We start from the raw sequence: 71883 nt of genomic DNA, 5'->3' as shown, positions 1-71883 counted from the left end.
TACAGATCAGATGTGTGATTACGAACAAAGCTTCGGGGAAATATTGTTGTTGGTGTGAGCAGGAAGGAAAGGGGCCTGACGTTATCATGGAGGGGAAAACAGCCTGCGAGGGGGGGGGGGTCTCAGCTTACGGGTTTCACAATGGCTGCAGCTGAGTGTTTGGCTCTGAAGGTGAGCAGCTGTCCAGCGCGGCAGCAGCAGGTTTTAAATGTGTAGGAAAGAGTCGGCCTGTTCCCTCCCATTAATGCATGTTGAGAGCCTGCTGAGAGTACTTTTCCATATTAGAGAGCAGAACTTCGCGTGAAGGTAAACATAGCTTCTAGTGGGAAAAGACACATCAGCAGATGTTTCCTTCCTGCAAAAGAAAAAAAAAAAGAACACATTGAGAGCTGGGACTTATTACATGCAAGGCAGTGATGGAAAGGACCCAGAGGAAGCATATAGGTACAGATGTTTTGTCTTTACAGTGAACTGTAGTCACCTATAGCTTCTTCTGCGCGCTGGGTCAAGATTGGGTTCATCCGAGATGCATGAGAGTAACAGAGCAAACGGCAAAAGCCAAAGTTTGGGTACGATGTTTTTTACTGTCATAAAAAAATCCCCAAACGACAAAAACTCAACATGTTATTAATCAGTTTCGTACCAAACTGCCTGCCGACTTCAACCATCTGTCAGCGCTACTCGAAACCAATCTGCTGTATGCTTATTAAAGCTGAACGGCCCCCTCCTCACTGGTCTGGAGCAGGAGAGATCTGAAGGCTAGAAATAAATTCCACTTTTATCTGATCCGCCTAATGGAAAACTGGAAAAATAGAAACAACTTTGATTTGAGAACATTTAGTCAAATGGGAGACAATATAATTTTACGAAATCAGATTTTTCTGTGGGACTGAGATGGCATTGGAAGAAGGCTGATTCTGTATCTGGTTAACCATTTATATGTTGATTAGGATCATTATTCTGTTCAAAGACTAAATTACCTCTAAATTTGTGGTTTTCTGGCAGGCTTTATTTAAAATCTTGCGGTATTTCCCAGAGTTTAAGAGACCATGTACTCTGAAAGGGTTTTAAGGGATGGTAGACCCACAGCATTACAGGTCCTCCACTATACTTAACAGTGGGCATGGTGCTCTTCCATAAATTCATCCATTTTTTACGCCAGACCCAATCAGGAGTTTTTCCTGCTAAAAATATTAATGTTGTGAAGATCAATACATACCTGTCTGACTAGAGTGATATTTTTCTTCTCTTTCCCATTCTTTGAAGAGTGGCTAAGAGAAACTGGCCTCATTGTCTGTGTTTCTTCCCGACGGGAACAGGCACTCAGCTTTTGTTTCTTGCTCTTTTTTCCTGAAATAAGAGCAAGATATGGGCACATTTTGGTGAGAAGCTATTTTTTATTGCAGCCAATTCAGGCTAAGGAACATCAGTAACAATTCTTGAATGGCAGGGTCTCTTGTTTTACTCATTTTGAATACTGGCAAGGAGAAACAAGCATATGTCTCACGTCATGTTAAACACCAAGTAAAGAAAAGGTCATTTATCTTGTAGAAGTTTCGATAATTGTGGCACCAACGTTCGTTCATAAAGTGGCATTACCTTGGGTTAAGAGCTGCAGAAGCTCCACTTTTAACTCTTGTATACTTAAAAACATTTGAGTCTTTGTTAAAGGAAAGAGACAATCAAATAGCAACAGGATGTGCTGTATTGCATTTGTACTCAGAAGTCACAAGAATCACCTGGAAGTTTCAGCTGGAGGTTTCTCACCAAGCCTGACCTCAAAATCCAATATGGCTGCTGTTTATAAAATAAAATCACAGTGATAACTTAAGTACTAAACTGTTTAATTGCACTTGTCTTTCATTAAATCAGACACACACATAGTGCTGTATGCACACATGTCCAAGTGTTACCCTAACATGCTTTTATTTCCACTTCTAGTCAAACCGGTCATTGGTGTGCAACAGATTAAAAGATTACACCGCTTTTCCAAAACGTTGAATTTGACATCATTCCCAAATCAGACATCCAAAGTTTTGGAATATTACATTTGTATTATTTAAATGCAAAAAACACCAATGAGAACTCCACATCGAATTGAATAAGTGTGTATGTTAAAAAGCTGCATCAGTGCTGTGTTATTTGTTGTTCAAACCAGTATTTTGGTGTAAATCTTTAATATTCAGAATTAATTCCAACACTTCTTGCCTGCTCTTCATAACCTTTCATATAAACAGCAGCTAAGATACGGACCGATGTTCTGTCTTTTGGAGCTACAAGCGCTTCATAATCCGCAAACAGAGCTTGAGAGCGGCATCTGGCTTACGACGGCAAGCAGAGATGATTCAACAATGTCAAGCAGTCCCGAGGAGCGGCCGATGTGAGGAGGTGACACTCTGCAGACTCTGTTACCGTGACAACGGATGCTCTTCCCTTCGATTCTGGCCAAGTCGGTATAAATAAACCATAACACGTGCACGGGATTCCACCACTGATGCCAGATTTAATGTGTAGAAAGAAGTTTCTGCAGAGCCAATGTCGTGGAAACATGGTTGTGAAGGTCCTCCGCGTTGCAAAGCATGATGTATAAGTAGAGGTCCTGCTCCCCAGTCGCCAGGGTTAATTATAAATGTTCAGAGAGCTATTTTCAGCATGGTTATTTGTCACTCTGTGGCCCCTGAGACGGCCTGGTAGTAATGTTTCTGCCTTAAGCGAACCAGCGACAAACAATGGTATTCATTAACAAAAAGGTAGCCTCCAAGGTTGAACTACTGTACTAACATTTTCCTCCCCACCACATGTAGAGTTGTTCTTGAAGCGCTCCATCAGAAGCATCGTTTAAAAGCTTTGGAGAGACAGCGTGCAGACAACAGCAGCTCAGTTAAGAGTTTAACGCTGGCTTTACTCCTCAAAGAGTCAGGGTTGAATATGATAGATCTTCTGTTCCATCGTGTCTTCTCATCTGAGTGGTCATGAATAAATTAGACGTTGGCGTTAACACTTAGGCTGATTAATTACTGCGTGCACCTTCGTTTAAGATACTTAATCTCCCTTTGTTTGCTCTCTGTTCTGTTACATCATTTGTTCCGTAGATGTGAGTGGACGTTTCTGTGCAAGCAGGTCCTGAGAAAGATATTGTGGCTCTGAGAGCTTTTATGGTAATTTTGGTGAAAGGTTGCCACTTCTATGACATGAGACTGAAGCGTTTGTAACATTCTCATGTAACCACATCAGTTTGCACGTTGAATTGGACAACATCATGCGTGTGCCATGTTTGTCAAACAGACCCCAGCCCCGTTTTAGAGATAATTAAGATAAGTTTAGATCTTAATTATACGTTTATAACAGCTGGGATGAGCTCCTCTCAGATATAACATTGCTAGTCTCCACGTAGGAAAGGAAATGATCTAACAGAATGACATATGGCATGATTTAAATTGTAGGGACCAAAATAAAGAATCTTTAACAAAAGCAGCACCACTGCAAATGAGCAGAAATAATAATCCAGGAATAAAAAGAGACACATCTCTTGGCATGAAGATCTGACAAATATGACATAGATCAGCGATCAACTATGTTATTTAATATGCATGTTATTTACGTAATAGGTAAGTTGTTTTATTTTATCATTAAAAACACAGCCTTATTTTAAATCAGAAGTGAATTATTTTCCTTTCCCATTGAATGAGCAGTATTTATATATTCATAAAGACCAGCAGTTAATTAAATTTTTGGCACTGTAATTTTTCAGGCACAGATAAGGGCAAGCCTCTTATGACCAAAGATAAAAATCACTGAATGGAGCTTTGGGGTCCTCGGGACTTGATAAAGCGTTGTACAAGCCTTTTACCGTTTAATATAATCTGTATTTATAGAGATTCACTGTTGGGAAAAAATTAAACGGCAAGATGGACAAACAAAAGGAGAAATAATGTCAAAGGCAATGTACTTCTACACTGCCCAGACTTCAGGGAGCTTTTCTTAGAATTGTGAACAAACTTATGGCAATTTATCAGTCAAGCAATTCAAGCCCCAAGAGCTGATGGTTCCCACCCTCTGTGTAGAAAGCATTATCTAGCTAATTTTCATAGGATGGCAAAGAGGGAAAAAGGAGCAGAGAGAGGGGGTAATGTTCATCCAGCTGTGAGTTTCACTGCAGCATAGAAACACACCAGCCAGCAGCATTAACAGTTTCTGCTGTTTGGCAGAATACTCTGTTTGTCCTAATCCAGTGGTCACCTTCTGGCAGCGCCTTTCTGTCCCTCAGCCCCGTCTCTGGAGGCTGGAAAGTATTGGCTCAAAGTCATTTCAGTCAGCTTTTGGGATCAGTTGGCAGAGAACAAGCCACAGCTCTCTCTCTCTCAGGTGTTCATGGCTGCAGGCTGCAGTTGGTCTGATGCAGCCATCGGCCAAAGGGGAGGATGTATAGGAGAAGTCTTTCACACACCGGAGTTGTTTGTTCAAGACGGAACGACTGAAACAGACAGGACTGACAAACACAAACACTATTTTATACCCACTATACTGTGGTAGCAACTGATCAGGTGGCCCCACAGACCGCACAGTCTTGTTGAACTCGAGAGATGTGACACACTGATGTGCCTCCAATTGCTTTCTTTTTAGTCTGAGTCTTTACTGAAATCAAAGGTTTATTTTTCTCTTGGAGAGAAAAAAAAAAACATCATGCAGGTGACCTGAAACCAGAAAACCTTTGTTCCCTGAACTACTCTCACATCCCGGGTGTCCCTCGATGGCACACAAGAAATGGATAAAAGGAGCATATATCCTCAGGAGAGGCATTACTTTCAACAGAGCAGGTGAGTTGACTACAGATGGACTGCAGCTCACTCTGAGGCAACTAAAAGAAAACCAATGAAAGCAAAGGCCACTTTCAAAACATCCAAAAAAACGGAAGTGCACGTGAACAAGAACTAAATATGTGCACAAGAAACTTCTTAAAATACAAATCAGACTGCAAAAGAAACACATGAATGAATAAATGAATGAATGAATGAATGAATGAAGAACAAAACACATGCCATGTATTAAAAGATAATGTTAAACGTAGATGATCAGAATGCATTTCGGTGGCCGACAAGGGCAAACTCATAGCTAACGACTCAACGCGCCACAAAGAAACGCGTTGCAAATTAAAGGAAATAAAATAACGTCATCTCCAAAAAAACAGAAGCAAAAAAAAAAAGAAAAAAAAAGCAAATGCAACAGAAAAATGGTGCAAATGAAAAATGCTGCAAGTATCGAACATAACAGCAAGTTAGAAAAGCTCGTCCTAAAAAAGGAAAGCGCACCAGACAATTAGAGGGAGACAACTACCAACTTGTATGGGTTCAGACTCTGAGTAAATACATTAACGTGATCCTGAGAAGAACGTTTGAAGGATGTTTTCCTTCATGTCTTTTATAAACAGGTGGTCATAAGTTTTACAATATTATCAATCAGCTGCACATTTACGTTATTAATATAAACGTGCTTGTCTTTACTAGGTCCCCCTAGTGGTCTGGCGCACTTCCGTCTTTTTAGAACGAGTGTGCAACTTTTCTTTTTGTGTTTGCAGCAATTTTCGTTTTGCTTAAATTCTCTGTGATTGTGTGATTTTTCTTCTGCATTTGTAATTGTTGCGGTTGAGTGTTTTGGAGTTTGCATCGTTATTCTGTCTGTAGCGAGTTTGGCCATTTGTGGCACATTCAGCGCTTTGCTGCATGTTTGCCCTGTAGGCGATTGTCCCAAATGCATAACAGAGGTCAGTTATCATAGAGAAGTTAAATTATCCCTCTGGTTGCCAGTTTATTGTTTATAACCTTTTTTGGGTCTATCATTGGGTAGTAAGATGAAAAACAGTTCTTCAACGGCCTTCTGTTGAAAGACTTAGGATTTACCAGCATTTTGTGTGTTTTCTGATCTTTTTTCTTTGTCTTTTGGCCAAAATCAGGACAAAGTCAGAATTGTTTCCTTTACTGGGCAGTGAGCAGAAACTCAACACCAAAAACACCTTTCACTCCCTTCAAAGCGATGCCTCTTTGCGGGAATATTTGCAGGAAGGTAATAAAACAAAAATAGAACACAAACAGTAACATTTTGATGTGTTGCCACTGATGGGAGTTCGTTGTCCCATCAGAGTTCGCCGCTTTCCGTTGTTTCCGTGTGACCCGCACACCATTTTGTCCAGATTCTTTTTACAGCGGTAGGGACTGTAGAGGCGATTCCTGAGATTTCCTGTGAGATTTCCTCCAATGTCTTCCTCTGCTGGTCAAAGGCTCCTCACTTCGGTGTTTGAAATATTTGTCTGAAAGACATCGTGGCCGTTATTTGATTGTTTCCCAACTTTCACAGTGAATTTGAAGGTATAGATTCTGGAAGTTTTCTCCCCCCGTTATGATTAATATTTTCTCATCCAGATTTTTTTTTAATTGCAATCGGAAGTTTATCTTAGCTAATAAACGTCAGAACTTAACTACACCATCTTAGTGGTTTCTGCAGGTGGGTCAGGAACGTAGCCACAAACATAACGCTGAGAAGGTGATGGTGCTCTTTTACCGTGACACAATGGAAAGCATCATTAGGTACAACATCTCAGCCTGGTTCGGTAACCCTTCTGTCAAAATAAAGGCCCGGCTCACGCGGTTCACACAAGGAGCTATGGAGCTGATGTGAGTCAATCCCCATCTCTCACTTCAGATCATCTTTAAGGAGAGAATAATATCCAGACGGGCCCAGAAAATGATCTCAGAGGCCACTCACATCCTTCATTCAGAGCATCAGCTCCTTCCCTCGGGTCAAACTGCTACAAAAATTATTTGTTCCTCTCTCCATAGCAACAAAATGCTAAACTATAATTACTGAATGTAGAGGTAATGAAAAATTGGATTTTAAACCCTATTTACCATGTTTTCTTTTCTTTTTTTATTGTTTTATCTTGACCTTATATTGTTATTACTTGGACACTGTGAAATATGCTGTAGGAGAAAATGACTATAAGTGTGAATGTTATGAGATGTTTATAGATTTGGTATTTATGCAGAAGCCAGTGTTTGTATTCGATAAACATTTCCTTTAGACGTTGCAGTTAATCTTGTAATCTAAAACAGTCTAATTTCCAGGCACCATATGTTGGTCCTTTAAAAGCGCGCCCCATCTATTTGATTATTTGCACCATTCCACTTCAGTTATGCTTTATTTCCCATGACTGTAATGATGATACAATACTTGAAAATGTTCCCTTCTTAGCAAAACAAAGAATGCTTCCAAAGAAACTGTAGAAAATAATAAAATAAAAATAGAATAAAAAATGTTTCCTATGCATTCTTTGAAGGTTTTGTGCAATAAATGGGTAAATCTATTCCTCCAACCTGAAGTGACCAAAAAAATCAGGGCTGAGGAAGCAGCCTCACATCTGTGCTGTCAAATCACAAATTTATCTAATAGAGCAGAAATCCTTGAAAGAGAAGAGCTTGTAAAGTCAGCTTTAAAGCTTTGGTCAAGGAGAGCGCCGCCTCATGCGTTTGATGGTCTCACTGACATCAGCAGCTTTTAACCAGAGTTAGACAGAAGGATTCAGAGAGTGAAATAGGTCTTAATACGAAAAGAGAGATCAAAATGTTAAATCCTATTTTCACTCTTAGTCAATAATGGTTATAGATTGATCATAAAGATGATCTATGTTTACTACATGGACATCACATGTGTAGTGTTTGTTAAATGCCAGCTTATCGGGTTCAGGGACACCCGTTTTCTAAATATATCTTTTCACGCACAGCTGGGAGAACTGAGGCAGTAAAGGTCAGGAAGTCATTTATCCTCCCTGTGTGAGAGGATATCCTATCTGCTCCAGCGTGGACACAAAAGTAAAAAACACACTGAGAATCAGCGGCTGGGTGAGGTGTGAAGATCCGCTTTCAGAGCTGCTTGTTGTTGTTCGGTTCAGAATGTGAATGAAGAACGAGGTTTTTTTTTCTTTTTTTTCTCTAATACAGGAAAACTACATGTAATAAAGCTGCAAACAGTGCAAGAGAGAAAGCAGCAGCTGCAGTGCAAAGAAGTAATGATTTACAAAGCTCCTCAAAATTAAGTAATTAGTAACTAATCTAATGACAGAGGGTGGGGATTCACCGATTGCTCAGGTTACAAAAACCCTTAGGTTACAGACTTAAAAAGTAAACATTGCAAGATAATATCCGAGTGAATTGTTAAGGAGGGTGAACATAGATGCAGGCCTCCAGAGGTGATGGGTATCGGAGACGGGCTTCAATGACCAAATATGAACAATAATGCGGGAAACACAACAATCTGTTAGGAAGTCGAAAATAAAGTCTAATTTAAACTACAGAGAGCATTTCAAACAAAAAAAACAAAAAAAAAACAGATGTCGTATTTGTCAAACAGGGTCAGTGGGAAGGAACGGTTTTGTAAGGCACTGTATGCACACAGCCTTGCAAGTTGCAGATTTGTTAAACATCTTTTTGACAAAAAGCCTTGAAATAAGTCTGCAGTTGGTTTTTGCATAAAAAGAAACAGCATCAGATCAGAGTATAAGTTTTTAGTCTAATGTTTTATAATTTTATCATAAAAAAAGGGTTCCTACACACGAGAGTCACTCTGATCTGTGTTTCCATGAGTAACGCAATCATGCAAAAGAGGCTGCAAGCACAACATACACACACTTAGATGGCTAGTGTATGTTTTACGCATAAATAAACAAACAATTTTGATTTTTTTTTAATTATTGAATCACCTTTAGCTTGCTCTTAAACTGAAACAAAAGATTTGAGTGGATGGAGTCGATGCACTGGACAAAAAAAGTGCAGAAACTGTAAAGGTCTACACCTGGGGGGAAAAGAAAAAAGCAGGTATTTTCCACCCTCAGTGGTATATTTTGGATTAAACAGAAAATTGGAGCTTGAATGAGGCTCTCTTGAAAGCACGCCACCGGTCAATAGTCTGCAATTAATTCAGAGGGATGTTGTGATCACAACAGCTCTTCTCAGCGGCACTTCAGGGGCGCCAAGAACCTGAATCTAAAAACTCAACAGGAGACAGCATCGCCGGGTCAATGCAATGCCCAGGCAACCGGGACAATCCGCGGAGGACGTGTCGGGCTAAATGAATGCATCACAGACACACGCGGCTCCTCATCACTCTGGGAGTGTGAGGTAACCTTCCCGCCGCTCTCGGCGTGTACCTCTCCAGCCTGAGATGTCGTGGTTGGTGGCTGAGTCACAGTTCGTCTCTGATGTCACCGCAGAAAAGAATCGCTAATGAACCAACAGATCTCCAACCGGGCTGTCTCTTTGCTGGATCTATAACGCCTTATCAAGTCTAGCTAGTATTTTCAGGGAAAAAGATTGTGTGCATCTGAAGGGATTCGGAAAAAAAACTGTACGTCGCCTGTGTTTTAATGCAAAAAACAAAGCAGATGCACAATCAGAAACTGTGCTTGGACTTCTTCTAAAAGCCAAGAGCTCTTCAGAATCTGAGGATGTGCTTGTGGACCTGTCAGTCTGATGACGGGGCCGCAGGGTGACGTTCAGTGTCACTCTATAGAGCCATAAAGTGACTGTCAGCTTGCATTAGTTATCTAACGTATTCACACGTCCTCGTCCGTCTTTATGTCGCAGATTGCCTCCTGCATTTCTGCACTCGGAACGCCGGGAAGCCGACGACGGATGACAGAGAAACGCACGTCAGCAGGGTCAGCCGCAGATTTGATGATAGAACACATCCGATCAAAGTGCTTTTGTGTCCAGCCACGTGACGTAAAGAAAGGCAAATGAATTGAAGGTGTTGAGGCTGTGACTCAGTGGTAACCCGCTCTGCCTGTGCTGTACTTGTGAAGCAGGGAGGACAGTTTGTAGCTGGTGACTCAGCCCAAATGTATTGTGTGGCAGTCTTGGTCATTGTGTTCATGGAGTTTTAGGGCTGTTGTGTGTTTGCTGTGGAGCTGCACGGAAACACCGGGTTGCTTTAAATGCTCATTTCAGCCAAAGAAAATTGAAATATTCTGTCTCCTGGCTGATCTGGATTGCTGTATTTTATTTATCTATTCATTTTTTTTGGCTGTTATTCTGATTAGGTATTGTGTGTATATAGCTAAGACTAAAATTATTCCTACCCCTGGCAGATTTAGATTTGACAGGATTATCATTCAAGCGAGACGTTTCTGAAAGAATTTAAGACTGGCATCTCTCAAAAGATATGAAAAAAAATATTTACACCCAGTAAATATATAATAATCCTTGAGAAAAAAAGTCCACTAGTAATACAACAATCAAATCTTTTGATAACTGCTGAAAGGCATCCACCAGGAAACTGGAAAATCAAAATTAAATTCTTGCTGGGTCATCCATCCATCCATCCATCCATCCATCCATCCATCCATCCATCCAATCATGTATGTTCTGTCGAATGACATATATATATATATATATATATATATATATATATATATATATATATATATATATATATATATATATATATATATATATGTATTGGATCATCTTTCAGAATGAAGAAGAGAAACTAATGAAATCCTTATGGAGTATCCTCGGTCCTCTAAGTTCATTTTAGAAGATTTGTTTGCTGAAAATACCTCAACATAACGAAATAAAAAAGATTAGCTAGAATAAACTTTGCTGATTCCATGAGAATCATTTTCTGTGCGAACTCATTTGGCTCCAGTCATGAGTTTTTATAATGAAAGTGATCAGCAGAAAGAACATTTCCCCCATTTATTGCTGTGGGCTGCAGCGTTTCCTTTGAGAGCTTGTCTTTGGACCCTTTCACCCAGTCTCCTCATGGCAGGACTATTGGACCATTATTGTTCATTAGTGATTATGTGTAATGATGTGAACACTGCTACGGTGTTTTGCTCCCGCAGCGGACAGAGCAGAGTCAATAAATGAGCTAAAAAACACTATTTGGAGAAGGGAACACATCACAGTGGACACAGTGCTGCGTATTTACAATTCACGATTCAGAAAACAGCAGCAAGTCCTCAGCCAAGCCTTTTCAGTGTGTTAACGGTCCAGCTTTGTTGCATTGTAAAGAATTTAGAGAGAGTATAATCCACGCAGCACATTCAAATAATGAAAAAAAGCTGAGGCAGAGCCAAGAAAGAGAGATCTGTATGAAAAATATGAAAACGAATTGCAACAATCATTCATAACTCCCCAAAAATGTTTACATAAAGAGGAAAAAAAGGGTCAAAATGTGATGCAATGTGATGCTGCATTGCAGGATTAAGATCTAGAGTTGTCTCTATTTTCTAAATGCGATCATACTTTCTTTTTTTAACAGCTGAAAATTACATACCAGTTGTTTATAACAGCTGGTAAGTAATTTCTGGTTCTTGACTACAGGTGTCTTTCGGTTTGTGTGACTCAAAAATGTTTTTTCTTTCTCCAGAAAAGTGTTTTAAAATTACTTCTACTACTCAAAAAAGTAATTGGAAAGGCTGATTGCTTTTTTTTTTTTTTTTTTCGTTTCACACTCTAACAAATATTTGTTCTCTAGTGCTTGAAAAAAAAGATGATCAGCGTTTTTTTGCATATAAAGTATTTTATTCTAAACATTCTGAAAAGTGTCATGACTTTAAAGTGACATAGCAACATTAACATATTAACATACGGGGAACAGACATGGGACATACTGTTATAAGAGTCAATGCAAAGCCTGGCATAGTACAAAAAAAAATAAAAAAAAAAAACTTCCAGTGTTTATAGAGCCATTGAAAGCAGCATGCAACAATTGGTGAAATCATTTTGTCTTGAAAAAATGTGACAGTGTGTACATGAGGCCTCACACTTGGGGTAAAACGCTAATTTACAAGATCCCTACGCAAACAGGCCATGTTTAAGCTCGTAGTGGGAATTTTCATAAATTCATAGAAACCTCGGAAAAGATCGTTATTAATAGTTTAAAAATAATGTTCCATGGCATTGTGCATGTGAACCAGCGCATCAAAAAGGCTTGTTTTCACAGTTAAAAGACATATATGTTTACATTCAGAATGAGGCTTGTCTCATGAATAGGTAGATACATTCAACATGCTTGAGTTGGGATTGTTATGTGAGCCAGATTATTGTAACAAGAAAAAAAAAATGGCCACCTTGAGAGAAGAAGAAGATGCATCATTTTATAAAGAACCTTTGTGTGGGTGGACATGTCAGACAAATCATCAAGCTTTCTCAAGTTCACACATACCTTCACTAACGCACACATATGCTGTCATAATAATAAACAGCTTTCTTTGAATGTGGCCTCACATGGTCTGGCATGCACCGTCAACATGCTTTGACTTTCTGCCTCCCTGGCTGACGCGCAAAAAGCAACACGACGACCTTTTGTGGAGGAGGCTTGAAATTTTGGAACCAAAACCAAGACAATAATGTTTTTACCTAAGGCGACTCAGCGTATATTCCCTTAGTGTGTGAGAAACCTATACTATTAATGTGTAGAAGCTGCAAAATACTTTGGAAAAGCGAAATATCATGAGATTTTTTTTTTTTTTTTTAGAAAACTCTTTTTTTTCCTAACTTGAAGTCTTAAGGTCGATACATTTGGTGCAAGAACAGAGAACGGTGTTAGTTTACTCGAGGTAGCAAGGACGCGTACAAAGTTGTTTCCGGTCAGGAGATTTAATACTTCACAAGAACATCATTTGTATATGATGATTATAGAATAACACAAGAAAAAAAAAAGGTTCTGTCCAGATGATTTGTCAAAATCCAGCTGTAGGAACAAAATGACTCTGGGAGAGACAGCAACTTTCTCTGTTCTTGCAGATCATGTGTAGACCTTCAGTGATTCTGTGATATGATAACGCACGACAGTTCCCGCCTTAGAGAAGCCGTGTTACACGCTGCGAGAATCAGTGCTTATGCTGAGGACAACCTATGAGAAACAGAAGCAAACCTCTGTGTGGCACACAAGTCCACCAGATTAGTCTCTTTCTTTAGAAACGGGAAGTTTACACTAGTAAGTGACGTGAACATTTATGGATATTTACAAATGTATGTAGAATGGATTCAGGGTTACATTTCCTTTATAGTTTGACAAACTGTGCTGTCAAATTTTTTAGTTAGACATGATGTATCATCTCGACTTTAAGACCTCTTAAACATCTGGTTAAAACCGGGGGTCAAATACGACAACAAACTAATTCTTATGTGAAAATGTAATTTAAATGAAATAATTTTTTCTACTTAGTTCATTTCATTGGCCACACATTATCCACTGGTTATTATCTAGTAATAATACTTTAATGAGAAATACACTCATTGCCTCCAGACAGCTTACTTAATGTCCCACTACGGCGTTATTACGGTCGGTACTTTCACTGGGCCATTTTATAACTTAGTTTACCTTTTCAACCATTCTGTTGCAGATTTTCTGTGGTGCTGGTCCAGTTGCAGGGCCTAGGTTTGACCTAGGTTAGTTTAATCTGTAAATTAGTGATTATGTGTAAATGCTTGCACATTTGGCACATTTTCACATTTCTATAGCTGTGAGCTCTTCTGGCTGTAAAACAGGCCCAAATCTTCACCCCTACACCAATAATAATAATAATAATATTAAATTTCATTTGTAATGCACTTTACATTTAAGACAAATCTCAAAGTGCTACAGGTAAAATCATCATAGAAGGGTATGCGCTTGAGAGGGTAGGTATGAGAGGCTTGTACTATAACCAAACCTCTCTGCTTATGTCTTGACTGGTCAAAGGGTCTTACAGTTTAATTAGATGCACCGTTGCACTTTTTTAAAAATAATATGTTTTCTCATGGGGGAGGATTTGGGGGAGGATTTGTCTAGAAGTACTGTCACTAAACCCCACATTTAACACACAAACTAAGGTTTGCAGTCTGAGATGTAGCTCTGAGTTGATCTGCTTTTGCATTTTCTTTAAGGTTTGCCTGTTCTGACTCCAAGATGAATATGGTTGGAAGACTGGTAACTGTGTGAATGATCGCTCTCTCTTTTGAAAAATTGACTTTAACATATTTTGAAAACCTCACCATAACCCTCCTTGGATCATTGTGCAGCAACAGTTACTTCTCTATGGTAATTGTAGATGACTTCGGTTCGGCGCTGTGTTAACAGACACTGGTCTGCTTCAGATAAACAAACTGAGCCAAGAACCTCTGTTTGATTAGCAGAACAATGTTTCTACTTACACTCCTGAAATCTATGCAAACAGCAGGAACTTAAGTTTTTCCCCCATAAATTCGTAGACAGTCATGACTGTAGACAAGAATTACTGTAAATTATGGTCTGCAAAGCAACAAATTATAGCTTTGGTTGCCCTGTTTGTGGGAAACATCACAGAATATTCTGGAATTTAATTGGAAATGTGGAGACACTGAAATATTTTGGAACAGTGATACCAAATAAAATTAACTTTAACAAAGTAATGATTATACTTCATATACGTTTTTTTTTTTTTTTTTTTTTTTTACAATACCCTTGCTTGATTTTAACCTCTGCAGTGTTGCAGGTGACCACACCCAAATGATATCTCATTAATACTGTATTCATTAGTGGTCTTTAGTACAATCTTTCTGAAACTACCCAGTTGGAGGATTTAATTTAAAACATCACTAAGAACACAGTTTTGCCACTGATACGATTATATTCTTTCTGACTCTGGTTTTGCATTGGTATTTGTCACTGTTTGCTTTATTCAGTCCATTCCTCGTGCTTCTTCTGTACTTGTATTTTTATGTTATGAGTTGCAGTCTCCAGTTATGGTTATTTTCTCTATATTTTACTTCCTTTTTTATTTTGAAATCTTTCCATGAGCTATGTGGGTTAAATCTTACTTCCTGTGGCTCCTGTTTCTAAATTTCTGTCACCTTTCGGTTTGAATCTTTATCATTTATGTTATGTTTGTGCCCTGTTTGTGATTTGTACGCTTCCCTTGTCCTCTGTGTACTATCAGTTACCTCTGCACGTTACATTTATTCTGCTAATTAGACCAAATTGTGCTTGCTCCAGTGATCGCACTTCCAATTTAAGTATTTAAGTTGCTCAATTTCTTTCATTTTCTGCTGGATTCTACTGACGCTCCCACCTTCGTTCCTGTGTTTGTTTATGTGTTTTAAGTTTTCTCAATTTTTTTCCCCCATTACAGCCTCCACGTCGCCATGTGTATCTCTTTGTGCTGCTTTCATTGGGGCCCTTGAGAAACAACAAACATGAAAGATACATACATTAAACATTAAAAAATAGGGTGGATATAGAACATAGCAGCCCTTAAGCTGTCTTTAACACACCATGGGACCTTTAGAGACATTATCATTAAAACCCTTTTTTATGTATTTGCTGCCAGAGTCTAAGATTGCAGAACAAAAACACTGAGGGACATTACAGAAATCTTAAAAACGATATTGGACTCTCAGAGAGAAAGAACAGCTTGCCGCAGTGATCATAAGTGGGTGGGGGGTGGGGGGGTGGGGGGGGGAGTAAAATACATATTCAGAAATTTCCTCAATAAGTCACAGTGAGGCATCATTCAGCCAGTTCATCCATTCCTGGGGGCTGCACCTCACTGCCCCTGAATTCTTGGTTATTGAGCCTCCGCTGTGACATGCAGCAGGCTAAATGAAAGGTTTCATGTGATATACATTCAGCATTTGCAAAACATTAAATATCCAATCTACTTTAACTGCAGAAATGTTCCCCGATAAATTCACTCAAACGTAGCAAAGTGTCTGCCTGCAAATGTTCCTGGACTTCACTGCCACGGTATATTTACAGTGCCTTGCAAAAGTATTCACAGCCTTTAAGCTTTTGCACATTTTGTCAAATTCCAACCATGGACATCAATATATTTTATTAGGGTTTTATGTAATTACAAACATGCAAATCGAACGCAACTGGGCTGTGTGAATGCATGTCGACATATGTCCAGGAGGCTTGTGTCAATTCTGGTGGCTCACAGTTTAGCCATCCTCTTAGAAGCATTTCAATTCCCTCCCCTGGGTCATTAGAGTCTATTGTTTGGTGTGAGCTGTTTACTTGTTCACCTGAATCCTGTCGAAATGTTTTCACAAAAACGGAGCAAAAGTCCGGCTGCCTTCGATTTGCAGCTGATTTGCCATTACTGGGATGATTGAGAATAGCATGATTTTATTGGATGGACCAAAACTGAGTGGTGCATAATTAGGAAGCTGAAGGAGAATGATGGATGGCATCGATTGTATTCACCCCCTTTACTTCAATACCCCCAAATAAACTTCACTGCAACCAAGGAGAGCATTTATCAGAGAAGCAGCCAAGAGGCTCATGGAAACTCTAGAAGAGCTGCAGGGATCTATTGCTCAGGTAGGAGAGTCTGTTGACTCTCCACAAATCTTGTCTTTATGTAACAAAGAAAGGTACTGCTGAAAGAAAGCCTAAGCAAGTTCCATTTAAAGTTTACCCCAATGTAACAGCATACATTTGGGAATGAGATCAAAATTCTGCTGTTGTGCAGAGTTGCTTTTGAAGCTGGATGTGTCTGCAAGGCAATTCTGGGAAATAAATAATGTTAAAGGCTGCAAAAGACTTAAGACTGTTGCAAAGATTCCCCCGTCCAGTAACCCTAAACATGCAGTCAGAGCTACAATTAAATGGTTTAGAATAAAAACATGTTTGTGTGAGAAGGGCCTAGTCAAAGCCCAGAACTGAATCCACTGGAAGAATTGGGGCAAAATTTAAAAATTGTTGATCACAGATGTTTTCCATCCAATCTGAAAGAGATTTAGCTATTTTGCAAAAAAATAAAACAAAATAAAATTAAATAGAAAATAAAAAAATAAAATAAACAGGGGTTAAAAGTGTTTTTTAAGCGCGAATAGCTGGTAGACTCATGGCTGAAATGACGTGCAGCTGCAACTGCATCAAGGGGGGTGGGGGTGTTCAGGAAAATATGTTGACTCCTGTGGGCTGAATGCAAAAGCACGCCACAATTTTAGGTTATCTACTTCTAAAGAGAAATCGAAAACCGTGTTATAATGTGACAAAGGTCAAGGTATAATTATGCTTTTGCAAGGCACTATATATGCATTAGGTTCTTTGTAAAACAAAACAAGTGATCAACATACAAAGCTGTGTGTTTTATTCTTATGGCGAAAACACTACAATTCGTCAAGGAAATCTTGCAAAAAAATTAAGTATAGAAAAAAAAAATCAGACCCAAGACTGAAGCAGGTGATACTTTGGTTTTGGGGAAGGTTGGATTTTGATGAGGGAAACACTGTAGGGTACCAAGAAGACTCATTAAGTTCTAAAAGATTAAGCTCTCCACTTTCATTTATAAACATTCATTAGAATAATTAATAAGAGTTTAGAAAATTCTTCAGATGTCCAGGATGCACTCCAAAAATGTCCCTACTACTACTACTTTAAATTGAACACATTTGCGTAGACGAACGAGTCTTTCATTGCCGTCACATGTCCAGTGTTGTTTTCAATAAGGCACCAGTGGATTATTCCTTAGGATGAATAGTTTCATGAAGAAACTATAATGTCAACATTCGTCTCTTTAGTAAAGGGTTGATTAAGTGGCAAATGCATGGCAGAAAAAGTCAGAATAATTCGATGAAGGATGAGAAAAAAGGAAGATTTCTTCCAGCATTTCTGCCTGTAGAGAAACACGGGGTAGATCCAGCGCTGATAATTTGGCGTTTTTTAACAATTAGGATCCTCGATCCGGTCCAGTTTTAGGGTTGCAGTCACGAGGCGAGCACAGATCCTTCTATTGCTTCTTACGTTTAGCGTTTTCCAGGGTAACGTGAAAAAAAAAACTAGTGTGCTGCGGCCTCAGGATCGACTTTTATTTCCCAGCTTAAGCAGCGTTTGAGTGTCCCGCCTCAAATTCAGTCCCGTTGGTTTTGGCTCAGTAACAAAGACAGCTTCGGTAAAGTCTGACTTCCTCTATAGATTTAATCCAATCTGTTTTTCATCCGCGCAAGAGATAAACATGGATAAACGTGGACAGCTTGACGAATGATCTGTGCTTAGGTGCTTAAATCACTGGAACGCCAATCTGCTCCATTCAGGTACCTCATCAGCGTCTGGCATCGGTGAATGATCGCTGAAGCCTGTGGTTTGTTTTCAGTCTCCAAGCTGTTGTACTCACTACAGTGAATCTCATTAAGCGGCGCCTCATTTGAGGTTTTCGATGATGGCGATCTCCTGCCGATCGGCGTAATCTGGACTGAGGCCGTTCAGATATAAGCTGCCGTTCCTGGTGAGAGCCCCCGGGACGGGACTCAGAGAGAGCGTCAAGGAGGGGTACGCGTCCTTGTCCTCACACAGGTTGGCGGACAGCGTCCTCTTGCCGGGGGTCATCTCCTGGTTCATGGAGGCGTTAATTCCCAGCTCGGACGACAGCTTGCGCTTGATGGACGCGGCCCGCTGGAACCTGTCGTAGATGTCGACGCTGAGCCGCCTGCGGGTCTCTTTGAACTCCGCCGACACGTTCGCTGTCCACTCAGCCGCGTGGGCACGAAACTCCCCGACCTGCGGAGACAAAATGAAGATTTATGTCAGATTGTCTCTTATGCTGTTGCTCACATTACAAATTAACATTAAGGACAGCTCCACTGAGATCCATTGAGCCGAGCATCTATTTTAGTTAAATCACACTCGCAGGCTGCTTTGTCGGGTACAGCAGTTTGATTGTTTATCTCAAATACTGAGACAGCCATATCCATGGCAGCAGCTCAGTGCATTTAGGTAGTTAGACCACTTGGTGAAGGTCAAACTGGGCATCAGAATTAGCAAGGAAGGGGATTTTACTGACTTTTAACAAGGCATGGGAGGCAAAGGTTCATCTAAATATTTTAGAAACGGCTTATCAACTGAGACTTTTATTCAAAACCACCTTATAGACTAAGGGACGATTCAATTCAGTTCACTTCAAACATATTTTTTTAATCTCTGAGAGAGATTGGAGATCATTATAATTCCGACTTTCTACGATATTTTGTTACTACTAGTGTACATTTTATTTTATACAAAACCAAGGCATAAAGGTTGCTTTTCATCTTTTTATGTTGTACAAAAATAAATCTTAATTTCGTAAGTTGGGGGTATAAAATATTGATATTTTTTCTGCCCGTTTCAGGTTTATTTCACTCACTGGCAACAGAAACACATTTGAATTAAAGCAGCTTTATAATAAACCTAGCCCATTGAAATGTAGTTCATTTGAGCACTGAGAATAACAAAGTAGAGATATAGACAAGGCCAAACATTTAGGTCGAGGCACAATATATATATATATATATATATATATATATATATATATATATATATATATATATATATATATATATATATATATATATATATATATATATATGTTTTTGCAAGCTGTTCTGTTACAATTTGCATTTATTGGCTATTGTGCAGTGATCAGATGAATGTGCATCCTGCTTGACATAAACTTTTCATCTACTCTTAGTATAGTCACCGCATAAACACAGGGGGGGGGGAGGTAACGAGTCCATCTGAAATAAACTGCTATAGAAGAGGCAAATGGGCTTGATGTTATTGTCCTCCTGTGATTGCAACAGTGTGCTTCAAATAAATGAAAGCACTTATCATCAAACTGCATCCAAATGGGCTCATATAGTATATGAGCAAAGTGCTGAGAACATTGCACCGAAATGATGCAATTTTTAAAGGATGATAAAAGGATGTGAAAGGGAGAGCTTTTAATAAAGGTTAATCAAGAGGTTCCAAGAATCACCAGGATGGTTTCTTTCCAAAGAAATTGCGCCACCAGTGCAGAGCTTGCTCAACATTGGAAGCGGGTGGGTGTGTTGAATGTGCACCAAAGCCCATGCAGATTGTTGGGCTACTCTCTTGTGAATAGAAAGGCTGAAAAGGCACTTTTTTTTGGACAACATTAAGCAGGAAGTACATGAAAGCTCAACAGCAGTGATGCAGAATGTCAGCTTCTCCAAAAGGAAACAGGTTGCTTTTTCAAGAGACAAGCTCTCAAGTCAGACCATGATTACTGGCATTAATAAAGGCTGGCAGCAAAACGTCCTCCAAGAGGAACTTCTTCAAGCAAAATGGCCGCAACTTGTTGTGTTTTCCAGCATGATGGAGCACAGCGGGTCAGAAGTTACATTTTGTCAGCGGGTCAGTGTTCTTAGCACAAGCAGTTTAAAAACGGCCAACTTTGTATATGCTGGCTTCTTTTGTGTGCAATTTTCACATCTACAATCAAACGTCTTTGAACCTTAACAATCAAACTCTTTGAAAAAGTAACACTCTGTTACTTTTAGTATAAAACAGAAACAAGTCACAACATCTGACAAATACAGTCATGGATTGATGTGTGACGCACAGTCATATTCAATAAATCAGGTTCAGTTATTTCTATAACTCATTAATATAGATCAATTACACACATCAGACCAATAAAAAACATTTTTAATTCAGAAATGTGGACTTAATGAAATGTATGTTTGATATCTGCTTTAATGTTGTTATTTTTCAACTGACAAGCGAGCGTCACCAGAAGGCATCCTCTAATTTATTGCATATGACTGTCTATAAAAAATTCATGCGATGTGGAAATATTTTATGAAATGGCACCCGTTAAAGTGAACCAGTTCATGCTGAGGCTGTGGATATTCCTTAGATGTTTTCTAAAGGTGAACAACAACCATGAACATGTGATCCAAACCTTGACCCAGTTCTACAAGACAAGCTTAAGACAGCGTATGGATCGCATGTTTTAAATTTTGAAGCATTTAAAATTAAACCGGAGGTAAATTACATGATCAAAAGTCATGCATTGATTGTCAGTCTGACCACGTTTAATACTACCAGCCTCCTTAATGTGCCCAGCTGACAAAGTTCCCTCTGAGATCAAAAGTGGCACGTCCATTAATTTCCACAGACAGCTGTTGAAAAGCTCTCTCCTCAAGCGCTCGCCCACATGTCTTGCCCGCGCTCCAATTAGAAAAACTGCATGGAGGAATTTTAAAACCTTACGCGCTGCTGTTCTCTGTTAATGTTCATTTTTCACCGCGGTCGGCTCCAGATGTGGAGATTTATGAAAAAAACGGGGAGAAAGAAATCAATATCCGAGTATGGTGTTTTTGAGACGGGCACAGTAAAGAGGTTTTTTTCCATCATCGCTGCATTGTGCCATCTGATACAGATCATGAACAAATATATAAGGGATTTTATACAATAGTACTCTTATATTCATATAAGGGTAGCAAATTGCTTTTGCAGTAAGAAGAGCCTGAAATACAAGCAGGGTTTATTTAATTTCTGCTGGGTTTATTCAGGTCCAGAATGCCTTGATGGTAAAGTTTTTGCACAAATCTCGTACCCAGTCGTCACTTTTTAGTTTTATTATTTGATTTTTTTTATAGAGCAGTATGCCCAGTTGAATAACACGAATATATTTTTTTTGGTTCAGCTCTGCAAAAGTTTAAATTATACAAGGTGTATAATATAGACATAGAGAGTGCATCCATGGTCATTGTAAGATTTCACCTTCATTTTGCATCAGGTCTCCTTCTCCAGGCTCCTTATTTATTTAGCAGCCTTTGAGGTGAAGAGGGTCATGAAAAGACACTTGAATTGAAATTTATGGCACCTGTGTGTGTGCACATTGAAAAAAGAAAACAACACCTTCTGTCTACTCGTTTTTTTTCTGCCTGCTCATCATCGACCCTCGTCCCTTCCAGCAACCTCCCACTGAAAACCTTCCCTCCCGATGATTTGATTCTCTGCACAGCTCCCAGCCTCCACAGATGTACACTTATTATGCCAACGGAAGGATGGGAAAGGCTGCATACTTCCAAATAGCCACCACTCCATCTTATTTATGTCACAGAGAATAAGATGAGGATGATTTAGGATTCAGAAGGAGAGCAGATGTGTGGCTTTTTCTTTTTGCATCTGAGTTATGACATGACCTAAGAGCAAGGCATCCCATCATTCAGCACCAGCAGACGTCCAGTGTGAGACTGTATTTACCTTGCAGAGTGAGGGCAGGATGAATAACTATCACTTTCAGATTTATTGCTATAGGGGAGGGAAAAAAAATGAGGCTGCTGTGGTCTTTCTGCAAAAGTCTCTATACACAAACTAGAGATGTTTAGAGTTCAGTGCAAAACAGCAGCTGCATCAAAACATGGAAGTTTCTTAAAATGACAAATATCCTAGTTTAGAACCAGAGCTATAGCTCTTGATGAAACATTATATAAATCACTATCAGCCTTTCCATGCTTCATATATATATATATATATATATATATATATATATATATATATATATATATATATATATATATATATATATATATATAGTATAGTATAGTATATAGTATATAGTATATATATATATATATATATATATATATATATATATCTATATATATATATCTATATATATATCTATATATATCTATATATATCTATATATCTATATATATATATATATACCCAGTATATATACATATACCCAGTATATATGCAGATATATATAGATATAGATATATGAGGAATGACAACAAATAATCAACATGATTCAAGTTTGTTCCAACCAATTAACTGATAATGTCCGCTTAGACGGACCTTTTTTCAGTGTTGCAGTATGACCGCTATGCACCATAGGCGCTGGCGGTCATTCAAAAGCAGAGCCAGACCATTGCAAAAAGGATGCAAAATACTTTTATGTGGTTATGGTTTTAAATTTAAACACTCATCAAGCTCCTTCAGTTGTCAGCTAAATAGCTCCCAGTCAGCCGGGCTGCCTGGCGGACAACAATCAGTTTCTCAACCAAAACTCACTGATGTGCTCAGAAGGCAAGGATGTGAGGAAAGAAATGAGGAGTGCATTATGCTAATAGATATGTCCAAAGTTTATAATGTGTGAGAAAACCAACATTTTTGTTTATTCGGTCAGTATTTAAAACAGATGACACAATAAACTGTTAAAATATAATGACGTGTCTCTTTTAAAATTTTGCATATTGTAAAAGAAATCACAAGGTAGACCATGTTTTCTTATTATGTGCCCTTTGTCAGGTCAGTATAAAGCATCTGACGATGTGTGAAGATAGTGCTGAAGTGAAAAACGACTCCAAACATTTGTCCTCCATGTTCACCCACAATAATAAGCTGTAGCAGAATAGCTTATTTTTTTTATTTTTTTGCTTATAAGTACATAAACTTCCCTTCAATCTGCCACATTTGTAGCATGAGCTTGAAGTGATGTTTCAGGGCGAAGCAACACGTTGTCTGGGGGAAACTTGCTGAGGATGGATGTATAGATTGTGATTGATGTGTCAGGTGTTGTCTTTTTGCAATCAGCCAGCTAAATTACTGTAGGAAAGTTTTGTCTTGATTAGCAAAACACTGACTGATTATGTGGAGAAAGTGGAAAATTGGAAACCGCTGCATGGCTTGCTAATAAAAAGTTGGCTACTTTGGGTGCACAGGTGCCAGGATGCTGGTGCATACCTGCATATGCACATCAGAGGGCATAAATATACTTTAATTAGTAACAAAGTCTTTATTTTTTACATTCTATACAGCATATCCAAAGTGTGGCCCATGGGCCATTTGTGCGACCCCTGAGTGCAATTTAAGGATGGTAGAAATTTTACAGACTATCGCAGGATGTTGATGCATTGCAGCAAGCATTTTTGAATAAAGACCTACCCACATTCTTTTGTTTTTGTTGAGAATTAAAAAAAGCCTTTCTTTTAAAATGGCAAAAGTTTGTATATTTGAGATTGGACATGAATTACACCATCAATTTTCTACAAAAATCAGATTAATTTGTTTCTTTCATTTAGATATTCCAAGTGTAGCCTGCTGTTGATCATGTAAAAAAACAAAAAAACAAACAATATTCGTTTTAGCAGTTTTATTTAGCAATTAATTTTTTTGTGGACCATGATCACTTTCCACTTCAAAATTTTGGCCTACGTGGCATAAAGTTTAGACACTCTTGGTGTGCAGGGAAGATTTGAACTTCAGATTTATTTTTAACATACTTCAGCTATAGCAGCACTTACTTCCTCTTTCGTTTTCTTTGAGATGACCCTGAACCAGTCTCCGATCATGCTCAGCACAGCTGCAAAGTACGCCAAGCCCACCAGGATCCAGAACCACACCACTGGCTTGTAGTAGTCCAGGTACTCCAGACTCTCTGAACCACCTATGAAACAATCAACACAAGCAGTGGGTTAAAATGGAAAACCCTCTTTGGTCTCCTTCCAAATTACCATTCATTCGATAGATAGATAGATAGATAGATAGATAGATAGATAGATAGATAGATAGATAGATAGATAGATAGATAGATAGATAGATAGATAGATAGATAGATAGATAGATAGATAGATAGATAGATAGATAGATAGATAGATAGATAGATAGATAGATAGATAGATAGATAGATAGAGGACATGTCTCCTTTAAGAATATACACAAAGTGCAAAAATCAATGTGAAGAATGTGATATTCTCATTTTCTGGGCTATACTTGCATCTGTATTTAACTCCCCAAAATACAATCTTTCCAAGAGTTATAGCTACAGAGCACAACACCTGCAAAGTATGATGTGGGTACCCATTACTGGACATGTTTAACTAAGTGGACGCGAGGCTAATTAGCTTACAGTAACTACTGGAGGCTGATGCAGGTGCTGTAATCTAATCGATAATCATTAAGCCTGCTCAGGGAAGTTTAACCTAGCTGCTAAGTGTTTGTGATTTTTCCCATCTGCCTCTGCCCTGTTATCACCCAAGCAAGTCATCTTGAACTAACTTCCTGCTACTCACGCACACATGAGGGCACACACACGTATGCACACGCACACACACAGTCTCGCAGTGAGGACCTTGCATTGACTTCCAATCATTTCCTCACTTTTGTTCCCTCTAGTTTTGGCTCTCATTCCAGTCCTGCCAGATTCACTTACTGCATTAAGGTCATCATATATAGTTAAATCTCCATTTTCCTCTCTCTCTCTAATTTTCAATTTATCTCAAATATGCTAATCTTCTTAAACCCTCACCGTACTGTTCAACGCTTTAACGTCAACCTTAAATATCGTCAGACATATTTTAGTATGAGCTAACAATAATCGGCGTTAATATAGAACACCGTTTTATAAATGACTAATTCATTTATTAAGGGGAAATATCTATGCCAACAAACCTGGCTCTATGTGAAAACACGTTTGCAATCCTAGTTGAATCATGAATTGATGGCTATAAAACAATTAAAAAAAAAAAAAACTTTGCAGGCCTGATCACTGCCAGAATCATGTAAACAGAATAGTTGTGAACCTTACAAGGAGTGGCCACTCACCCAAAATCACAGCAACAGCGCATCGAAAAATCTCATTGAGGTCACAAAACAACCCAGAACAACATCTAAAACATCACAAGACAGTTCAGTGGCCAAAATAAATCAATTAGAAAGATAATAGGTAACGATGGCATCCACGGGAGAGGTCGTTGGCAAAAAATAAATAAAATAAAAATAAAAAAAACCTGCTGACTCTCTCAAAATTACAAAACAATCAACCTGAGGATTTGGTAAACAAGACACAAGAATTTGAGACAAATAGCATCACACAAACATGGTGGTCCAGGGCTACAACACCCACCCCTCAATGGCTCAAAACTTGAAATGAAGGTTTACGAGTCGTGCAGTAAATTTCTGTAAAGAAAGTTTTACAGGCCATTCATGATTGAAAACCCTCCAGTGTAGCTGAATTAAAACAGTTCTGCAAATATTTTTCATATACTTAGCTTATCTTTATTTGACATAGCAATTTCTTGGAGGAAACATTTAAGCGTGATGAGAAAATGAAAACAGAAACAAATCCTGTAAGGGGGCAAACATTTTTTTTTTCCATAGCATTGGATCTGCATGTTACAAGCTAAAATATGTGATGATAATCAGGATTTTCTACTTGATGTATTGATCTGCCCAGAAACAAATGGATCTTCGAAACTAACCAAATCAGGCTTACTATCTGAATTGCTTCATCAGAAACTGTTTAACAATGTTGAAGAGCAACAGAAGCTTAAACTTAACAGAAGAAATAAGAATAATATTTGACAAACTAAAGAAACGTGATTATTCTGTAGCTGCGTTACAACAGTAAAATCCAACAAGCATAAGATTATATAGATGTAGTAGGGCAATTGTGAATATCTCTTAATCGTATGTGTGCATTTGAAAGTAAAATCTCAGTCTAGACTTTAAATTATAGGGCTCACGACGTACAGAAGGCTAACTTAGACTTTGTCATTCAGAATGCGCTGAATCACTTTATTCAGATTATTTAAAAAATGTTTAAGCTCTGACTTCTAAAAACTCATGAAAATATTAATGTTACTATCTTTAGGTTTTAATATCAGGAAACCCATTCTATGTAGTGTGAGAATGAATTAATTTACATTTTTTTTCACTAATCAGTGCCTCGGATCTTTCTTTTATTTTTTTACTGTGGTGGGTTTTAACTGATTGAATATAAAAAGGATCTGGTTACTAGACATGAAAATCAAAATGAACTCTAAAAATGTCATCAGAACCTTCCACCTGTCTCTGTCTCAGATGTCTGGTTTAGACAGCAATGCTAAACATTAAGTGGAAATAACATTTAAGGTATCAGAATCAGATGCTTTATTATTTTAATATATAGAAGTCTCTTTTAAAGATATTTACAGCATTCAAATACAGTTTCGAAGGACATATTTATGTTTCTGCTCTGATACACAACTGTATCTACATGTTCTCTATTTGTATTGATTAAGGTAGAACAGTACAGCAGCTTTAAGCTTATCTTAACATTATGGATAGGCAGTTATTACATTATTATCTGTTATTGTTATCTGGGCAAAAAAGTAAATTTTTAATAGATGGATGGATGACAGACAGAGAGCATTTACACTGAGAGACCGTGTAAATGATTCACAATCAGCTCAGAATCTGTGCAACAATAAGCATGCCTCTAAACACTTATTTAGTCTGTTTTGAGCAGCAGAGATTATAGATTAAGTTTTATAGATTAAATCTAACAGCAGCCGGGAGGAATGACCTGTGGAAGCGCTCCTTTGAGCAATAAGGGTGCAGCAGTCTGTCAGTAAAACAGCTCTGCAGCTCTGCAACAGCTCCATGCATGGATTGGGAGACACTGTCCATCAATGTTGTTTTGCTTACTGCCCTTTTGTCTCCCACCACCTGCACTGGGTCCTGGGGGCATGAGTTTATCCAGCCGCCTCCACTCAGCTTCAGATACGCTGCTGCTCCAACAGACCACAACACAGAAGATGGCTGACAGAATCACCACAGAGTCAAAGAAGGTCTTCAGGAGCGTCCCTTGAACTGCAAAAGGCCTCACTCTCGTCTGACTATTCCTGTAAAGAGCATCAGTGTTGTGACTCTAGTCCAGTTTATTGTTCAGGTGAACATCCAGGTACTTATAAGAGTCCACTATCTTAACATCAGTTCCCTGGATGCTCACCAGTATCAATGGGGTGGGTCTCCACCTGCAAAAATCCACCACGAGCTACTTTGCTTTCCTTGCATTTAAGCTGAGATTGTTCTGCTGCCACCAGTCTAAAAAACTCTATATCCACCGTCTGTACTCTGAGTCGTCCTCATCTGTGATAAGACCGACTAAGGTAGAGTCATCAGAGAACTTCTGAAGCTGGCAACCTGGGAAGCTGATAGAGAAGTTTTCAGTGTAGAGGGTGAACAGAAATGGTGCCCTGCGGTACTCCTGTACTCCTGTACTGCAATACTGTAATACGTTTCATTGTTTTATGTATCTTGATACATACGGAGTGAGACAGCTGTCAAAAAATAAAATTCTTCTTCTAACGTATAAAGCCCTTCATAATCAAACTCCATCATATATCAGAGCTCTGATTACCCCGTATGTTCCTAACAGAGCACTTCGCTCTCAGACCGCAGGTCTGCTGGTGGTTCCTAGAGTCTCTAAGAGTAGAATGGGAGGCAGATCCTTTAGCTATCAGGCTCCTCTCCTGTGGAACCAACTCCCAGTTTTGGTCCGTGAGGCAGACACCCTGTCTACTTTTAAGACTAATCTTAAAACTTTCCTTTTTGACAAAGCTTATAACTAGAGTGGCTCATGTTACTCTGAGCTACCTTTATAGTTTTACTGCTATAGGCTTAGGCTACTGGAGAACATCAGGATCTAATTTTCTCACTCTATAGAGTTCTACTGTTCTTCAATTATGCATTATGTGTTGTCATTTCAGCTTTAACTTTCTGTTCTCTCTCTTTTATCTTCATAGTAGGTACACCTGGTCTGGCGTTCTGTTAACTGTGACATCATCCAGAGAAGACGGCTCACCCGCTACTACCATCTAATGTAGAACAGATTACTAGATCAATGTGTGCTTCTGTGCTTTTTTGTTTCTCTTGTTGTGTCTCTGTTCTGTCTTCTGTAACCCCAGTCGGTCGAGGCAGATGACCGTTCATACTGAGCCCGGTTCTGCCGGAGGTTTTTTTTCCCGTTAATGGGTGGTTTTTCTTCCCACTGTCGCTTCATGCTTGCTCAGTATGAGGGATTGCAGCAAAGCCATGTACAATGCAGATGACTCTTCCTGTAGCTCTACGGTTCCCCAGGAGTGAATGCTGCTTGTCGGGACTTTGATGCAATCAACTGGTTTCCTTATATAGGACATTTTTGACCAATCTGTATAATCTGACCCAATCTGTATAATATGATTGAACTTGACTTTGTAAAGTGCCTTGAGATGACATGTTTCATGATTTGGCGCTATATAAATAAAATTGAATTGAATTGAAATTGAAAAAGATGTGTGCATTGTTCTAACTATTCATATTCATATTTGTATGTCAATGAAAATACTGCACACAAGACTCTGATTGTGATGTAAATGAGACTAAAATATGTGTGGGTTAGGATTGTTTTTTTATGTGAGTATGAAGCTAAATGCTCATACAAAGTCTTCACTGCAGTGTACACAAATTCAAGTGTGTGGGTACAACAAGAAAAGTGTTGAAATGACATCACAAGGGGGCGTAATCGAACGAGAAGGAAGTCTATGCGGTGCTTGAATGTCAGGCCGCGACTGACTGGGAAGCCATGGGATGGGAAGGACTATTTGGCATATACTTTCATCGTACCTGTATGACTACGGCACTCCTGCTGACATTTGGGGACAAACAGATGTAATAAAATTGTATAGACTGGTTAGAAGTTTGCATGCTGACAGAGCTTTTTGCAAACTGTTCATAAAAAGTAGCTGGATTCAACATGATGGCTAATTGCTAGGCTAATGAGCAGAAGCAACTGGTGAGCTCTTGGTGCATGTGACTGCTGTTTGTTGGGTGTCTAGACACTCATTGTCACGCTGTGTGATGGTAGCACAGTTAAAGTGAGTGGTCTAACTTAATAAAATTAATGTAATTAATCAATCATATTTTAAATAAAGTATCTTAGCCTTATGTAGCGTGTTTACTAGTTACAGGCTATGCTGTAACTCCTGGGGGGTGGGGGTAGTAATGAAATCTGACCGTCATTACACTAAACTCGTCCTATATATATATATATATATATATATATATATATATATATATATATATATATATATATATATATATATATATATATATAAAATTTTTTAATTTTATTTTATATTAATTTTTTTAACAGTGTCCTGTCTGGCAACGTGGCAATACGAATTGTTGTCTTAATGCCAAAAAGAGCCCAACAGATTTTACTTTCACAAGTGGAGCAGTGCGGCTTTCGCCATAGTGCTTTTAGATTCATATTCACATAAAAACAACCATAAGCTGCACAATTTCTCATACTCACATATATAAAAGCAGACTTTTGTGTACAACATTTTCATTGACTTACAAGTATGAATACAAATTGTAAGAATCATGCATACAGCTTTATGACAGCAGCCTTACTCTATGTTACCACAAAATATCTTGATGAAATTCATATTGAAAATCCCTACTTGACATATTTCAGTCTAGTTAACTAGGTCTAGGCAATTTTTTTATTACCAGGTTTACATCAATGTTTTTTACATAAAATTAGGAAATATCAGGAAAGTAATCATTTTCATCAAATTTTGGTACCTAAAGGTTTACTACATATCTTATTAAATTACATGTGGCAGTACTGGAAATGTAAAATACTGTGAGCAGACTGCCAGCGAAGCCTATGCCTTTTTGAGCCAATATGTGACACAGGAAATAGGATTTCACATCATCCTCCAGCTGTTCCAGCACCCTACCCTTCCTTGTAGTGGTGTAAATGGAGAAAGAAAAACTGTTGGTTCCAAATGTACCAAAAGAAAAATTTCCTGTAATACAAAAGCACAGTTTTTTAACTTAACATTATGTGGTTTAATAATGTAATTGTATAGGATCAGTTCCTTAACTATGGATTTTCCCATTTTAGTTGTTTTTATGGTACATTACACTTTCTACATTTTGTATGTGCAAACACAGATGCAATACACAGAAGCTAATTTTATTACATTTTTGTTTGGTTTGAGTTGGTGGCTTTGCTTTCTTAATCCAAACAAGTCCATATTCTTCGCATAAAATGTTAAAAACCCATCATACTGTACCAAATTCTGTGTCATATTTTGATTTAGCATTCTGACCCACATGCAGGGAGCACTCAGAAAACAGACTAATTTGAGAAGTTTTATTGTAACAAAAACAGATGGATTCAAGTTGCTTGGGTCACTGAGGAAAGTAATGGCAGGGGAGAGAGAACACAAGCCCACCCAGAAAAAACATACCCCAAAACGTTGATCTCACCGACTCTCAACAGCACACTCCAAGAGAAAACAGAAATACAAAAGTATTAAAAGTCTTTGATGAAGCCATAATCCAGGCTGAACCAGGAAAAATCTTTGGGGTCATATCTTTCTAAGTCCACTGGGTACTGGATGCCCCGGCAATGACATCAAGGGTCCCGAATCGGTTGCACTGTGTGGGCGGGATGGCCATTAATATCTTGGGCAGGTGATGGGGGCTGGGAAGAATGGCACAACGGACTAAGAGACAAAGGCTAAACCTGTGAGACATGGAAGGTGGGGTGAATCCTGAGTGAATCGGACAGTTTAAGGCAGGCAGTAGAAGGGTTATAAATGGAGTCAATCTCATAAGGGCCAAAAACTTGGGTGAGAGTTTCTTTTTTATGTATGTTTATAACAAAATTTCAGAGAACATACGAAAATAAAGAGAAACACACACACACACACACACACACACACACACACACACACACACACACACACACACACACACACACACACACACACAAAACCCAAAATACGCACCAAAAGTGTTAAAGGTATATAGCCACGTTATATGCTTATAAAAAAAGACCAAAAAAGGTTTTATCATGATAAAATAAGGTTATATACATCAAGCCTCCATCCTGATAATGACTTTATTTACCAACAAACTGAGCAAAAACTAAACGTAAAACGCCAAAATAATAATTAATACGCAAGCAGGACAGGATCATCTTTCATGCAAATTTCGTATGCAACCAGAGTAAGCTACTGACGTATAAATAAAAATAGTCAAATACCGTGGCTATGCACCATCAAACTAAACAACACACATCTGCATAGACAACAATAGTCAAAGAAATTAACAGGTGAAATGTATTTGACAAAAAATGGCAAGGTGGAGAAAGCAAAATTTAAATAAAGATAAAAGGATTTGATGGGTTAAACAAATTTGGTAGACATAAAGTGAGGTTCACAAGGTTGCTAAAGACTTTAAGGAAATTCAAAAAGGGTCTCATGTCTCATCGAACTCTGCTCTTCTCTCTTCAATATACAGTCTCAAGCTCTCCAAATACAACATGTTAGACATTTATCCCATCCAAAAAAGCATATGTAGGCACAGAGTCCAGTTTCCACATTCGTAGGATCACTTTTTTTAGCTATCACCGTCCCAAAAACAAAAGCTCTTTTCTCATACTTGTTAGTTAGAGGAAGATCCCTAGTAGCTCCCGAGAGTTTTTTGCTCATGCACTTCAGTGAAATGTCCTTGACAGAGAGCCCATCCCTTTGACCTGGTATTGAGGTGCGTGAGACCTTATATGGTTGGCAGTATGATGAATTTGTTCCATAGTATGGTTGAAACCTGTGTTAGTCAAGTCCCAGATTCTTTCACAACACTGAATGTGGTGGTGAACTGAGGTTACTGAGATGTTTTCATATCAGAAGGAAAAAGAGGAGGCTGGTAACCAAAAGATGACTCAAAGCGAGATAGCCCAATGACAGATGAAACGTGTGAGTTATGGGTGTACTCCCCCTAGGGAAGTCGGAAATTTCAAGAAGAAAGCTTGGAGAGCAGACACATCAGATCATGGGTTCCATTTCCAGGTTTATCAGTTCAGTTTTGCCATTAGCTTGGGCATTAAAACCAGAGTTGAAGCTACCTTGAGCTACCTTGGGCATGAGTCGTTCCACGTCCAATATATGAATAGTGGTGCCTGGTCAACAAGGATTTCTGGGGGAATGCCATTTAGCCATAAAACCACTTTGAAATAGCAGCTGGGCTTGTCCCAAAAGCACGGGGAAGTTTTTTGAGAGTAATAAGACGCTTTGGAGAATTGGTACATAATGGGGAATATTGCAGTGAAACGCCTGGGCAGACAAAGGCTTGTAACAAACTCTACAGCCATTTGGAACATCAGTCGTTTGGGAACAGGAAGGGCCTAAAGAAGCAACTAGGAGGCTAATTACAAAACATGTTGGGAGCACAAACTGAACGGGCCAAAAGAAACTCCTTCACATCTTTACTTAAGGGGAAATTAAACAGAAATTTCTTCTGATAAACGCGGTGGTGTGACTCATCCCAAGATGACTGAAGAACACAGTAGAATGGACCCATCGAATGAGACAGCCACTGATAGAGACAGTGAGGTCACTGATTTCCTAGATGACTGCTCCAACAACACATGTGGATGACAACATTTTTACGTCATCAGAGGTAAGCTGTCTTGAAAGAGCGTCTAGTTGGGTATCATGGGAATCTGGCATGCAAGGTATGGTAAAGTTGAATCTTGAGCTGAAAGAAGACACAGGGACACAAGTTGTCATATAAACCTTGCTGTTGAGAGGACAGCTCCCAACCTGGAGTCTGAAGCATCCACCTCCGTGATGAACTATTCCAGGGAATCTGGTTGAATCAGGATAGGAGCCTTGGGAAACTTTTTTTTTAGTTTATGGAAAGCCTGATCAGCCTCAAGATAACCAAACAAAATGTCTCTTGGTAGAGGCATGATGAAACAACGATTACAATTTTCAAAACTTTAGAAACATTGGAGCTGTATCCAGGTTGCGGTGGTTGGCCAGTTGACGACATCTTGGAATTTGTCTGGGTCTGTCTTCTCCTGCTCACTCTCAAGAATCTATCTCAAGAACAAAATTGACAGAACATAGAATTCACACTTTTAAGCTTTACTGTAGAGACGGCTCTCAAGAAGACACTGAAGGAGTAGATGGACACGTCTTTGATCATCTGTGAGGGTCTTTGAAAAGATGAGTGTGTCATCCAGGTAGATGAAGACATTGACATTGTCATTGAGAAGGTTGCTTGGGCCATTATTTATGAGGGCCTGTTGTGCCCTGCTGGGGAATTAGTGCACCCTAATGGTATCGCTAAAATGGTGTTGTGTAAATGCAGCTTTCCATTCATCTCAATCTTTTATCCGAACCAAATGGTATGCTTTTAGTGGCTTTGGTTTTCAGATGGTTGTCAAAGCAGTCCTTGGACTGCCTCAAAAGCAGAGTTAATGCAATGGAACAGGATACTTAGTTTTGATTGTTATTTGATTTAAATCTTTGTAATTAATACAAGGAAAAAGTTTGCTGTCTTCTTTGGAGACGAAAAACTAAGCCTGCACCTAATGAGGAGGGTAAGTGCCGATCGATGCCAGCTGCCAGAGACTCGCTGATGTACTTTTCCATTGACTATTCTTCATATTTAGACATATTGTAAAGTTGGGGAGAAGGTAAAGGTGCGCGTGGAAAAAGCTTGATGACACAGTCATAAGGTCTGTGTGGTGGTAAGGAAAGAGCCTTATGTTTATTAAATACCTGCTTTAAGTCGTGATATTCTGCAGGGATGTTAGACTGGTCGGCAGTGGAAGGCTCCTCCTCCAGCAAAGTTGGGCCAGTTGAGGGGATGGCAGACTGCAAACAAGCAGAGTGACAGTAAGCGCTCCATGCGTGAACTTGATTTTCTCTCCAATTCAGGTGAGGATTATGAATTTGAAGCCAAGAACTACCCAGGACAACAAGAGACTGAGACGTGGAGAACACAGAGAAGGATAGAAACTCACGACGATAACCAGAGATGAGTATTTCCACAGGCTGTCTTGTGGGTCATTGCACAAAGATGTTTTTTTCCATCCAGAGCAGAGGACTAAATTGGAGTAGGTAGTGTGGATATAACCAGGTTTTGGTCCAAAAGATTATCTTCACAACTTGAGTCAATAAGGGCCAAAGCTTGAAGAGGACCAGACTGACAATGAGGGTAGCTGGGAGTGTGAGACAAGGAGAAGAAACCTTAGTGGGAGTGTCCGTCAGAATCCCAGTGTCTACATACGAACTCTCTTTTGGTTGGATTGGGCAGGATGCAATGAAATGTCCGGTTTAACCCTGATATAGATATTCTTTAGAATAATCTGTCATTCCTCCAGCACAAGGATAAGGTGCTCAATTTTAATAGGTTCCCCTTGATTCTTGGGCTGAGTTGGTGAGAGGGGACACCCTTCAGGTGAAAGCGGAAATTGATAACACAAAGTTTGGTTGGGAACTACCTTTTTGCTGTGGAGTCTTGCTCTTTCTAGGAGACGGTTCTCTATGTGGGTAGTTAGGCTCTTCTATTGGCTCTTCTAAGTACCTTGGTTCATATCGTACTGCAATTTCATCTTTTGATTGTTGATCTAGAGAGTGGGCGGATGCATTTTCCAACACTTGGACGTTCCAGCCTGAAGAGGTCAATAGAATACAAATTTAATGGTTTTAGACTACAACGGCGTCTAATATCATTGATATCACTTACTACACATCCAAAGATTTGTTTAAATTCAGCACAAAGTCATCAAAGCAGGATATGGGCAGAGAGGAGGTAAAATCTAACTTCTGCCAATTTTAAAGCCAATGATGTGAGAAACATCGGATGGATCGTTGGGAAATGACTGAGTTGACTAAGCACGGGGAACACTGGAGTTTTACTCTATCACATTTCTTGATTTCGTGGGAATAACATAACAGAGTGGGAATTGAAGCTTTGCACAGCCTGGTTTGCTCCAGGGAAGACAGAGGTGGGACGGCGGTTACGTTGGAAGATGGAGGAGGTAGAGCTCCGGGAAGTGGGTTAATGTAGAGATCCTGTAATAAGCCGGTGAGCTGATAAAGACATTGTTTAGAAAATTACTGTTGTTCAGTAAGAGTTGTAAAACTGATTCACGTTGGCATATGATGACAAGGCTTTTCTGATGCAGTGTTGGGTCAACCTGGCCTGATAGTACTGTTCTGATTCAGCTTTTTGACCCACATTCAGAGAGTTGTCAGAAGCCAGACTAATTACATATATATATATATATATATATATATATATATATATATATATATATATATATATATATATATATATATATTTGTGTGTGTGTGTGTGTGTGCGCATGTGTGTGAAGGTTGCTCTCTTGGAGATGAGGTATTGGGTGAGATCCAGAGGGTGAGGGTTCCAGGAAAGGCAGGTCAGTTTGAGAACGGGTAGGCTTAGGGCTTGAGTTTGAAAAGACTTTGCATGACAACCACAGAAAGAGATATATGTTCCAGAAGACCACATGTAAAGGTGAGAGATGGGCTCGAAAATGTCTTAGACCGGACGCAAGGATGGGAAGGACAGCCATTCAATGGATCTTGGTCGGGTAAATACTTTCTCAGGTGCATTCGGTAGTGATTGACCATCATGTACCTAATGATTGTCAGATAGATCCTTAAATGTTCTGAAGTAGATGAGGTTATGGAAGTCAGGTGTGACTGCAGCACTCAGCCAAGGCCACGGCCCCAAAATACTAATCCTGCAGCTTCTGGAGAACAACCCAAGCACACCCTGCACCAACATACTCCAAAACCATGACATTCAGAAGGAATTATAGGGGCTCAAAATATACCAGAGAAGTGTAAGAAAAACCTGTCAGTGATTATGTAAGTACCACGTAGATCATAACAGCTGCCTGGTGGGAGATTCATTGTTGCTGAGCCCATCTACTGAGTCAAGCTGTGGGACTTTGACACCTCTATTAGAATCAGTGTATTTATAACAGACAGGCAAATGAAAGACATGCTGCAAATCAAACAATCTCACGTACCCTCTGTCAGATGACCCTTTTCTCCGGCCACAAAGTCTCCGAAACCAATGGTGGTGAGGGTGATGACGACGAAGTAGATAGACTCAAGTGTGCTCCAGCCCTCAATATGCTTGAATATGACAGCTGGCAGGGCCACAAAGATGAGGCACCCGAACAAGATGAAGAGCAGGGTGGAGATGACACGGATCTTTGTCTGGCTGACTTTCCACTTCTGAAATGAAAGATATAAAAAGAAAAAGAAGATTGAAATGTTTCACAACCAAACATGTCAGGGAGAATGACAAGGAGATTAATAATTCAGAGCATAAAAACTTTTCAAAAGTACTCACACCCATTAAACGTTTTGATGTTTTGTCAGGTCACAACCACAAAGTGAAATGTATTTTATGGACATTTTATGTGAAATATCATAACAAAGTAGTGTGTAATTGTGAAGTGAAAAAAAAAACAGATACATGTTTTATAAATAAAAATCAGAAAATTCTCTAAATTTTGAGTCATGATAACACTTGACTTGGCTGTTCCCTATCTCCAGCAGCCAATGGGCAAGAGGCGGGGATCCTGGACAGGTTGTCAGTCTATGACCGGGGTAAAGTTTAACAGTTTTATAAAAAATAAAATGCTTTTTTTATAAACTTGTGAGTCCAGATAATTGATTGTTGTGCAATTACAGGCAAAGCAGCGATTGATTGATATAATGTGTTATCTGTGTTAAATTAAAATGTGTGACGTCATCATAGTGTTGCTTATGTTTACCACATAGTCCCTCACAAGCAACCTGTTGTCCTACAGTTGGTTATTTGAAATCTGGTCACCCTAGACTCTCCTGATCAGAGCTCCTTCTCCCGCATGTCTGTCGTAGGCGAAGTATGTGAACATTTACAAAGTAATGACCTATTTGAAGAGTTTCAGTCAGGCTTCAGAGCTCATCATAGCACCGAAACAGCTCTGGTGAAGGTCACTAATGATATTCTCATGGCCTTTAGATAATTGACTTGTGTGAGTACTTGTCCTGTTAGATGTCATTGCTGCATTTGATACAGTTGATCACAATATTATCATAGAGAGACTTGAACATACTGTAGGTAGGAATTAAGGTTTTTTTCAAAATCGTAGGTTTTTCCACACAAGAGGTGGCTGTGAAAACTATTTATTATCTCTCGTTGTGATGTGTTGCCAAGGTAACCAGCGTCAACTGTCTTGCCATTACCAGCTAACGTTTAAGTCAGCACAATCATTTTGAACAATCAGGCTTCCTGACTGGAACTTTTTCATAGGTGTCCCATAACACTTTTTAACAGACATCCTGCAGCCAATCAGAATTGAGTATTCACCCAGTATAAAAGCAGTATATGATTGAACTTCAGACATGGGTCGAACGGATCATGGAAGTTGATATTTGTCAAAAGAAAAGCTTTTTTCGAAATAAAATAAATACTAACTGCAGTTAACATGAGAACAGACCAGTCAAATTGCCATGAGCCACACGGGACGGAGATAAATGCTTCCGACGCCACTGCCTTTGTCACATGGAGCACTCACCTAAATCAGGATGAGATACCACATGACTCCTAATTCTTGTCATCAGCTGAAAAACAGTGGACTTTATTTGTTGTTTCAGGTTCCTTCATTGTAGTACATATAAAAATGAAAGTAACAGTAATACCCTGTGGTAAGGTTTCATTGCATTTCTACTCTTTGTCTAAACCACAACAGTATGCGTTTTCTCGCTTCCCAGAGTGAAGAGCTTCGTCTCTGTCTCATGTTCACAGGAAATAACAGAATCTGCCCTTATAGAGGAGCACTCTATACAGGCTCAGTAGAGATTAAATAGGGAGTGTTTGTACGCATGCACATATTGTTGCGTTTCAAAGAACATACCGCCTACTAGTGGCGTGGCAAGAAATGACAGTTTGTAACGTTTCTACTAGCGTCTCGTCAGAAACGGAAAAACAACCAGATTTTTAAATGATCACTGCTGTGTGCACAGGGTATGAAGGACCAAAACTCAAATTTAATGTAAATTTTGGAGTCTCTCTTTTCTGTCAAAGCTGCTGTGAGTTAAAATATATTTTAAATGCTACTGGTGTCTAATGTCTGGACTGCTTTTTCACTTGAGGTGACTTCCTTCAGCTGCTTTCATGCTGACAGCATGGTGCCCTTTTCCTCCCAGATTATGTAAGATCCAAGAACCGTATGTCTAAGGGAAAGCAAAAAGAAATAAAAAAAAAACCCTCAGATCACCGAGTTTTTGATTGCATGCTTGGTGCACAGTGCAGAAAATTGAATACAGTAAAGTTTAAAGATGATGTGTAATGCCAAAATTAGCTGAAAACTAAGCATTGCTTTCTCCCAAGGGGACTGATAAAGCTGACTTGCTGTTAAACATCTCCCCCTGCTACAGTGACTGTAGTAATCCATCTGTTTCTTTTGTCTGAATGACCCCCCCCCAACCTTCCCTTCTCCACAGGGAGTGACAGAGTGTGCAATGAATCAGTAACATAATTAACCTGTTGCTGTCCAGTATATTTGTGTTAAAAAAAGAATTGCCTGAGCCACCGATTTTCCTCCAAAACAGAAAGCTTAAACTGTCTCTTTGCGTAGCTGTGCACAAAAAAAAAAATTGGCTCCGCTCATATGAAGCGAAACAAAATTTCTTTTAGGCCAATTTATTATAAAATCCACTTACATTCTATAAAATGCTTAGGCTTTAATTGGAGAGAGTACAATCTGCCTTTAGTCTCCAGTCAAATGACTCTATGGTAGTGTCTGAGAGCAATTGACTATGGCCCCAGATCTTAGGTATAACATCCAATTGAAAGCCTTTATTTTCACAGCAGGACTAAACACCAACTCAGGGAAAGGAGTTGTAGCATATCTGCAATAAGACAGTTGTTCTTATCAGACATTGTTGCCTACTTCAGTGCTAGGAATGGTGGCATTTGCTCCCTTCCTTCTGTATTTCTCTGCAGGCTTGTAGCAGAAATCCACCTAGCTACTATAGTCTATCAAGGATATGAAAATAGCTCAAATTTTTCACAAATTTTTCACGTGTTTTTTCAAATGTTATTTAAAATTCTTCCTTCCTTCTGTCTTTCCTTTCTTCCTTCCTTCCTCAATAAATCCATCCACCCATATCTCAGAGCAGGTTGTGGGAAAGTCAACACCCCTCCACCTAATCTGATTCTCAGTCTGGGAAATGAGCTGCTTCCCTATGTGGAAGTACGGGGTCTTGTTGAAGAGTGACAGCGTCCTATTTTCTTAAATGAAAACACATTTACTGGAAAACCACAGTAAATTACAGTGATGAGCTCAGCTGAAGTAAAATGCATTCTCCGAATTATAAAAGATTCACAATGGGAAGTGGTTTCCTCTCCACCTGCTGCTCATATGGCTGGTTTAGTTTTTTTTTTTTTTTTAAAAGAGTAGGCGAGGACAGCAGGGAATAGCATACACTTGAATAAATCAAGCGTCATCTCAAACCTTTTAAGCTTCTCATCCTCTCAGACAACCAATAGCTGGTTTGGTTCTATTGCTCTCCTCAACATGCCCCTTTTATAACATCCACAGTGTTGCTCACCACAATCATCTTCTCGACTTTGGCGATGGCCTTCCCAAAAATAGTTCCCAACTGGTCCCCGACGCCAGCCAGCAAGAATCCAAACAGGGGGATGCCCAGCAGTGCATAGAGGATACAGAAGATCCGCCCTCCTTCTGTGTGGGGGGAGATGTTCCCAAATCCTGGTGGAACAGAGACACGGGCAGAAAATTAAGTAAAACTATTTAAATTCATGTCAGAAAAGAAAATCTCGTATTGGTTTTAGGGTTTGTTGCTGCTTTATCACTGTGCATCTCTTATTTGTCAAGATGTGCTGTTCCGAATGTAAAATCAACACAAAGAATCTCTTTAAATTAAGCTGCATGATGCAACATAAAGCAACATTGATATTCTTCACTTCCATTAATATAGTTGATGCACGACTCATTTTTTTTAAAAGAAAATTATTTTTCTCAAATTGAAATCTTTTACATGCAATTTCATGAGTAAAAAAATCTGTGCAGAAGTAAATGTGATGTATCACTGGTTTTCTTATCCTGTGATGCAGCACAAAAGGCTGTCAATGGAAAGAAAGAAAGAAAGAAAGAAAGAAAGAAAGAAAGAAAGAAAGAAAGAAAAGTTGTTGTACGAGCATGAGTTGTGTTTGTGCAGACAACTGTTTCCAACTTAATTTTGTATGATTTTAAGTCGAATCAGTCACAAACCGGTTACAGAATGCATAATCTAAAAGTAGTGCAAAACATAAATATTTAGAAAATCTCTCAGTTGATTACTCTTATAATCATAATCAAACTGGACTTGATAGTCAGGAAAACTGATATAAAAAACTTGAGACACATGAATTCAGACAAATGCAGAAAAATCAGCTTGATGAAACTCCAGCAGTGGGAGACGGAGGCATGTAAGGGCCTCTGACTCACTCGCAATTTATTATTCAGACCTTCTATTTCAAAGCAAAATGACTGGAATATGAAGGAAGTATGTGAACTCTCTGCTGACTTTTAATAAGTTGATATCAGACAATAATTCTGATCTGTCCATTGCTTCTGGTCTACAAACCTGCTGTCAAGTTCAGCTTGACAATCGCGTGTTTAACGGAGACTTCAAAGAGCCTTTCCTCACATAAACCTGACTCCAGACATCAGACAGTGTGCACTGTCAGTTTCATTATTCAATGTCTGCTTAATTAACTACATTTTACTTCCTGTTATTAATGCATGTGAGCTGCAGGGAGCCTTGTAATGACTTTCCACTCTTATACCTGAACAGAGTGACACCTAATGTGAGAGAAATCGTCTGTCACATCCTGCTAATTTTATGATTAATTCCAGAGGAGAGGGGATGTTGGATTAATTCATAATACCTCGAGGTGTTTGTGCGTACGGATAAACTGGGGACCCTCTAATTCCTATCTGTGTTTATTTTTTTCCTGAAATTAAACTAATCAATTCATAGTTGTATTCTCTTCATTCTTGGTGTCAAAGTAAAAATGTGAGACAGGATTGCATGAATACAACTGTGAAATCTCGCAGATGGTTTCAAGTAAGAGATCCACCAAGCAGAGATTTGGTAAAGTTCTGACTTGCCAAGTCTGACTTAACTTCGAAAACAACAAATGTCAACAAAATACTCTCCCCCCCAAACTTCCTGGTAAGCTGAATTTGAAATGCCAAGAACAAAATGTTCATAGTAGTAAGAAGAATTATTTCACAAAGACAGCCCTGGGCTGTCTTTGTGTGTCTTGGCAACTGAAAAATCTACAAATACAGTAAAATCCTTCATGTCATTGAAAAGCAGGATCTACATTTTACTAGCCTCATAGCATAATTGATTGCTTAAGTCATATTCGAAAGTTTTCGTAAAACAAGATTAAACTCTTTCCAGGAAGCAGGTACATTTTTTATTGATATTTTAAGCCAAAATATAGCCTAGCCAATTATGCTATGAGTCCAATGCTACGTAAACAAAGAATGACAATATTACTTCCTTTAAAAGTCAGATTTTTTTTCCTTTTTTAAATGCCTCAAAATGAAGACGTGAACAACATCACATTATTTACTCACACAACATCCATTCACACAAATAACAGCTATGTCCAACTTAATGCTAGAGAGAGAGAAAACAATTTGGATGTAGAATCAAAAGAACAGAATCAGGTTTTGTCTGCAAATTGCTTCATAAAAAAATGCCATTGGCTTTATTTTGCTACCAATGAAAACATTTAAGCACAACATACAAAAAATAGTTTAATACAACTATTAGTCTTCTAAATATGAATATATACATTTCCAAAAAAAAAAAAAAAAAGGACATGCAATACATTATGGGATTGGTGGAAATAAGCATGGTATTTATCTGGCTACTCCGACTGTTAAGTGTTCACCAGAATGATGCTGATGGATGAATCAGCTAATTTTATCAAATAGTGCTCTGAAGATAGCCTAAACAGTTTGTCCAGGATGTGTGGGTTCTCTCAAGCTATTAGCTGTTTTTTTCCTGACCCTAGAGGTACAAATCCTGGATGGAGCAAAGGTAAGCACCGATGATCTTCTCTGCATATCCAATTGTTTGCTGCGGTCTAGACTTGTCTGGTTTTGTGGATGAGCTGAACCACACAGCAAGGATGAACACAGGACTGTGTAATGGCTGTGCCATTATACAGTCATCTGCTCGCGAACAGGCTTAAGTTTGCATACATGTTGCTATGACAGCAAGTCCAGGATGAGTTTCGAAGAACCAAACGATCCAAGATCATGCCAAATCGTCAACAATGAAATCCAGCTAACTGAGTTAGCAACGTACGAAGAATGGACCCCTGGTCTATGTGTCCGCCACCTCAGCCTGTAAGTTCTGTTTTGGATTTAATAAGCTAACATTCACGCTAACATGCGGCTCCTTAGCGCTTGTTTGCATTTCGGTCCCACACTAAACCTGGCATGGATAGTTAATTTATCATTAAATATTTTCATTAGGGCCTTGATCAACTCAAACTGTTTCATTTTGGCCCAGTTAGCACTTGAGGTGATCAGCACTACTACATGCATGTTCATTTATCGAAAGGAAAATTTCCAAGACTGCCAACATTTCCTAATCAATATTTTTTTAATCAGGGACAGAACTGGACATTTTAAAGAGAGGAAACAACGCAACCTTGCAGTGTTGCATTCAACTTCCTGTCATCTCTTAGAGTTTGGCTCTATGTTGCAGCAGTCTCAATGAGACTTGATAAGTAAAAAATAAAAAATAGTTTTCTTTACAATTGTGTTACTTTGTCTGATTTATTTTAAACACCTCACTGATACTCAGAAACAGGTCAAATTAAACGTTCTTGATTCAGTAATAACTTCCAAACTGAATAAGGTTGTCCTCAGTGTGATCTGGTAGATTTTGGCATGGTGCATTCAATGATAGAAAAATATATTATATTTTTAGATTTTGACCAATCATAGATTGGGACCATTCCTGCTCACCAATCAATTACATATTTGTTTTTTTTTTTTTTGTTTGTTTGTTTCAAGCATTAGTTTGACTTAAAATTAGAAAAATTATCACATTGTTCTCTGCCTTGGTCCTTTTCTGTGAAAGGAAATCAAGTTCATCTGAAGCTTTCTGTGAGCTTCACACCTTACTCCATGCATTTTGATCATTAACTAAAAAAAATTTCTCTGTAAAAAGACTGTAATCTTCATCATTCATTCGTGTCATCATTTAGTAATTTATATACCAAAGTTTGTACCATCTCTAGTTAGAGGTATAATTACAATGGACAAAATAGACCATTGACCTTTATTTAAAGTCATGAAGGGGAACCTCAGGGCAGCATTTATCATAGCGTTTTTATTCATATTTGGTAAATACTGGTACATCCAACTAAACTCTGTCATGGTGACTTTTATGGAATATTCTAATAATTTTATGAGGAATATATTGTTTTTTGTTGTTTCGCAATAGTTTTCACTGACGAGAACCCCAATAATTTTTCACATAAGGATTTTTAGCCAAGAGATTAAAAAAAACTATCTCTTGACAGATTAAACAAAGTGTTTATTTTACAACTAAAAGAAGATAGGCTTTCATGGTTTGTGAACGACCCAAATGCAGAGACTGAGGTGAAACAAAGTTGTTTATGAAAATTAACAGATTGATCCTGCACATGGAAAAAATTACCTGTAAGAACACAGCAATGAGCAATGGCATCCATTGAGTTTATATTCTGAGGGGAAAAGTGAATAATGACATTGACTGCATGTAAATAAATTAGGGGATACCGTGGAGCAGCTGAGGCAGGGAGACTGTGGGAGGGAGACTAATCAGCGAGAATCGAGCTGAACAAAGACAAAAAAACTACAAAACCAAGGGCAAAAGACAAACAGATTTAAGAGAAATGAATGCCAATGTACAAAGACCAGAAAACAAAAATAAACTAAGAAACTAAACACAAAGAACTGAACTAATGGCACCACTTTTAGCTAATATAAACAAAGAGAAACACAATGAATGTGTCAAGAGCTTACCAAACATAAACAAAAAGGAGATGCTGGAAAATAAAAATAAATCATAAAGAATACCAAAACCCAAACACCTGGAGATGGTGACACAAGCATGTAAAAACTGATTATCCTTTTTCCTACAAACTAGAAAAAAAACCAAATTCGTTTGAGTGTGTGTATTTATCCAGAAAGAGGGGAATGCAAATGGATTGTAAGTCAGATAGATTTAACAAAGAGATCCCAGGGGACCTGATGTGGTAAGATCAATCATTAATTGAGATCCAGGAGAGAGGACCGCAGGGGTAGCAACTGATGGCTCATTCATTTTTCATTCTCTGAATTTACAGTAGGGACGAAAGAGAAAGGGAATTTTCTTTAATTAAGGTTATTCAATGAAAATTATCCACAAAGACAAACAAATCCCCAGATTTTAAGAGATTTTCAAACATCTCCCGCTGATCTAAACAAAGACAACGGAAATCTTCTGCCTGGCTCTTGCTGGGCACTGAAATAAAATGACACACTGGCTTGAGAGGCACCTATTCCGTTTGATTTATTTACATAACAGTGTGAAGGCAACGGAACAATCAGGAAAAATTATGATTGCCCACAGACAGCACAGCAATTATGTGCTGTTTACACCAACAGGCTGCAAAGATAAAGCACACAAAGCACCACCTGGGAGAGAGGTTTCAGCAGAAAAATCAAAGCCTCTGCATCCTGCTACAAGACATTTCTGCAATTTGGCCTTAGGTGGATGTTTCCAAAAACAGCTAGCGAAACAGATCCATATTCTCTGAATCAAAGCCAGGGAGCTTTTTTGTTTCTCTAGACCACCAGATTCATTTCCATATTGCTGCATTAAAAGCACCTCAGAACATTTGAGTAAAACCTTATTCAGAAAAGTCTACAAAAGAACCGCAGCTTTCATAAATGACTAATCCATCAGACAGAAACTCCGAATTTTTCAAAGTAAGTAACAAGAAAAGCAGCTGTGTAGAAATTACTTTTTACCTACAAAGTGTCTTGCAGAAATATTAACACCACTTGAGATTGTTCACATTTACAACATTACAACAGAAAACTTTAAACCAATATTTCATTTTCAAGAGAGACCTGTTTTGATAAAACAATGCAACAACAGAAGAACAATAAACATTTACGAACACAGTAACAATAGTTGATGTGAAAGACCAACACAAAGTAGTGGTGTGGCACTTATTTGCATTCCTGCCACTGTGTCAAGACAGTCTTGACCCAGAATCTTGGTTTTATTCAGCATGGCACCCGAATAACACCAAATTTGACATTATGGGTGGGTCAAAGTACAGTTTTGGTCTCATATGATCACATCACCTTTTTCAACATGTTTGCTATGTTTCCTACGTGACTTGTGGGGAACTGCAAACACGATTTTGTATCGGTCAATTTGCCATTGTCTTTGTTTGATTGTTTGAAAAAGAAACTTCTCAATCAATCACCTAATCTGGATGACATTAAATTGGCCTCCAGCAACAGGGTGAAAAACAAAACCTTAATGTTACTTTGGACCTGGACATTTCATTTAACTCCCATATTAAACAAGTTTCCTTGACTTCCTTTTTTCACCTCCGGAATTTTGCCAAATTTAGAAACAGTCTGTCCAGGAAGGACGCTTAAAAAACAAACCCATACATTTCTTACTTCAAGGCTGGACTATTGTAATTCTTTACTATCAGGAAGTCCACAAAATGCAGTTCAAAGCATTCAGCTGATCCAAAACAATGCAGCAAGAGTTCTGATAAAAAATAGAGTGACTTAGGTTATCCTAAGCTATCGCTGTAGTTATGCAGCTATAGGCAGATAGCCGTTCACACTGAGCCTGGTTCTGCTGGAGGTTTCCTCTCCACTGTCGCTACATGCTTGCTCAGTATGAGGGATTTGCTGCAAATTCGACAACACGATGCAGGCGACTCTCCACTGTGGCTCTACGCTCTTTCAGCAGGAGTGAATGCTGCTAGTTAAGACTCGATGCAATCTGCTGGGTTCCCTGAGATAGAAAACCCTTTAACCAATCTGTCTGTATGATTTGATTGAATTGACTTTTTAAAGTGCCTTGAGATGTGTTGTGAATGGGTGTTATATAAATAAAACTGAAATGAATTGTCTGATTAAAGCTGTCCTTGCCTGTCGGCTTAAGTGGAAGGACATCTCTTGGTGGGGCTGCAGTTCTGTCAAACTCTTTCCCGCGATAGATGATCTATCTTCATTAGATGTTCAAAGTTTAAAATATAGTTTTTTCTATCTAAGCCTGCATTAAACCTCTTTATTTAGCAGTGTCAGAGTACAGTATGCTGATATCCACGCTACACTTTTCAGATTTAATTTTTTATGTTGGAAAAATGTATATTTCCTTCACTTGACTGTTATGCAGTACGTTTTGTTGTGTTTTGCTAGTAATGTGGGAAAATATGAAAAAAAAAAAAAAAAAACTTTGCGAGGCACTGGGGCCTTTGGAAAGAGCACAAAGGCTATTTATTGCAATGCAATATTTTAAACGAGCAACTTAATAATGATCTCTGATCAACTGCATGCACCTGCCAAACAGTGTATTGCTGTTGTGACTGGTTTCTTCAGTTATTATTGAAGAAAAAAAAATCACTTCTCCATTGCACCACAAATTGGGAAAACTGGAAATGGTTCGGGCGCAGGGTCTGAGCAACATGCGGCATGCATAGTTTGACACAGAAATGCCCATCAGGTTCATGCTCTGCCTAAACATTATGGTCATTCATGTGAGAAACAAGCAAACTCTTATTCCGAGCCGATAGCCAAACTTTAGTGCGTTTAATTTCCTCATTAGAGGAAGAGCTTTGACAGGGTGCCGGAGATGTGAAATGGAGCCCAACAACCCACTGAACAGACACGGCGATCTGTCAAGGTCCAATTGGAAAAGCCAGATGAGCTGTCAGAATGTGTGTGCGTATGTGCAAGAGTCTGGAAGGGGGGTGTTAGTGTGAGCTGTTGCTTTTTTTTTTCTTTCTTTCTTTTTTTGTGCTCCTGATTAGTAAGCTCTTACAGCTGCAGATGACACAAAGGGGGGACAAATGGTGTAAAACAAGATTGGGATTTTCAGCCTTCAGATAAAGGGTAATGGACCATAAGTGTAATTTGAGTCTTGCATTTAACATCTGTTCCATTGAATGAACAGGATATTAGGTTTGTTGCAAGAACCATGATAGCATTTTAAACCTCGCTGACAGCAAAAAATTATTTTGTGAAACTTTTCCCCCTCAGTTGGACAAATGAATGACTGCTGGGGTCTAAATTGAAGCTACAATGAGAGAAAGGTTTGCTATCCTTGTGGATCTGTAATTCATAATACATTTTTGTTGAACAGATTGTTTTCTTTATCTTACTGATGTTAAGTAGGTCCCCTTCAGTCTGGTGTGAAAGCAAAAGAGCAAATCAAAGTGCAATCTTATAACGGAAATGAACTGTGTTCTTTTTTTATTTTTTTTATTTCTTTTTATTTGCAATTTTTGCTGGAGTGCAGTCATTGTGCAATCTTGGACAGGAGCTGATGTGACTGTAATTTCTGTGTGCCAGTGTAATTTCATGCCAAAATGGTCCTTGAAATTGCACTGTTATTCTTCCATGCTTCTACTTTGTGAAGGGAACATGTGTGTTTTTAATTTTCAAGACTCTAAAAACAACAGAGGCTATTTTCTCTCTGGTTAGAAACCATTCCTCCTACCGATTGTGGTGATAACAGTCCCAGCAAAGAAAAAGGAGGAACTGAGGTCCCACAGGCTCGTCTGATTGGACAAATTTCCTGATGGGTTTACTCCTGCTCGAACTGCTGATACCACTTGCTGCAGAAGAAAGAAGAAAAGTTTAGGTATTAGGATGGTGTCTGTCGCTGGACGTTCAACAGAATATGCATCAGCTCTCCTGGGACATAAATGACAGCTGAGGTAAACATCCAACAAAGCCAATTAAGACTTGAGAAACGATGAGCAACATCTGTCACCTTTTGAACATGACTACATTTGAAGTTGCTGCGTTGTTCACAACAAACAAAAAAGTCAAGGCTGCTGGTAGTAAAACTCAATAAGATGACAAATGTTCTCTGTTTTGATGAATTCTTGTTTACATTTTAATCTTTTAAAAGCAAATTCCATGCCTGCTTGAACACATTTACCCTCCATATCGCTATTCGCTTTATCTGTGGACCCCATGTAATAAAGAAGTGACCCCCCCCCCCCACGTCAGCTTTTTATGTGGCACATTCACATGGGATAACCGAAGCCTGAGATTCGATGAAATCTCTGCTGTATATGTTTAAAGTGGGTTTGCCTCCACATGGAAGGGAAGAGAGCTGCAGCAGTGAGATAATCTGATTTTATTATTTGTTTCAGAGTTTATATAACCATATTTTTTTTTACCACAAACGTTTTGAAATCTCACCACAGCATTAAGTAACAAACTGTTTAATATATAGACTTGTTTGTTGGTTGCACTTAATGTTCAACAAGGATTGATGTCCAACTCAACAAGCTATTCTCTTATATAAGAATATTCTGATGAATAAACTGTCCTTGTTATCAAACATATTTATCTACAGGCTATTTTTGTTGCTTGTGGTCAATGTATAGGAAAGTAAAAATTAAGTCACAATTATGGTTGGGGCTGCACAGTGGTGCAGTGGGTAGTGCTGTTGCCTTGCAGCAAGAAGGTCCAGGGTTCAAGTCAGCCCAGGGTCTTTCTGCATGGAGTTTGCATGTGTGGGTTCTTTCCAGGCACTCTGGCTTCCTCCCACAGTCCAAAAACATGACTGTTAGGTAGGTGTGTGTGTGTGAGAATGGTTGTTTGTCCTGTTTGTCTCTCTGTGTTGCCCTGCAACAGACTGGCGACTTGTCCAGGGTGTACCCTGCCTCTTGCCTGGTGAACGCTGGAGATAGACACCAGCGACCCCATGAGGGATTAAGCGAATCAGAAAATGGATGGCAATTATGGTTGAAATGAATGGCAATTTAGATTTTTGGCAAAATCGTACAGCCCTACTAAGCTGGGTGCCATTAGGCAGGCCAGGCAATTGCTTGGGGCCACCAGGAGTCCCCGGAGGGCCGACAAACTTTGAACCAATTCAGACCCACAACAGCAGAAAAGTTGCATTGCCATTGCGGTTCTCAGTTTCCCTGATGGAGCCCTCCCCCCCCCACCTCTCACACAAATTGTGTTCTTAAATAAACGAGCATGAGCACGAGCAACCAGCTGCACAGCAGCATTAACTCCGTCAAAATTAAAGCAAGTTATCCTTTTGGAAATGAAAAAGATATAAACGGGGAAGTAAAAAATGTCAAGAAGTTTAAAACAACAGTGGTGAGTGTAACCTGGGGGCTAATAATTATGCTTTGAGCTAAATAAGTGCTGATGAAATAAGTTTGCTGCACAAGCACTGGCTGATAGCCGAATCAACTTGCATCAAAATTAACACAATTTATCCTTCTGTAAGCTTAGAAAGAAAGTAAAAAAAGGAGGAATAAGAGAAACAAAAACACGACAGTGAGGCGTATGATAGCTGAGTATGGCTTATTTAGCTCAAAGCTATTGATCTTAATGTAGTTTTAAGTCTTTGCAGTCAGGCACATGCTATGTACCTGGTTGTAAAGACTATAAGTTGTTTAACAAGCTTGCTGTATGTAACAAACTGCTTAAAACAATAGCTTTCCTGTCATGATGTAGGTTTCTGTTTGTTTGCTTTGGGAATTAATGGCGGTTGGCAAACAACTACATGGTGCATTACCGCCACCAACCAGTAAGGAGTGTGGATCAGGAAAAACATGCTCAAAAGAAAAAAAAAAGCTACAGCCTTCACCTCTAAGCCATCATCCAATCACCTCAGTCTCCCTCCAGCCACCACTCTGCTCTAGATCAGTTCCACCTGTTGCCAATAATTACAGAAAACTAGACTCACCTGTTCACCTGTCTATATATATACCTGCCTCAGCCGACTCATCCCTGCCAGAGCGTCTCATCACATCTCGTGTGATGACGCTACCAGTTCCTGTGTCCTCAGCTACCTGCCACTGATCTCTGTTTATTCACTGTATTGCTGATTTGCCCGAAAAACGGAAGTCACTGGCCGCCATCTTGCTACTCCCTACTCTTACAGAACCCCATAGGATTTGGTTGCAGCAAGTAGTTTTCTGGCTGTGGGAAAACGTTTCACAGGTAATTCTACAGTCAGTGGATGTACTAACACTATCAAGTAAGAAATGATGTGCTGAGATATATATATATATATATATATATATATATATATATATATATATATATATATATATATATTAGGGCTGGGCAACGATTAAAATATTTAATCGCGATTAATCGCCCTGATTAATCGCGATTAATCGCATTGTATTTACAAACTCCAAGAATGAATTCAAAAGTAGTGTAAAGAGTACTTTTATTTTAATGTTCTGCTGCCATATGAACAAAAGTGTTGTAATATTTGTAGCACTTATTTTATACTGGATATTTTCAACCCATCTATTGAATTTAGTGCACTAGTTGATCTTTTCTTCATAAGAGAACAGCAAGCACTGCAGCCAAAATATGGCCTTTTTTGACCTGCTGTATATTAGCCAGTCCCTAAGCTTGATGTATCATGAAATTGTTGACCTTTTGTGGTTTTTATTTTATTATTACAATTAAATAATAATAATAATAATAATAATAATAATAATAATAATAATAATAATAATAATAATAATAATAATGTTATGTTCAGTGTTTTTTCGCTAATCCACCTCTTATATATTTCAATCCTTATGTAATTTTGTCTTCTATAAATTTCCCCGTTGTGGGATAAAAAAAGGATTAGCTAATGTTATCTTATCTTAAATAACACTTTTTAATATATGTACTAGGTTCTTTCAAGGTCTTAATTACATGTTATGTGTGGGCTCCAGTAACATCCATCCATCCATCCATCCATCCATCCATCCATCCATCCACTGATCTACCTGGATGTTCCCTGGAGAACTGAAACGCCTCAGTCAGTGACGTCAGTCTGTGGGTCTGTCGGGGCAGTGAGAGAAGTTTCGTCTCCTCTCTCCGTTTCTGGGGCTCGACGTTTTCATGTTTTTTCACGTGCTTAGATAAATTTGTTGTGTTTCCACTGAAATGAACCGGCTTTTTACAAAACATACAGCTTGATTTCATTTACGGTATTAAAATAAAGCCAAACGGTGCTACTTCCTCTGTTCATGTTTTTTGCTGCTGTGGTCTCTCTCAGCTGTTTGTGTATTAAGTTTGTGTGAGAGCTGAGTGGGCGGGCCAGGCTGAGCCTGCGTGCTGATTGGCTGGCGCCGCTGAGCCATGTACGAGAGGGGAGGGGGAGCGGGAGAGTGCTGCCGTGACAGCGCGCTGCAGTCAGCGCGCCTGCTGACTGACACTGACTGAAAGCATGTGAGCAACATGCGTTAATGCGCGATAAAATAAATATCGCCGTTAATAGTCTAATGAATTAACGCGAAATTAACGCGTTAACTTGCCCAGCCCTAATATATATATATATATATATATATATATATATATATATATATATATATATATATATATATATATATATATATATATATATATATATATATATATATATATAATATGCAAAATATTTCAGCACATGACTTTCTCAGTACTTGATAGTTTTAGTACATAACATAAAAGTATATGGCATTTGACATTTTAAAAGTCTTAAGCCCCCCCTGAACATGAGAAAATCATCGTTATTTGATGCTGTAGTGCACATTTTCCCTAGTTACTGGAGGAAAATAGGGATTACCAATATGGCGGCTGGTGGCTTCACAGCGACGTGTACTACCGACAGCATATCAGCAATCCAGTGAATAAATGGAGATCAGTGCTAGCTGGCCTCTTCCGATATAGGCTGCCTGTGTCACAAGTCAGTTTTCCTGTGAGTTCCAGCTGCTCACTCTGCCCGTTCTGGTGGTTCCTCTGTCCACATCACCGGTTCTGCTCATCCCTGCCAGCCTGCCTCTGGTCAAGTCTGGTCCTGCTCACCTGCCACTATTCATCCTTTTCAATAAACCTTTTAAAACGTAACTCCGTGTTTGGCTGAATATCGGGTTCGCCAACATTATCCATTACATTTCCATTTTTTTTTTTTACACATAAGCTGCTAAAGGGACTGTTAAATTATTGACTTAATGGGCAAGAATGTTTGCTAGTGCAATTAAATTACCGTATATACTATGTGTTTATAGCATTTGGTGTAGGGATTTTATAGTATTAAATGTATAGTGGACAATCTTTTTTGGCTTCGAGCCAAGGGAGGGGGGGTCATCTTATCTATTGGTTGTGCTACAAGCCAATCTTTGTGACATTCTCACCAAACACCAACGTGCATGCTTGTTTCTTGCTGGCTGTGCATTTCTAGTGTTTATGTATCCAAAGAGCTTCAGTTTCAGCCATTCATTGTAGCTCTGCGACACAGTTTAAAGCTTGAGTCCCTATCTCTGCTTTCAGTCTTCTTCACGTAGTAACAGAACCCATCTCATTTAGTGTTATTGTCCATATCACCTGGTAGCCTTTAATATGGTGCTTAGAGATAGAAAAAATATTGGATATTTGAGTCTCTGACAATTCCTGGTCCCCTTTCTAGCTTCGATGTTCTCTTTTTTTCTCAATACAAAATTGCTACACAAAATTTCAGGAGAAATTTCTCCTTATCTGCATGTCACTGTGAATGTGCACCATGGATATTTCACAAGACAACACTAATGACACGCTGGAATATTGTTAATTCCCACATTTTACATCAAAATAATGATTAACAGTTGCATGTAAAGACATATATGTTGCAATATAAGGACACCCATTTCAAATAAATATATTCTTGATCTATATAAAACTGTATTTTTTTATGTAATGTACAGTATGTTGACAAACGTAAAAAGGCCAGGTACAAATTAATTTATTTAATACCCGGTTGGACCTGATCTCACCTTTTGTTATTTTCAGCAGACCCATGGTTTGGGTTGAGAAACTGGAGGTAAGACAAAAGGTTGACTCAGGTGGGTCTTATGATCTTTATAGATTCACGGAGACCCATAAAAAAAAGATTCTTTAAGACATCAGGAGAGCTGCAGGCAAAGATTTGCCTAAGAAATTGGGATTGAACATTTTAAAACATTTATCTCTTGTTAATTTCAGATTTTTTAGATCAACTGCAGTAAAATATCAAATTCTCCTGAGGTGCAGTTTAATAATTGTGCATCTTTGATCAGCAGGGAGCAGCAGATGGAATAATCTCCATTAATTTCATTTAACATGAGTGAACCTCCTGGAATAAAATAGTAATTTTCCATTAATGATTTTCACACACAACATTTAGGGTCACAAAAATGTCCCAGAGCTTATATTATTCATCATCATTAGTTACACTGAGCTTTTTTATATTCACACTAGGAAAGGTGCCTTTACATAAGGCAGTAAAAATAAATCAAAGGTGGAATTATATAGCAAATCAAATAAGGTGATATTACAGTATGGAAAATCAGAAAAAGGATAGCTGACCTGGAACTAAAGCAATCTAGTGGTGCAACATTGCACTCACAAGCTACTTTACAACGTATACCTCGCTAGTGGGTTGGATCCCCTTTTAGCTTCAGGACGTCTTATTTTTTGTGGCAGAGAATTAAAAAGGTTTTTGGAAACATTCCTCAAAGATTTTGTACCACATTGACAAAACCTCTGCAGAATGATTCACATCCATGATGTAAATCTTCCACACCATTACATCTCAAAGGCGCTCTGTTGGATTTAGATCTGCTGACTGTGGAGGCCATTGACTACAACAAATGCATCGTCATGTTCAAGAAACCAGTTTCAGATTATTTGAGCCTCTAGTCATTGTGTGTTTTCCTGCTGGAAGTAGCTATCAGAAGATTGGTACAAAGTGCACATAAGGGCAAGGGCATAGTCAGTGACAATTCTCAAGTAGACTCCAGCAGTTTAACAATGTTCAGCTGATACTGAGTGTGTTGCAAGGAAATATTGCCCATTCCCAATACAAAACAACACAGCTTTGCGAGCGTCCATGTTCTTGATCTATCATTTATTTGGGCCCATCCCAACAACTCATCACTCAAATTTTTTTCAGTCTGTTGCTAACATTGTACATTGTAGCCTTGGTTTCCTGTTCTCAGCTAACGGGAGTGCTGCTGTACTCCATCTGGGTCAAGATTCTTTATAAACTAAAGAAAGGTTTCACCATGGTAACACATGGTGACAATAATGATTCCTGGTTTATTTTCTTGTCTTGGTGTTGATTTGTTAGTTCATTATTTCATTATGTCTTGTACTCTATTTTTCTATGTTTTCTAGATTACATTCTGTTAGATGGTTTGATGGTTCATTTGTATCTCTGTTTAGCTCCAATGTGTTTATTAGTCTCCGTCCCTCAGCTCCTCGCTTTTACTCTGCCTCAGCTGTTCTACATTTTCCCCTGATTCACTTACCCTGTATCTAATACCGTTCTCCACCTGTCCCTCTGTATTTAGCTCCTTGTTTCTTTCTTGTTCAGTGCTTGATTCTTCCGTTGTACTTCCTGAAGGTTCGTTACTTTGCCTCGCTCTCAGACTCTGCTTCTTGTCCTGCTATCTGCATGTGCTATGCTGAAAGTGTGTTTGTTTCTATTAAAATCCGTTAATTCACCATGCTACTCCCAAGACTATGTCTGTGCATTGGCACTACTCCAAATTGTCACATGACAACCACATTCAAAGTACCTTAAATTCCCATTTCTTTCCAGTTCTGATGTCTTCTCCATCACATTGAGATTCCTAAATTCATTGGGTTGCTGCCACATGATTTATTATTTGTGTTAACCAGCAATTGAAAATGTGTACCTAATAAAGCGGTTGATGGATGTTTATGCTACTGTTTACATACATTTCATCGATAAGCTTCCCTTTTTTTTCCCATTCATGGATTACCTGTCTTCCCCTTATCTGAGATTGAACAAAAGTAACTAGTCCATGAGGGAAAGATACCCCTCTTCCTAAAGACATTCTATGTATTATATATGAATAATCCCAACAGTGAGGTCTGGGTCTGCCCAGAACAAACCTAATTGACTCCTGTTAATGTGGAGCTGCTACAGCTCTACTCCAAGTTCACCCAAATTACAGAGGTTTCATCACTCGAGACCAAAACACCAAGATAATTGAAATCCTCTGCTTGAGGGACTAATGCAACCTAGAGGGAGCCTTGGTTGGTTTGAGAACCATGGCCTCAGGCATAACATCAAATTTTAAACCCTAAATTTGGTTAAAAGAAATCTGAACTGACCAGCAAACGAAACTGTCATCATGGAGAGAGACGTTTTATTCTATGAATGTGCAACCTTTTATGTTAATTTTTTTGGATCTCCATACTTTATTCATCCTTCTGAATAAGATAATCAGAAATACGTGCTATGAATGTTTTGAACTGTTCTGGGGCTAAAAACAAAGTTAAATCAGGTTAAAAGATAAAACCTCACATCTATTGTTCCACTAAAGACAGCAAATCCAATAATGAGCGAGGCACGGATCAGTCAGCCCCTTTGTTTCACACCCAAATGAGCCCATCTTTTCTTCCCTGCTCTGCCATTTGCACACAAATGTTTTCCCTCTTTTACGTGTGCAGCACTTTGTTGCAGCTGTGGTTGTTTTAAAGTGCTTTATTAATACATAAAGTAAAGTAAGTAAGTAAAGCAAAGTTCCCCACACTGAGGCAAAATTATGTGGACGTCATGCTGGCTTTCGGCAAACTAAACCACTCAGACGAGAGAATCTGAGTCGTCAAAGCTTTTTGATACAGCTTACCTTTTTAATTACTCCCTTTGAGAGCACATTTCTCCTTCATCCTCTGCTGACTAGCTTTTGAAAAAAGTTGTCTGTCTGTGCAGGGTAAAGAGTGAATAAATGGCACCTGGGTTGAAACCGTGCATTAATAAATCATCAGAGGAAAAGTAGTTGCTCGAAAGGTTGCTTAACTCTCTCACTGACCTGCTCACTAAGAGATGATAGGCACGAGCTGACGGATGTTGTTATATTATTCTTGGTTAACAACAAAAGGACAGAATAGTCTTTGGTTGAAAGGATGTATGGTGTCTCACAATTAGTCTCACAGTGCCAACATGTCTTTAACAGAAAAATTATAGTTTCCTTGGTTTATATACTGAGCCTATTATTACCTGGGGTTGTGTGTCTGTTTGTTCTGTGGGTCCCAGAGTATGTAACCTGTATTACACAATGGTGTTTTCATATGGCATCTAACAATGAATCTAAAATCCAAAAAAACAAAACAAAACAAAACAACAGCTACAATTACCCACCGATAAACTAATTTCAATTTGGGAAGACAATACAGAATAAATTAGATAAAATTTGACAAAGTGTTCTCTTCGACGGGGAACAGCGGTTTGGAAAATGGGGCAGTATTCAGTTTAGTCAGACAGAGAGATAAAAATCCAAATACTTCACCTCCAGGGATGGATAATTTGTTGATAAAATGTGTGCCTTTCCCTTTGCTTTACACTTGACCACAAAAAAGAAAGGTTTCTGGTATTCCCTTTACAAGTAAAGGCTTATGTCAGATAGTGATAGTGCACCTGGTTTGACATGTATCATGTGGATCACAGCCACAAACTCCAGATCTCTGTAGAGAGTGGAAAAGGATAGAGTGTCTCACAGCAGAAGCACTTTAAGACATTCTTCCATTTCTAATTTAAAATGTAGTCATTGTCAATTTTTTTATGTAGTCTGTTCAGGTGCTACTTGCAGCCTGGGTTTTCTCCAGCCCTGCCCAGGAGCAGGGTCAAAACGGGTGGACTGGAGCAGAGTTTGGACGCAAACACACCACTTTTCAGCGATTGGTCGAGGGGCGAGGAGGAATGAGAAGGGTTTTCTCAGAGGAAGTCCAAAAAGAAAATGAACAGTGACGACAAAATATTAAGGACCATCATGAACAGAGTGGGTTGAAGCAAAGTATAATTTTACTATTTACAAACCATGAACCACGTCTGAAGGAATAAAATAAAAGAAAAAGGACATTTCAGCTTTCTATACGCAGACAGGCTGTATCAGAACCAGGGCTTTACAGAGACTTTCTCTCATTCTACACACACTTTTTGACTTCTGCATTTAAAGGAGGAATAATTAATAATGACACCTAGTGTTTCACAACAGAACAACAAATATGCAACTGACAAGAGCCTATGCTGCTAAGCTCGTTAATGGTCTGTAGTGGAATGCCACTGAATTTTTACTTACACAGGATAGGTCTATAATGTTGTATTCTGTTCTATTTCTGGTTCGCTTCTCTTACTGGCTTGCATGTTTGCATGCTGCTGCTGTTTTGGAAACCCTGGGAACTCTCATGTGATTGGCTCAGGAACCAGGAAGTAAACACGGACTACACTGCACTGAAGTAGTTCTGCACTGTACTTCTAGGTTTGAAAGGGATAAAAAACAACTTGATTAAGACATTGTTGATGGAGAGCAACGATTGTTTATAGGGACTTCCACGCCGGGTGACAAATGAGAATGATTTTGGTTCATTTTTCAGTTGATTTCTAATTTATTGCTCAATTACGTCCACTAATTTATTATTCTAATCCTTAGATATGTCAGTTTTGCAAATTCACATACAGCTCCGCATAAATATTGCAGGTATTTTTAGGGTGACAGAAGTTGAATTTAATGAAGTGATATGGTGTTTACTCACGATTTGAGATTTGTGTATTTGGTTGCTTTTCATCTGAAATCACAACACAAATATGGAGCAATCTTTTTTGGAATCCAGCCATTTTAAGATAAAAAAAAAATGTCTGAGCAGAGACAACACACATAATATTTAACTTGTTTTAGAAGAGTTTATTTCATGAACTGAATGATGTACAAGAGCTACAGCATGTAGTGGAGGTGTATTTCATGAGCTTCACTAATTTACACTTCTAAAGCATTTGACATAATTTTCTGTAGAAATTTTATGGGGGGATTTTTCGCTGCTCTAATGGGTCGCTTTTTAACATAGTAGGCTGACAGGAAGGGGGGTGGAAGAGGGGGAAAGACATGCAGCAAAGGACCGCGGGTCAGAGTCGAACCCGGGTCGACGACTAAGGCCTCCGTACATGGGTTGTGTACCCCTTTCTGTAGATATTTGTCTGGATTTCTGTGAAACTAAAACTAAGCCTATCTTTTAAGCTGTTGACTTGTTTACTAGGTCCTCTGCAGACGCAGCAATGTTCTCTGTGTAATGCAGTGTCTCTGTCCCTTCCATCCTCCCATACACATTACTGTGTTTCAATGTTCTCTTGGTGGTGGATTCATACATATTAACCTTTTCCTTGATATGTTAATGGAGTCCAAACTCTTTAGAAGAGAGTCTGTAACCTTTTCCAGCCTCATGAACTCTTTGCATGAGCTGACAAATCTCATTTACTCTTGCTTTGATACATGTGTTGATCCCTTTAAGTAATATTCAACTTCCTGTTCCTATTAATCTGGCTGTCAACACATCAATTAAAACAAAAATGTTTTAACACTGAAAGAAACTCAAAGTGCTTCTAAGTGGGGTCTAAAAGGAAATGTTTTTGTTTAAACAACAACAAAACTATAAATCATTGTGATTTTTTTATTTGTTTATCTAGGATCTCTTTCTATCTGTGTGTTTCAGTCACAGTATTCTGAAAATCTTGAAAAATGTAAAACATAACGTTTCAAGTACAACTGTCAATTTGAATCTATGGAGAGGAAGAATCTATAAAACTACACCCGAGCATGATTTTTCTTCATCAGGCCCTATATCTTCAGTTTTACAAGGCCATTAGATTCAGAAATAGTTTCCTTTTCAGGTGAAAATGGCACCACAATAGATTATTTAAGGAACCAGTATGCCAGAGAGTCTTATGGCCTATTGACTTTTTATTAGACCTAAGAAATTCAATGGTAAACTCAACAATCCATAAAAACCTTCAAACATAATAATATAAGCTTATTGCCCAATATGAATATTTGTTTAACAGGTTTATACTTTATTCTAAAAATATTTGTTTATCTGCACTTAATTGTCAATCTATGTCTCTATGGTTTAAACTCACTGACAATGTTATTGGTAACACCTGTTCAATTGGATGTTAATGCCATGATCCTTGGTTTTTGAGTTTTTCTTGTTTATATTTTCTTAATTTTCCAGTTCACATAATTTTTTTAATGTGTTGCCTTTTTGATTCATTCCTTTGTGCTTGGTTGCTTTGTTGTGTTTTGTTCTTTGGACATTGGGTAATATTTTCTCATATCACTGTAAGATTTTCCCATTTGTTTTGATAGTTTTTTGTATCCCTATCAGCTCAGTTTATGTTAATCAGTTCCCCTTCATCAGAGTCCCTATGCTTCTTCTGCCCCAGCTGCTCCACATTATCTCCTGATTTAGTCACCTGCATTCAGTGTCATTCTCCACTTGTCCCTCAGTATAAATCCTGATCGGTCCTCCTTGCTCTTCGCTGGATTTTTCAATTGTACTGCTTGATGTTCCATTTTTCTGTTACTTAGCCCAGGTCTCTGTCCTTGCTTCATGTGCTTGGCTGTGAGTTTTTGTACAATGTAATTCTAAAACTGTTCTTTTCACTATGCTGCTCCCAAGTTCCTGTCAAGATAGTTAACAAAAATATCAAATTAATCAACCCATTATATGGCTGCAACTCGATGGCTTTAGAGTTATTTTCAAACAGAAAATAAAAGCAGTTCAGTCGCCACTTTAAAACCTAGGAATTCTGGGGGTAAAAGAGGTGTTGCCTTTCTGGGGAATACAAGTTCATCCAGCTAACTATGAAAGTGAGCCACAAGAAGTAAAACACAGCAGACTAAACACCGAAGTGATTGCAAAACATTTCAAGGGACTGATAAAAAAAAGACCCAGATATACTTTATCACTTTAGAGAATGAATCTACCTGTCACCTTTTGGATGCACCCATGGTACATACTTCCCTCTCAACACGGCAAAGCCGACAGCACTACTAGAGGACACTGAAAATGCTCATTTGTACGTTAGGTCACGTGACTACTGTTGACTACTATTGGCTTCACTACAGACATTTGTAATTCAAAGATTTGCCCAACATCACTACTTAGCCTCATGGCACACCAGAGATAAAGTTCTTGTATATGAAAAGAAAGGCCAGCATTTTAACTGTTCTCCTAATCCAGAGCATCTTAGTAATTGAGCAGATGCTAAACAGAAGGAAAATTGGTAGAGCCTGTCTACCTCATTTTACTCTATAATGCAATAAACACACAAAGAACAATAAATGACCCGGCCCTGGCCAGTGGGCATAAAGCCTAACTTGAGCCCGACCAACATATTTGAATTGTGGGTCAGAGCCCGAACAACAGCTCAACGTGAATAAATGTTTTATATAAGGTATTACTGCTACTCGATGCAGTCAGTCCGTGTGGTGCGCACCACCGCACTGACAGCACGCCCAAGAAACACGAGGTTTAACCATACTCAGTCAGCACTGCACTCCACAGCGAGCACTGGCGCAGGGCAGGTCTGGCCCAGATGTGCGTGTCGTGCAGGTCACGCACAGGGTGTAGCAAAGCAGAGCCGACTCAGATGACAGAAAAAGGAAAAAAAAAAGGATGTCCTATCTGTCTCCGCTCCCCAGCTGCAGGATGGGTTTATATATCACATGAGAAAAAAAATGACTAAGAGCCTGACCGGAGTCCGACCTGCACCTGACCATCCTGAATTACATCAAGGCCCTACCTGGCCCGAATATTCAGGTTGGATTTGGGCATAAAATCTAAACTCTATTCTGGGGCCTGGTGCACAATTACAAATATTCTCACATGATTTGAGTGACAGTGCATCATTTGGATGCCAAGATGATAGCATCCAAAAAAGCACAAAAAGGATTAAAAAAACAACACCATTTTTTTCCTCTATATAGGCATGCGTTGGTGCAAAATTATAGCACTAATACATCAAGTTCGCCATTATATAATGAATGAAAAAAAGAAAATATCCAGGGTGTTGCTTTGACTAATTAGATTCATATTTTATAATGTCCCACACCTATTTGCAAATACCAAAGCAAAGTGCAGGAAGTTTATATATCACAAACTACTCCACATTTATTGAAAGCAAAATTCTTTAACCCAGACTTAGACCACATTCAAATGAAAATGGTAACAAAGTCACAACAATGAGAAACAGCCTTCTTTGAGGATATATTTTTTTAAAGTTCAAAGTGAGTCATTTCAAGACAAGCATCAAGCTGTGGTAATTATTGTATTGGTGGTAAAATAGACATGTTCTGTGTGTGCTCTGATATCACGTCATATAGCGAGCATTTCATTAAGTTTTGGTTTTGCCAATAAAACACACAAAACATGGGGACAAAAATCAAAGTTGCATATGAAAGCAGTACACACATATATTACACCTGCCTTGACAAGATCCTCCAGCTCCGTTGAGTTCACGCAGCTGTGCAAGGCCAAGAACTCCAGTTTTTCCGCCAGAATGGCCAGTTTCTGGGAGCTTTCGTGCGGCTGCTCCAGAGCTCGGAATACGGTTGCTCCGATGATGAGGTACAGCACCACCAGGAAGAAGATGGCCGACACAGTTTTCCACCTCATGACTGTGGTCCGTGTGTCGCACTCATCCTCGGGAGTGTTCAGCACCACTGGTTTTGCAGAGAACGACAGTCGAGGCTTGGAGTTGTGGACAGCTGCCTTTGGGTCAAGGAGGTCAGGTGCGGCCACTGGAAGAATGGAGATGATGATTATCTTTATGTGTTCACAATGGAAGAGCAGAAGAAATGTTGATGTTTCTCTTAAAAAGAGCTTAACTAACAAAACATATGCTGCTCTTTGCTTTATTTTACCTCATACATACCACTGTATTTCAGGGATTAATTAAAGATTATAGCCACTGCACGGCATTTATTAAAATTTTTAATAAAGGAGAGGCTTGCTTGTTTTAACGTCTTTATTTTACTGTACTTCTTTCATCTATTTATGCTCTTTCTTGCCTTTTCCTACCTTGTAAAACCCTCTGGTCAACTTTGTTGTTTTTAAAGATGCTTTAGCAATAAAATTGACATCGACATTATTATGACAAGTCATTTATGAACATGGTATTACTACAAATACATAAATATTAAGCATATATTTTTAAATTCTTGTAACACTGACTGATTTTAATCCTTCATTCTTTTTTTAAATGAAATGTTGACCAAGAGCTAATACGTCTGGAGTTGATTTCTTCTGAACTAACTCACATTTTTTTCCTAGTTGAGTGCATTTTATATAATACTACCACTGTTGCTCTCCAACTTCTTCTCAGGCCCAAAGAAAATAATTGCTTTTCATTGTCAAAATGAAAGGTTCTGGAAGGTGGCCAAAGTGCAGACAGGACCACAAGAGCGGCATGATTGTTTGAGACATTTAAAAACAGAGAGAGATCTAAACAAAAGCGATTAACTATGGAGAAGCCTACTTACAATAATGAACAGAGAAATTAACTGAATAAGAACATAACGAGGAATTGCAAAAGAAATACCCACACAAAATAAAAACAAAACCCAAACAAATTGAGACCACGAAGAGAATTTTATGTGCACCACAGCGAGCTAGTACATCCACCGAAAAAAAAACATGAGGCTCTGTGGACAGGTCTTATGAAATAATCATCATGCTGCATGTTTAAATATGATTTTGCTCACCTTCTGCCCAAGAAAACTTTTAATAAGACCATTTTGGAGAAAAGTAAGTTGGCAGTGTTGAAAATATTTTTCCATACAGAGCAGCTCCTGACATCCATCCATTCTCTACACCCACCTGCCTGACAAGAGGCAGGGCACACCCTGGACAGGTCCCCAGTCCATCACAGGGAAACAAGACAAACAACCACACACACCTAAGGACAATTTAGACAGACCAATTAACCCAAGATTCATGTTTTTGGACCGTGGGAGGAAGCTGGAATACCCAGCAAGACCCTGCACATGCACAGGGAGAACCTGCAAGTCTATGCGGAAAAAACACAGGCTGGGATTTGAACCCTGAACATTCTTGCTGCAAGCCTCAGAGGACCCCCCCCCCCTTTTTTCTTATAAAAATGTGTGAAATGTGCTGTTTATGATGAAGAAATCCGTTTGCCTTCCTCTTTTAATAAAGGCAATAAAGTGAGGAGTCTATGAGAAGCTGTTTCACATCTAACAGCTTTTATTTGGCCAATATGAACTGCATGAACTCTGAGCCTTACACAGCTTTACACTAATTATTTCACTACCAACACCAAGCTGCACGTCTGAATGTTTCACTGATAGCTACATAAATACGGATTTCACCACTGAGTCCGGGTGAAGCCATTATCTTACACAAGTTCTTAGTTTTATTCAAGCTTCTGTCTCAATAGTCCAAACACATTCTACATATTTTTCCCCATTCATTTTTCGTTTCTTCAAGAGTTTCAAGGAACTGAATCAAGACTAACATAATGGTAAATACAAGATTCATGGGAATAATTAAAGGGACTGGCATAAATGGGCTACAAAATAATTGAAAGTATCAACGTGGGGTGTAGCTTGGCTAATAGCTAATCATTGTTAACATTTATATTTTGCTGAGATGCTATGTGATCCAAACAAAGTAGCAGATGACTGTGAAGCAGAAGTAATATGGTACATTGTTTTGAAATGTTTTGCAAATATTAATCCATCGTCTATACCCGCTTATCAATGCTGTAGGGTAAGCACTTACTTTGGTACAATTTGGTCAGGGCAAACAAAGATCATATGTGGAGTTCCTCAAGGCTCCATTCTAGGGCCACAATTTATTCCACATCTACGTGCCCCTCGCCTAGCTCAGATTACAATATTGCTAAAAAAAATATCTATGCTCCTGACATGTAACCTTATATTTGTGTGTCAAGACTTGACCCTAGTTCACTGCAGTAACTGTGTCCAAAATATCGATGTGTGGACGGGTCACAATTGTTTTCAGCTTATTGCAGCAAAGTCAGATGTCATTGTTTTCGTCCCAGATATACAACACTAGAGCACTCAGTGTTAAAAAACACATAACATCTATTACTAAATCTGCCTATTGTAAACTTAAAACATGTTGCAGGCTTGTATTTGAGGTAAGTTAGATTATTATAATAGTTTCTATAAAGGTCTATGTACCATATTTTTCGGACTATAAGGCGCATTTAAAATCCTTAAATATTCTCAAAAATTGATGGTTCTAACTGACAGGTGAGAGCCTGCTGGAAAAACAAAACGGTTCTCGGTGCTCAGCTAGCTAATCAGACAATTTACAATCCATTCCGCCGCTTCGTCCCACTGGCAGAAAGGGTGGGAATTGTAGAGATTTGCCTCAAGAAATGTAGGAAATAGTACGCTCAACTATAAAGGGTAAAACGTCCGCAGAGAGTCAGCACGGAGTCCGCCAAGCTCACAGTATGAGCACAGTACACCCGAGTAGTTGGTAGCATTTAGGCATCCTGTGCCTGGAGTACGCCCAAGCAACAATAAACCTAGTAAGTTAATTCAATATAAAAGTTATGTTTATTTTGGCCTTATGTTAGAAACGGGGCAGTGGAGTCCAGCTATTCTGTCCTCTCGGCAGAGACGGATAGCTCTCCCTCTCAGGAGAGAGCTGTATACGCAGAGGGGTGGAGTGATATTACACAGTTGGGAAAAATATTTAGTGCACCTGATAATCCGTTGTGCCTTATAGGTGGACAAAGACACGTTAATTCACTGTGCACCTTATAATGCGGTGTGCCTCGTGGTTAGAAAAATATGTTTAAAACATTAATTATACAGCAGAGGAACATACATAATGCTGCAGCCAGAGTCCTGACTATCCAGGAAAATTAATAACAGTTTTTCACTGCACTGGTTACCTGTTTATAAAAGGATAGAATTTGAAATCTGACACACGGTATATAAACGTCTCAGAGCTGCTGGTCACATAGAAGCTATGCAGACTCCTCTGGTCATAGGAGACCTGTTCACTCAGTGTTTCCAGGACCAGAACTAAACATGGGGAGACAGCAATTAGTGTGCTTCCGCAGCTCTAAAACAACCTCCTGAAAAACACGAGATATGCAGAATCTGTTGAATCATTTAACTCAGGACTGTAACTATTACTGTCTACTGCAGCTTTCCCATAAGACCCTAAGTTTGCTTTAGCAGCTCATTTCAATTATGCATTTAATTTTTCTTAATTAGAATTTTAACATTTCCGTTTATGTGATGCTTACATTATTTTTGTTCTGTTCTGTTCATATATTTAATGTTTAGAATGTGCTGCTCTTATCTGCCTCTTTATTTTCTTTCTTTCGTTAATGATCGGCACCAATCAGCAGCCTGGCAGCAACGTGTTTCTGTAATATTGTACAAGAATAAAACACCAAGATCTTTCAGCATTCAACTCAGGTTGTCTGAAACTAGACTATTAGATTTCTATTTTGCAAATACAGCACTTTCTCTGCACGGGGGTACATTTTCTGTTGGTTTGGAGTGTGTACAGCAGGAAAAAAAATGATCATTAAATATTTAACAATATTTGTCACAATGGTGTTTCTCAAACGTTTGCTACCCTCAGGTGATTACATAACAGCATCCAAGAGGTCGTGTTGGCTTTGTTTTTCATTTTCTTTTCTTTTTTAAAATAAGAAAACTGCTTCTGGAGAATAGAACTCACTTTACACCCCCAAAGATATCACAAGCATTATATTTCAGAAGTTACATAGCTAAGGTAAGCACTAAAAAATGCTAAGTTTATATGGAACGATATTGGACTTTTACAAATTGATATGCTCAGAAAAAAATAAATAAAAGGAACAAACATGACAAAAATTAACTGCTATTAATGTATGGAGATAATTATTAATTGCCTTGATGTACTTACTTCTCTACCATCTCGTCTGTGTGGGTTTGGCTAGAAGGGCTTATATTTGCAGGAAAGCGCAGCAACGCTCTCTGTCTAAAGTGTGCCTTTGCCTCCGGTGTTCGCTCCAGAGGACGCGTCCGCTGTCCACATGGCTCCGGAGTCCTGGTCTGCCCCCCCAGCTTCACGATCTCCGTAGAAAAGGCACGCAGTCCCTCTGCGCACGGGGAGTTCTAAGACAGTGCGTAAAAGCAGCGGGGGGAGAGACTCGCATCCACGCTGTGTCCATCCAGGTGTTTGGGGGAGGGAATGCGCGGTCTGCTGTTAGGTGTTGTCAGAGCGGACACTTGACTAGATTGAGACAAAGACGGATGCGCTGCAGTGCGCTCCCGCTGCACGATGGTGATGATGATGATGAGAGAGAGAGAGAGAGAGAGAGAGAGAGTGAGAGAGAGAGAGAGAGAGAGAGAGAGAGAGAGAGAGAGAGAGAGAGAGAGAGAGAGAGAGAGAGAGAGAGAGAGAGAGAGGGGTCTCTAAGGGCTTCAGCACTGCAATATGCAATATTTCCAAGCACACTACTCAGAGTGCAGCAAGCAGTCATGTGAATTATCTTGAAAAGAAAAAGAAAAGTAATTGTGTTTTCACTGAGGTTTGCAAAAGCGGCCATCCTCCTTGAACTTACTGACATTTTTTCACTTTCCAGCCCCATAATTCAATGTCTTTCTCTGAGATTTTATGCGACTGGTTCTAAATTTAACTCAGTTGTGAAGCAGAAGGCAACTCTGAAACTAGTGTGGGTTCAGGTTGCGTTCAACCTCGTTTCCTTTGATACCCATGAGTAAAATGCGGTCCATCCAACTGCCTTTAAACAGTCGTCTTCACCTTATATTTATAAATTGTTTATAAATGAACTCCAGCTGTGTGTGATTAAATCTCAGTACAAATCCAGCTGTTCTGTGACGGCTTCAGAGGTTTGCTGGAGAACATTAGCGAACAGACCGAGGAACACAGCAGACAGGTTAGGGATATGTGGGTGCTGAGATGTTTAAAGCAGTGTTCGGTAATAAAAACAATATTCCAAGCTTCAGACATTTTATTAATCGTCTTATTATTTAGACATGCAGAGTGTGGTGTTTACTGCTAACCTATAAACCCACGGCCATCCGTCTAATCTGACACATCAGGTAAGAAGATCATTATTCAGAGAAGCAGCACAGTGGTCTGTTCTAAGTTTGGAGGTGCAGCGGAGATCCAATGCTCAGGTAGATTTGTTTGACATGTCAACTAATAGTCCTCCGCTCCCTAAATCTGTCCTTCCTGGAAGAGGAAGAAGAAAGCCATTGTTTAATGAAATTACTGTTGGCAGGTTGCCAGAAGTCTTATAAGGGCTGAAGGTGCTCTAGTCAAATGACATCGGGAGGGAATTTATCAACCTAGTGCAAAGCACTATTTTGGGAAGAAAACTACTAGCGCATCACCCTGAAGACATCATGTTGGAACTTAAACATGCACAGCGTCATGTTTAAAGTTAGTTGAAATTGATGGGAGGATGGATAGAATTAAACACAGGGCAATATTTGACTAAAGCCTGACAGAAGGAAAAAAAATACTGGAGACTGTGTGTGGAGGTTCACCATAGCTGGACAGTAACCCCAAAGATACGGTCAGAGCTACAGCGGCATGCTGTAGATTAGACCTGCTTATGTGTTAGAAATGCCCGGTCAATGGTGAAGCTGGGGGGCAAGACTTGAAATGTCTTTTTACTGAGGCTCTCCGTCTAATCTCACTGAGTTTGAGCTATTTTGCGAGGTACAATGGGCAAACGTTTTCGTTTCAACATTTTTGAAACTGACAGCGACATACCTTAAAATACCTCCACCTTCAAAGATGGTCCTACAGAGTATCCACTCAAGGGACAGAATATAAATATCTAATATTAAGTTACAAATAAAAAACTCTTTTTTTTCTTCCTAATTGTCCTTGCAGTAGTGCGGAGGAAGTATATGGTGCTAAAACTCTTAAATGGCTCTGTGGCGTACTCTTCCTGCTGCTTTTGTTGTCGGTCTAAGCAGCTGAAGGACTTTAACTTTGACTATACACTGACAGAGGCCACAATACAGACTGCAGCATAAACCAGCGGGCTTTTTTTTTTACCTCATCCATTTTACTCAAAAGCACCTTGTAGAGTGGACTGACATTTTCCTCTTGAGCTATGCACTCCTGTATCGCTTCATCCCCCCCTCTCAAGGACAGTTTTCTGCTTTTTAAAGCAGAAACCACTCAGCGCTGTCCTTGTTGGACCAATAACAGAAACTGGTGCTCATCGCAGACCCTTGTTTAACCTGCAGGCGACAGCCAGCTTATCGGTGGGAGGAAGCAGACCCCAGGGCACGGCGCTACATGCTCCAAAGCACAGGTTTAGAGCATTAATTAAATCCATCCTATTACTGAGACCGTCATGGCTGTGGTTTTTCATTTGGCGTGGCATGAAGGTGCGTTCTCTCTGGAAACGCAGAGAACTGAGGTCGACAAGGGTTTTGCTTGGGTTAGAGTCTGTTTGGTACTTGAAGATGTTCACGTGATAGAGAATGTGTAGGATAGCGTGTGTAAGTGCGGAAGAGCCCACGGTATTGATCGACATTGATCGCTCATTTACATAATGTACTGCTGGTAATTGAATGATGGGACTCAGGAGCTGGGTTTCTCTGCTGTAATGAAATTTATTTAGTTATCAAGCAACATCTTTGGAGATAAAGAACATGGGAGCTTCAATAAATGTCTGTGTTCTTCCATTTTTTCCTGCTTATCTTCCTTAATTTTTCTAGGCTATGAATCACTATTTACTATTTGCACGATCCATGTCAACATGCTTTTAATGAAACGCACGAAAAATTATTGCTTGCCTAAAACCTTTTGCTGCAAGTTTAGTAATGCTGAAAACAATTGCTTCACATGAGAAAAGGAAAGCAAAAATGCTTTAAATGAACAATAAATGGCATAATGTATGTAAGAAATCTGTAAAATGCTTTCATCAGCCATGATTGCCATGTGTTCTTCCTACCCTGTTTCCTTTGTAACCTTTTCTGTCGCTGTCCTTCTCTTCATTTCTAAAAAGTTATTTTACATGTAGAAAAGCTCACAAAAGCTCACTGAGTCAGCAATTTTACTGCTTTGCTACAATAGTTGTTCTTTTTTTTTTTTTGCATTTGTCACAAGACACCCACAAACTTAAATCTATTTTATTGAGATGTTGTACTTTATATCAAGATCAAATAATACAGAATTGTGAAGAATAAAAGAAAATAAACAACAGTTTTCAATGTAATAAAAATCTAAGCAGTAGTGCTGTGCATTGGTATTTAGTTAAAGTGTAATTCCATGCAAGTCGAGCACATTCGCTATTTTTGGTTCCTGCCAAAGATTTTGAATGGGGTTGAGATCTGGAGCTTGACTTGGCCATTAATTACATAAAATATGTTTTCAACCTAAACCTTTTAGCGTCGTTGCCTTACTGGAAGGTTTACGAGTCTGAAGTGTTTTACAGGTCCTTCATGATTTTCTTTCAGTTCAACCTCTTGCTGATCAAAATCATCATAACAACACAGCCACCGGCATGTTTCACAGTGGGGGTGGTATGTCTAATGCAATGATCAGTGTCCACAATACATACTGTGCTGTTCTGCTTGCTGGGGGAAATACTTCAGTTTCCTCTCATCAGACCAGAGCACCTTTTTCCTCATGTTTGCTTTATCCCCGGCGTATGACAAACTGTAAATAGGGATTCTTGAGGCTTTAATAATAGCTCCTTTCTTGCTACTAGTACATAAAGGTCAGATTTGTGGAGTGCATGAGTAATAGTTCGTTTTCCTTTCAAAATATTCTTCCTCCTGAACTGTGGATCTCCGCAGCTACTCCCAAGTTACTATGAACCTCTGTGCTGCTTCTTTGATTTTTGCTATCCTCGCCTGACCTGTCCGTTTAGGTGGACCTCCATGTCTTTGTAGGTTGGAAGTTATGCAACACTCTTTCCATTCTCAGATCAAACCATAATGGGTGAGCTGTCCAAAGCTTGGAATATTGTTTTATAATCTAACCCGGATTCAAACTTCTCGTCAACCTTATCCCTAACCTGCCTGCTGAGTTGCTTCGTCTTCATGATGTTGGCTGTCCACTAACGGTTCTCCTGGTACAACCTTCCACAGGAGCTGTTGGTCATCTTCTTCTCTGCCATCATTCAGTCTGTCCTGTGTTCGTCCATCACTGTGTGGCTCGGGTCATCCACGACACAGGACAGATTCAGACTGCAATGAACAATTAAGTCCGTTGGGACAATGATCGGGGCTGACCATCCTCCCCATGCAGGACTTGTACATTTCCAGGGTCAGGCCAGCATTTCGGCAGATTCCTATCCTCCTGCACACAAACTGTTCAGACTTTTACAAGGGGTGGGTCATGATTCGATTCGAATCACGATTCACATGCCACGATCCGATTATATCACAATGCATCACAATACTTGAATTATTGCGATGCATCGCGATGCATTGCGATATTTTCACTGAACACTGTTAGAAAAAAATACAGCCATTACCAGTGGCTGACTGGCTGTGTATGATCTGGATAGTGTCTTCAATTGATACATAACTGAAAGAAACTGAATTCATACATAGCTGTATTTATTGAAACAAATTTTGGAGGTATTGCCATGGAAACAAATATTACTATTACTGGAGTGGACACACTGACAAAAAGTGCTTAGGATTTATAAAACTTAATATAACAAAATAAGGATAATCAGTGCCGTTTACATGGCCTCAGTGATCCTTTAAACCAATTAAGTTGTATTCCACTTGTTTTTGGCTGATGTTCGCCAACCATTCATGCAGTTTTATTATTATTATTTTTTAATTACTAATCGATCGTCAAGAATCGATGCGAAAATTAGAATTGCGATGCATCGTCATGACGATTAATTTGCACACCCCTAACATTTACCCTAGGTTGCTATATCTCTTTAACAACCTCCCTTTTATTTACATGAAATATATGTATACCAAATGTGTGTGCGCTGTAACCAATGTCAAATTCCTTGATTGTGCTCACAGTCATGGACGAATATGCCATGGTGTGAGGTAACTTACAAATCCACAGGCAGACTCATCATCAGGACACAGAATGCAAAGTGGGCTTATTACCAAAAACAAAGATTGTAAGCGCGCCTGTGAAAACTATGGTTTCAGAGTTGGCAGACAGTGCTGAGGAAGAAAGGATGATCCTGGGGATTTGTTTTGGAGTGTGTGAAAACTGGTTGGAAGGTCTCAAGGTTGTTGTTTTTTTTTTTCATGCAGGACAAAACTAGTGAAATCTCTGAGATTAGGAGTGCTGGAGAGCAGACAGGCAAGAGGGAGAAGGAGCCAAAGGAGCTGCTGTGGACCAGC

General features: G+C 39.0%; 1 protein-coding gene across 1 annotated transcript; it reads right to left on the bottom strand.

The window, feature by feature from the left end:
- Positions 1-16779: 16779 nt before the first annotated feature.
- Positions 16780-66844, bottom strand: LOC105929457 (potassium channel subfamily K member 2). Its single transcript, XM_036147435.1, has 7 exons — positions 66467-66844; positions 61991-62304; positions 48219-48336; positions 40014-40174; positions 36434-36644; positions 24063-24205; positions 16780-18522 (listed from the first exon to the last, which is right to left on the bottom strand). Coding segments are annotated over exons 1-7 (1305 nt in total). The 5' UTR covers positions 66468-66844; the 3' UTR covers positions 16780-18165.
- Positions 66845-71883: the final 5039 nt, after the last annotated feature.

This window comes from Fundulus heteroclitus, chromosome 15, assembly GCF_011125445.2.
Source record: "Fundulus heteroclitus isolate FHET01 chromosome 15, MU-UCD_Fhet_4.1, whole genome shotgun sequence".
In the NCBI taxonomy this organism is placed as follows: Eukaryota; Metazoa; Chordata; class Actinopteri; order Cyprinodontiformes; family Fundulidae; genus Fundulus; species Fundulus heteroclitus.
The sequence above is the reverse complement of the archived record's forward strand: the minus strand, read 5'-3'. Positions and strand labels throughout refer to the sequence as shown.

What these genes read in the sequence shown, in the direction of transcription:
- LOC105929457 (XM_036147435.1), bottom strand. An exon ending in AAGTCGAGAAGATGATTGTG is followed by an intron (nt 36,645 to 40,013) that starts GTGAGCAACACT and finishes CTTTCATTTCAG; the next exon opens with AAGTGGAAAGTCAGCCAGAC. An exon ending in CAAAGAAAACGAAAGAGGAA is followed by an intron (nt 18,523 to 24,062) that starts GTAAGTGCTGCT and finishes TTGTCTCCGCAG; the next exon opens with GTCGGGGAGTTTCGTGCCCA.